The sequence below is a fragment of the Triticum aestivum genome, chromosome 7A (assembly GCF_018294505.1).
Source record: "Triticum aestivum cultivar Chinese Spring chromosome 7A, IWGSC CS RefSeq v2.1, whole genome shotgun sequence".
NCBI classification, from domain to species: Eukaryota; Viridiplantae; Streptophyta; class Magnoliopsida; order Poales; family Poaceae; genus Triticum; species Triticum aestivum.
In genome coordinates, this window is record NC_057812.1 from 95191227 (window position 1) to 95263315 (window position 72089).

At 45.4% G+C, this 72089-nt stretch overlaps 3 protein-coding genes and 1 pseudogene across 3 annotated transcripts; 2 read left to right on the plus strand and 2 right to left on the minus strand.

Annotated features, from left to right (window-relative positions):
- Positions 1-7059: 7059 nt before the first annotated feature.
- Positions 7060-10677, minus strand: LOC123153099 (UPF0481 protein At3g47200-like; annotated as a pseudogene).
- A 31785-nt stretch (positions 10678-42462) lies between these two features.
- On the minus strand, positions 42463-44436 carry LOC123151236 (probable glycosyltransferase At5g25310). Its single transcript, XM_044570982.1, has 3 exons — positions 43870-44436; positions 43379-43739; positions 42463-43290 (listed from the first exon to the last, which is right to left on the minus strand). The coding sequence occupies exons 1-3, from the start codon at positions 44127-44129 to the stop codon at positions 42571-42573; spliced, it is 1341 nt and encodes a 446-aa protein (XP_044426917.1). The 5' UTR covers positions 44130-44436; the 3' UTR covers positions 42463-42570.
- A 2533-nt stretch (positions 44437-46969) lies between these two features.
- On the plus strand, positions 46970-48458 carry LOC123154756 (MEIOTIC F-BOX protein MOF-like). The gene is made up of 3 exons (XM_044573398.1): positions 46970-47865; positions 47955-48116; positions 48198-48458. Exons 1-3 carry the CDS (start codon positions 47020-47022, stop codon positions 48402-48404), a joined length of 1215 nt encoding a protein of 404 aa, XP_044429333.1. The 5' UTR covers positions 46970-47019; the 3' UTR covers positions 48405-48458.
- Positions 48459-59527: 11069 nt separating this feature from the next.
- Positions 59528-66812, plus strand: LOC123150684 (hydroxyproline O-galactosyltransferase HPGT3). The gene is made up of 12 exons (XM_044570518.1): positions 59528-59779; positions 59864-59927; positions 60019-60068; positions 60150-60349; positions 60877-60937; positions 61033-61105; positions 61393-61516; positions 61620-61707; positions 62050-62100; positions 62661-62732; positions 66323-66435; positions 66532-66812. The coding sequence occupies exons 1-12, from the start codon at positions 59628-59630 to the stop codon at positions 66552-66554; spliced, it is 1071 nt and encodes a 356-aa protein (XP_044426453.1). The 5' UTR covers positions 59528-59627; the 3' UTR covers positions 66555-66812.
- Positions 66813-72089: the final 5277 nt, after the last annotated feature.

Consider the following 72089-nt stretch of genomic DNA (forward strand, 5'->3'; position numbering starts at 1 on the left):
TTGTCGATCCAAAGGGAGCTAACAAAGTGTGCAAGCTCCAGCGATCCATTTATGGACTGGTGCAAGCCTCTCGGAGTTGGAATAAACGCTTTGATAGTGTGATCAAAGCATTTGGTTTTGTACAGACTTTTGGAGAAGTCTGTATTTACAAGAAAGTGAGTGGGATCTCTGTAGCATTTCTGATATTATATGTGGATGGCATATTATTGATTGGAAATGATATAGAATTTCTGGATAGCATAAAGGGATACTTGAATAAGAGTTTTTCAATGAAAGACCTCGGTGAAGCTGCTTACATATTGGGCATTAAGATTTATAGAGATAGATCAAGACGCTTGATTGGACTTTCACAAAGCAAATACCTTGACAAAGTTTTGAAGAAGTTCAAAATGGATCAAGCAAAGAAAGGGTTCTTGCCTGTTTACAAGGTGTGAAGTTGAGTAAGACTCAATGTCCGACCACCGCAGAAGATAGAGAGAAAATGAAAGATGTTCCCTATGCTTCAGCCATAGGCTCTATCATGTATGCAATGTTGTGTACCAGACCTGATGTGTGCCTTGCTATAAGTCTAGCAGGGAGGTACCAAAGTAATCCAGGAGTGGATCACTAGACAGCGGTCAAGAACATCCTGAAGTACCTGAAAAGGACTAAGGATATGTTTCTCGTATATGGAGGTGACAAAGAGCTCATCGTAAATGGTTATGTTGATGCAAGCTTTGACACTGATCCGGACGATTCTAAATCGCAAACCGGATACGTGTTTATACTAAACGGTGGAGCTGTCAGTTGGTGCAGTTCTAAACAAAGCGTCGTGGCGGGATCTACATGTGAAGCGGAGTACATAGCTGCTTCGGAAGCAGCAAATGAAGGAGTCTGGATGAAGGAGTTCATATCCGATCTAGGTGTCATACCTAGTGCATCGGGTCCAATGAAAATCTTTTGTGACAATACTGGTGCAATTGCCTTGGCGAAGGAATCCAGATTTCACAAGAGAACCAAGCACATCAAGAGACGCTTCAATTCCATTCGGGATTTAGTCCAAGTGGGAGACATAGAAATTTGCAAGATACATACAGATCTGAATGTTGCAGATCCGCTGACTAAGCCTCTTCCACGAGCAAAACATGATCAACACCAAGGCTCCATGGGTGTTAGAATCATTACTGTGTATTCTAGATTATTGACTCTAGTGCAAGTGGGAGACTGAAGGAAATATGCCCTAGAGGCAATAATAAAGTTATTATTTATTTCCTTATATCATGATAAATGTTTATTATTCATGCTAGAATTTTATTAACCGGAAACATAATACATGTGTGAATACATAGACAAACATAGTGTCACTAGTATGCCTCTACTTGACTAGCTCGTTGATCGAAGATGGTTATGTTTCCTAACCATAGACATGAGTTGTCAATTGATTAAGGGGATCACATCATTAGGAGAACGATGTGATTGACTTGACCCATTCCGTTAGCTTAGCACTTGATCGTTTAGTTCGTTGCTATTGCTTTCTTCATAACTTATACATGTTCCTATGACTATGAGATTATGCAACTCCCGTTTACCGGAGGAACACTTTGTGTGCTACCAAACGTCACAACGTAATTGGGTGATTATAAAGGTGCTCTATAGGTGTCTCCGAAGGTACTTGTTGGGTTGGCGTATTTCAAGATTAGGATTTGTCACTCCGATTGTCGCAGAGGTATCTCTGGGCCCTCTCGGTAATGCACATCACTCAAGCCTTGCAAGCCTTGCAACTAATAAGCTAGTTGCGGGATGATGTATTACAGAACGAGTAAAGAGACTTGCCGGTAACGAGATTGAACTAGGTATTAAGATACCGACGATCGAATCTCGTGCAAGTAACATACCGATGACAAAGGGAACAACGTATGTTGTTATGCGGTCTGACCGATAAAGATCTTCGTAGAATATGTAGGAGCCAATATGAGCATCCAGGTTCCGCTATTGGTTATTGACCGGAGACGTGTCTCGCTCATGTCTACATAGTTCTCGAACCCATAGGGTCCGCATGCTTGAAGTTCGGTGACGATCGTAATTAGGGTTTTTGTGTTTTGAAGAACCGAAGGTTGATCGGAGTCCCGGATGTGATCACGGACATGACGAGGAGTCTCGAAATGGTCGAGACATAAAGATTGATATATTGGAAGCCTATATTTGGATATCGGAAATGTTCCGGGTGAAATCGGGATTTTACCGGAGTACCGGGGGGTTACGGAACCCCCCCGGGGGTTAATGGGCCTACATGGTCCCTAAGGGAGAAGAGGAGGGCCGGACAGGGCTGGACGCGCGCCCCCTCCCCCCTAGTCCGAATAGGACAAGGAAGGGGGGCGCCCCCTTTCCTCTTTCCCCCTTCCCCTTTCCTTCTCCAACAAGGCAAGAGGGGGGAGTCCTACTCCCGGTGGGAGTAGGACTCCTCCAGGCGCACCCCTAGGGCCGGCCGCACCTCCCCCTCTCCCCCTTTATATATGGGGGCAAGGGGGCACCCCATGACACACAAGTTGATCTTTGTGATCGTTCCTTAGCCGTGTGCGGTGCCGCCTTCCACCATATTCCACCTCGGACATATTGTAGCAGTGCTTAGGCGAAGCCCTGCGTTGGTAGAACATCATCACCGTCATCATGCTGTCGTACTGACAAAACTCTCCCTCAACACTCGACTGGATCAGAGCTCGAGGGACATCACCGAGTTGAACGTGTGCAGAACTCGGAGGTGCCGTATGTTCGGCACTTGGATCGGTCGGATCGGGAAGACGTACGACTACTTCCTCTACGTTGTGTCAACGCTTCCATTGCCGGTCTACGAGGGTATGTAGACAACACTCTCCCCTCTCGTTGCTATGCATCACAATGATCTTGCATGTGCGTAGGAATTTTTTTTGAAATTACTACGTTCCCCAACAGTCACTGCCATAAAAATCTATATTTAGACATGTCCCATGGCACTATCAAGAAAGCGAAGCTTCATGCCACTCCCTCATGAAGTCTCACTGGCTGAATATAAGGGAACGCACGACTGTATCGGTTCCAATCTAGATATCCAGTGGCGTCATGCGCCAATCAGCAGAATCACTGAGAGGAAGATCGAAAATCATTGATGTCTCGATCAAGGGGGCCCGCATGAAGCAGATCGATGACATGGCACTAAAAAACAACAGGGCCAAAACCACCTTTATTCAGGCCAAGCCCGCAACCTCCATGCCGCCGTCCGGCAACAGAGGAGAATACGAACACCGTTGACCCACCGGTCTTCCGGCATAGATGTGGCACACAGTGGAACCCGATCTGGGAAGCATCTCCCACTGTGTCCATATTGGACTGAAACAGGGCATGCCCCATCGCCTCCCTAGTGCAGCTGCACCGCTTGGAGCAGAGCCCAACACGTTAACACCCCTCCGTTCGATGTGTGTAGCTTCTAGCCAATATTGGGCCTAGACAGCTCTGCATCCGTCGCCGAATGCCATGGCAACAGATCGCGCTGTCGAACGCCGACCACGTCCAATCCGCCATCGCCAACATTGCCGCACCTCATCTACCAACCCCACATGCCACCTCCGCATGCGACGGTCACCGTGCATCTCCAAACAGGCGCACCACAATTGCCTGCCTCCCCTACCCTCCGCTTTGGTGAGACGGCGCCGCCAACGCCGCCAGAGCAAGCTGTGGCAGCGGCCAGGGGAATTGGCCTAAGGGGGAACTAGGCTAGGGTTTTGGAGGGCCTCCGGAGTCGTCGTGCGAATGCGACCCGGGAGGCAGTTTTTCCGTGTCGGGGAATCCCTTCAATAGGATCGCATATATATAAGCATTTTTCACGACAGCATCGTCCTCGCGGGCGACCGGTCGCGCCTCCCCCATCCCTCCCAGGGAGCGTCCCCCTCTCCTCCTCCTCCCCGCCGCCATCGCCGATGCTCATCGCGGGCCTAGCCCGGGCAACGCTGGCGGCGGCGGCCCCTCGGCCCTTCCCCTCCCGGGGTCCTCCGACGCGGGACGGGGCGACTCCGGGCGGTGCACTCAGGCGGCGGCGGTCCTGCGCGGGCGGGGGCGAGCTCTAGGCGTCGTCATCGTTGTTGGCGATGGGGCAGCGCGGTGCGCGGGCTGGCGGCGCCTGCCCGGCCCAGATCTAGGCCCTTCGGGCCCCATCTGGGTCGGGGCGGGCCGACGTCAGGCATGACGGCTGCGGGGCTCTCGGGCGATGGTGGCAAGGTGTTCGACTGGTGGCGGGTGGCGGCTTTGGCTGCCGGGGTGCAGCAGCACCGTGGCTAGGGCTTTGCGGTCCCGTTACGGGACCGGCCAGGCCCGGGTGGCCTGGTTTGCTCTAGCTGCGGCGTCCGGTCGGCAATCCGCGTCGGTGTGGGAGGCAGAGGCCTCCGGCGCGATGGCGGTGGAGGCGGTTCCCTCCCGTTCGGCTCCTGTGCTTCCGTCTGTGCCATCTAGGCGCATCTTGCCTCTGCTCGCTTGTCCTCGTGGTGGTGTTCGCAGCAAGACGGCGTGGATGGGTCCAAGACCGTGGTGGCGCGTGCTGGCGGGTGGTAAGATGGTGGTTTGGCTCCGTTCTAGTGGGTGCCGGGGCATGGGGTGCGGGAGAAATTCCTGCCGGTTCTTCCGGCTCCGACGTGGTGACGTCGGTGGGTGCTGTCATTCCTTCTTAAAGGGCGTCGGTGCTATCCATCCCCCGTTCCCCTTCTGCGTGCCGGGGGAAACCCTAGGACTTGTCTGGTCAGCAGCGTCGTGGGCATCGCATTCCTTCTTGGAGGTGTTGTTTGGTACGCGGAGGCCCGGTGCCATGGCGAGTGGTGGGACGTAGATGGAGGGCGCAGCGGTGGCGGACTATTCATGCTTGTCGAGCTGCCGTTGTTGGCATTTTTTTAGAAAAGGAGGATGATCCCCGGCCTCTGCATCTAGGCGATGCATATGGCCACTTTATTAATTATTCTCACAAGACCTTATAAAGTCATACAACAGTAAGACTAAAGCCGTCGTCTAAGCAACACACTGTCGCTACACCTATCCAGTTGATGAAGGGGCGCATATAGCCCGGGCTTAATACCAAACAGACATCGCAGTCAAACCTAAACATCTAAGACTTGAGGTCCCAACCAGGATGCCTGCCGGGTATGGGGAGCCTACCAGTCCGGCGAACTCCTCAACCAGGACGCATGCCGGGTATGAGGCCGTCGCAGCCACCTGCCACCAATCCATCTTCAGAGCTGTATTGTTGCATCAACCGTGCCAGGTTTCTCTGCCATTGATGCCACCATGACGCCAGGCAGCGTCGTCCTCCTGCGCGAGACCATCCTCGCACATCGAACTCCAAATCTGCACTGCGCCACGCTGTCGAGATCCATTGCCATCAATGTGTAGGATGAAGCACCGCTCCACCAAAGATGTCGTCCGCTGGTCCCGCGAAGCCGAGTGCACCTCCAAGAATGCCGCCCCAAGGGAGTGACGACACATGCTTGCCGCCAACATCTGATCAGCTGATCTAGGGTTTCCCCCGGAGGTATTGAGTGGAGTTGGAAACTTCACCTCGATGATGCCTTCATGAAGGAAACGATGATAAGGACATCATCATCATCGGTTTCGGCCATCGACCGAAAACCAGGTTTTCATCCGGATCCGTCCCAAGAAATCCACCCGACAATATGTGCACCGTCTCGACCGCCTTCAAAGCCCCAGATCCAGCCGCCTAGATCCGGTGACCACCCGCAGCAACAGTGCCACCGTAGGAGCCCTAGCGCACCGGTCACAGCCTAAGTGTGCCACCACTAGAGCCTAGGAGGAGGGCTCCCACCCCGCCTCACCAAGCCGTGAGAGCTGCCAAGATGGATCCCGCGCGCTCGTCACCGTCTCTGATCCGAACCAATCCAATGCAGATCACAGTCACAGATCCGCCTTGGACAGGGACTACACCACGCCATGCCGCCGCGGGAAGCACTAGCTTCACGAGCTGCCACCCTCCAGGGCCGCCGCCCCGGGATCCAGGCAGAACATCGCCGCTGCCACTGGCCATGTTCCGCCGGCCACCGCGACCACGCCGCCATGACCAAGCGTGCCTGCCGAGCAGCCGGCACCACCAGATCTTCCACGAAGCCCACCGCTCCGCCACCTCCTCCCATCACCACACCGCCAAAGCGCCGCCGGCGGTCAGATCGGCCGCGCCGCCGCGACGACGGCTTAGATCGGGGAGGAGGGCCCCTGCGCCCGGGGTCACCTGCCTCACCCAATGGAACGCGGGAGGGAAGGGGGCCTCCGCCACCGCTGTCAGCCGCCCGGGGCTTTGCCCGGCGGCCTCCTCCAACAGTGGCGGAGGGGAGGGGAGGGAGGGGTTGGGAGCCCGGCGATGGAGGGGCTAGGGTTTCGCCCGAGCCGCCCTAGCGGGGGGCGACACGGGGGACAGCTCGTGATGCTGGCAATTCATTCCATCTGCAACTGGCATGCTTTTATCTTAAAATGGGGGATAATTTTACTTCCCCGGCCTCTGCACCAACTAGGGATACATATGGCCATTTTAGTATGAGTACCAAGATAAACATGGTCCTCGGAATTTTTTAAATGAGTATTAAGATATTTTTTGATGAGTGGTTCCGCCACACATCAAACTTGATCCTCAATAAATGGAGGAAAACCCATGTGCATCACCTGTCAATTCTAGGAATTGAACTCGGGTCGTTAAGCTGCACAACCGCATGCCCAACCACTGAGCCAAGGCCGTTGTTGGGCCGTTCGCCCGGGCAGTTACTTGTGATCGATGTTCGTGCTTTATAATATAAAGCGGGGGAAAACCCTATTTCGTATATATAAGCATTTTATGTAGACGACAAAAGATTATACTCCTGCACACACAGCCGTTGTTTGTCGTACAAATGAGTCATACCGCTTTAAAACAAAATGAGCAACAAATTGAATATAGAACATTCAACACTTTGCCTAAAAAAACATTCAACGCCTCCGAAGACATTACAGATCGCTATGGATATGAACAGTTTAAAAAACTGTTTTGCCGCTGTGATATTTTAATCAAGTTTGCACGAGCTCTCATGACTTGTTAGGCATGGCGGTGTAGATGGTCTGCACCAGGGTGGCGGTGAGTAGAATGGCAGCGGCTGCGAGGGAGACGAATGCCCAGGGGTTTCTGAAGTGGGTACGCACTAGGGTGGCCCGCCACTTGTGCCACGGCTTCCCACAGTAGAAATTCACGTTGTACTGAACTTTGTGGAGACCATAGCACCGGCCTAGAAGTTGCCCTCTGGACAGAGTACCGTTGAACAGCTTCGCCGTCTTCTCGTTGCAGCCTATCATATTCACGAGGACTCCACTGGAGCTCAACGTCGCCACGTCCTTGGCCGAGACGATCATGTGGTCCATGCAGATCACATAGCCCGTCACGAGGTCGCCAGCGCCGACATGCAGCCTCTCGAACGCCATCAGGTTGAGGTACAGGCTCTCTGTACCGTCGTCCACCCTCATCACTGGCATAGTCAACACTCCGTGCTCGAAGTGAATGTCCCGCAGGTTGCCCCTCTCGCTCTTCCTGAATTTGATACTGGTGCTGAGCAACATTTTCGTTTGATACCAGCCTCGTGGATTTCTAACGCTGAGGGCATCATTTCATACTTGTACTCCCGCGATTTTTTGTAATCTCCATGCGCGCCGTAATTGTAGGTGAGGCTTCCATGATAAAGTTCGAGGGGGTGGAGCCTCAGAAACACGCTGGAAATGTCACGGCCTTCATCTGCCCGGCCTAGAAAACTCAGCACCATGAGGTTTATATCTATATCCATTGCAACCCCCTACAACCATCAAATTGGCGGATCAGCATGTGGGCCACATCAGAAAGAAAAACAATAACAATTCTCTCTAGTTATATGGAAATTATAGGATAAAGTCGTAAGAAAGTTATAGGATAAAAATTCATGTGTAAAGGTGCTTGCCACGATGTCACGACCTTCATGCAGCGCCCGACGTAGACATTCCAGCACCACACCATTCCGAAAATCTTGCTCTGGACCATGGTTCGCCTGCACCTATGGTTACACCACACATTTTTGAACACAAACATTGCGATGAGTAAGCCCTATATAGTGCTCCACGAAGGACTGAGATTGTTAGAAAAGATTAATACTTATAATTCTCTAATCAGCCTACTGACTTATTATTCCTAGGAATTAAAATAGCAATGCTTGCCACCTAACATCTCTCGACCGGCGCACAGTGTGGGCTCCACGGGATGCATGCATTAGAAAACATAATGTTTTGGTATGTATAAAATTTCTACCTCTGTGTTGGTTTATTAATTATGCTTCTATTTCTGGTCACATTTTGATCATGATTTTAACTAATAAAATATAAGTTACACATAGCAAAATAATATCATCGGAAACTATGTTAAAGTACGAGTTCAATGATACAATGTTTTGTGACATAGATTAACATTTTATTAGTTAAATATATGATCAAAATTTGTCACAAAATACAACGAGGACCAATAAACCAGGACGAAGATAGTTCTATAATGTTGTGTCTATATTATTTGTGAAATTGACATATCATAGACTAATTCCTTGTAAAATTAATCTGAACTCTTGGGTTTGGATTGCCTCAGGGCCGGTCCTGAGTTTTTGGGGGCCCGGGGCGAACCTAAAACTCGGGGCCGTTAATATACACCTCATAGTAACATCAATGAATATACTTATATATAGCATTACAAATAACATTTAACATTTAAATGCATCCAAAATCAGTATGATTATCCAGTAATTTATACTCTGAAATTACCTTAAAAAAATCTTCTAACACTCCTTGATGCAAAGTCACTTATGATGGGGTCGATGTCAATCTCATCCATTAATTTCTTCTCGATGCATAATGTAGCCAAACCATTTAATCTCTCTTGAGTTATTGTTGATGTCAAATAATTCTTCAATTATTTCAACTTCGGAAAGCTTCTTTTGGCCGATGTGGCCGTCACAGGGACAGTAAATAAGATGCAATAAGCAGATATATTGGTATAACTTCGAAAAGCTTCTTTCGGCCGATGAGTACTTCTCTCACATGCCCGAAAATTTCATCAACAGTAGCAAATTGTGCCTATGCATCTGATGAATTACCGAGCAACTTACTTTGTTCTCGCTGATGTTGGTGTCGACATTTTCTTCTTCTGAATTCCCATTAGTCTGTTGCTCTTCCCGAATGGCAACGATCACCTACTAGTCATCTGGGTTTATCAAAGCAGTGGAAGCACCAATATCAGTCTTCTTGAAAAAATTGTGAATATGTGTGCGCTCTGATTGTATCAATTTATCCACTTCCTTCTTCCTTTTTCTTTTATGGCTACCAGATGAATTTGTCCAGTTGCTAGACGACATGATTAACACACACAATGCTGAAAACAAAACAGTTTGTTGCATCAATGATCAATTGTTGAACGGTGCCGGCTATGCAACCACAGAATTTATTGTATCAACATTATATGAATATATACCTCTGTTCCTGAATCCTGGCGATTGAACTTCAGTGCGTCTGCCTATAAAGCACGGCAGCAGTGTAGCGCTTGGAGTCTGCAGAGGATTGAGAGAAGATCAACTGAGCAAAGGCCAAAGGGGCGTGATGATGGGGCCCCAGAATTGAAATCTGCCGCGTACATAACCGGATTAGTAAGGAAATTACCAGGGGACGACTGAGAGGCTGGAATACATGTACGGCATCGAGCGTCGGCAGCCTAGGGTTGCGTCTGCGTGATGGAACAGAATAGGAAGGGAACCGTCAGAATCGGATCGATCGCTGATCCTTTTTTCTCGCGATCCCTCTCTTTTTTATGTGAACGAACCGCTGGCTGCCTTGCTCGCTAGCTTTTCCGAGGAAAACAAATCGATCGATCGACCTGCTGCTCCCTACGCGCGTCTACAGCATGGGCCATAGGGGGGCCCTGAATTTTGGGGGCCCGGGGCGGCCGCCCCCCCCTGCCCCTCCCCTGGGCCGGCCCTGGATTGCCTTAGCACTATAGCATGGATATAAATTTATTACTAGAAACTAATGGAACAGATATGTGGTATTGAAGTGGAGTACCGGACTGTTATTAGGACGCACAACACCCAGGATCTTCTTGAGAACAAGCAGAGGCAGCTGGTTCTCAATCAGTAGCATGTCAGACCGGAGAATGGGGTCTATTTGTTCTCTGCCACTCCTGCTGAAGACGGGATCATGCAGCTTGTAATCCTGGAAAGGTGCACTAATAATCTCCAGAAGGAAGCAGCCGTCCGTGAGCATCAGGTCGACAAAGCTCCGTCTGTTGTTCCGCCACTTCATATGGAGATCCTTGCCGTATGCTGCCTCGAGCTCCTCTGCCACGTCGCCGATGGCAGAGATGAAATCCTGGAGCGGCTTCTGGCTCCGCTTAATCAGGTGCACTAACGCGCGTCCCTTGTGCTCCTCCATGGCCCGCAGATTGGAGTCGCCGTGGTGGAAGGGCCCCAAAGACACTAGCCGCGGCCGGTAGGCTTTGGTGTTGGTGCCCTTGAGCCACTGTGGTACCCGGTAGATGGATTGCGCCTCCCATCGCTTTTCCTCCATCCTCCTGGAGTAAGGATCGTCGTCTGCCAGCATCTTCTCCATGTCCACCACCCAGCTGGAGGTATGCCGCTCCTCGCCGCCCATTCGGTTCTCTTCTTCTGTTGTCATCTGATTGACTCGTCGTCTGTCTTCCTTCTATACATACACAGAACGGCAATGAAAAAGCACACTCTTCAGTGTGAATTAATCAGTCGCGCATCCATGTAACTACCCCTGGTCCTGTGAGAGTGCAGCTGCGCAAGGAGACCGCGAGGTAGAGAAAATAATTCAGAGAAAAAGTATTAAGGTCAGAGAGAGAGCATTTCTCTGTTCAGAGGAAGAGGAATAATTACAGCATGGCAATTGTGGGATAATTTTACTATTCAGTTTTAGTGTCCAAGACACTGCTATAGACCAACACGTAGCTAGCTAGGTAACTAACTATGGGAAGTTGTTAGCAAACTGATAGCAAACATGCAGACATATGAAGCCTCCATGATCGACAAACCAGAGCAGATAGGTGTTGAAAGAGAAGATTGATGGCAATTACCTGGCTGGACACCCAAGCCCTGCTGCCGCGTAGCTAGTCTTCTGAAGCAGTATGAGGGTGAGGAGGGGAGGAGATGTGATCAGAGAAATGATGTGAGATGTGAGATCCAGATCTGTACTCAGATACGACTACTTTTCCATAAGCTGGTGCACATAGTTTAAACCCAAGTGCACGTTGACCGATCTACACATTGCGGTCGCAATATTTAGCATATCCATATGTTGATGATTATATTGGTTGATAAACGGGCGATGTCCCTTGGGCACCACTAAAATCTACGTACACTTGCAGAATCGTATTACTCCTTCCCTGAACTGCGTGTGATAAAGTCATCACACACGTTACGAAAAATGAACCGTGTGCCAAAATGAAACATTTGTATCTCTAATCCATCCTGCACGATTGAGATAAGAGAGTCATATGTGTTACATCGCACACAATTCGAATGACTAAATTGTTGAGGATATAACACCACAATATGACCCGCCATGATGGGCCAGGTCATTCAAGTGGCAACTTAGATTCAAGATTGGACAGAATGTTTGGGGGCAGATCCTATTTAGCGCTGCAGGCGCCGGTTTCTTCAGTTTCTGCAAACCGGCGCCTGCAGGCGCGGTAGCTGGGCTCGGCCTATTTGTGTTTTTTTCTACCGTTTATAAAACGTTCAAAAAAAATGCAGCCGCCAGACGTTGAACCCACACCCAGCTCCTTCAAGGCAATCAAGCGTAATCACTAGGACAACGAAGGACTTGTTCTCTCTAAGCTTTTTTCTATTTTACTCTTCAATCGGGGATCCCCTAGTTTGGGAAGCTTCTAGAAGCTTCCCAAAAACGGGTTTTCACAGATTCGCTGGTCATTTTCAGGACGGTTTTATTTGAGTTTTCTTTTCTTTTCCTTTTTATAAACTTTTTGTTTAAAAAAAACGATGAACTTTTTCTCAAATTCCATGAACTTTTTTCGAAAACGATGAACTTTTTTCAAAAATGATGAACTTTTTTCAAATTTGATGAACTTTTTTTAAATGCAATGAACTTTTTTTAAATTTTGATGAACTTTTTTCCAATTTGAATGATTTTTTGGAAAATCAATGAACTTTTTTCAAAGTCAATGAACCTTTTTCAAATTTGATGAACTTTTAAAAAAACTTGATGAACTCTTTTGAAATTTGGGTGAACCTTCTTCAAACACTGTGAACCTTTTTGAATTATCGGTTTTTTCAATCTTTTGTAAAAAAATATTCTTTTTTTTAAGTCAACCGTGACCATTTGAACAGTGCTAGAGCGAACGGGCGACCAGGCAGCGTGCGAGTCGAGCACCCTCGGAGCAGGCGAGCGCCCAGCTCTTGTAAATGGGCCGGCCCAAAAACAAGCTGCTGCGGGCGCCAGTTCTGGATCAGGCGCATACATCGCCGATTAGGATCCTATTTAGCGCTGCAGGCGCCGGTTTCTTCAGTTTCTGCAAACCGGCGCCTGCAGGCGCGGTAGCTGGGCTCGGCCCATTTGTGTTTTTTTCTATCATTTATAAAACGTTCAAAAAGATGCAGCCGCCACACGTCGAACCCACACCCAGCTCCTTTAAGGCAATCAAGCGTAACCACTAGGACAACGAAGGACTTGTTCTCTCTAAGCTTTTTTCTATTTTACTCTTCAATCGGGGATCCCCTAGTTTGGGAAACTTCTAGAGCTTCCCAAAAACGGGTTTTCACTGATTCGCTGGTCATTTTCAGGACGGTTTTATTTGAGTTTTCTTTTCTTTTCTGTAAGGACATATTTATCCCTAAGTGTTTTGGTGATTGATGACAACGCATTTGCGGACTAATCGTGTGCCATGAGTTTTTCAGACTCTTCTCTGCTAGGCACAAGACGATTGGGTGCCCCTCGAAGACTAACGAAGACGGCGTCTTTTCTACGTTTCCTTTTGGTGGATTTGAGTCGTAGGAAAGCCGTACTATTAAGAGGGGGTCCGCGTTGGAAAGGTTTGGGTGAAATCATCACGTACACGTCTCCTTTTATCCCCTCCTTCTTTCTTGGAGCTTCCTCCGTTTTTCCTGCCTCCTTTGACTGGCTGCTATTGTGGTTGCGGTAGTACTGCTCCTGGATCAACGGTAGTACCATGGGCATCCACGGTAGTACCGCGCGGTGGCGCGGTAGTACCGCTGGTGCTCACGGTAGTACCGCTCCCCTGGAGCCGCACTACCGCTGCCCACCAGGCTAGTGCCGCCCCTTTGCGGTAGTAGGAGCGGATGTAATTTTTTACATCCGCACCTGCCGCGGTAGTACCGCTTTCGCCGTGCGGTAGTACCGCGCTATGCGGTCAGGCAGTAGTACCGCCCCCGGCAGTACTACTGTGTCGAGTTTTTGCTACTTCCGTTTTTTTGCGGAAGTAGGCACGAAAGTTCCCCTTCCCCCTAGACGGGACTTTTGCCTTACGGTAGTACCGCATTGGGGGCCCGGTAGTATCGTGTGTGCGGAAGTACCGCCCCCAGCTTGCGTCTGTTTCCCTGACTGGGGTCGCGGCAGTACCGTGGGACGGTATGGTAGTACCGCACTGTCGTGCGGTAGTACCGCTTGGTTGCAAGCAGTAGTACCGCGCGGCCTTGCGGTAGTACCGCTGGCCAGGCGCGGTAGTACTGCTGGCCGCGGGCTGGTTGGTGGGTAACAGTTGGATCTTTTCCACACACTATATAAAGGGTCTCCTTCTTCCTCGTTGACTCACCTCTTCCACCATTAAATCTCCATTATTTCTCCAAACTCCATTTTCGCCCGATCTCACTCCCTAGCCAACCAAACTTGTTGATTTGCTCGGGAGTGGTTGAGAAGGCCCCGATCTACACTTCCACCAAGAGATATTTGATTCCCCCTACTAATCCCTTGCGGATCTTGTTACTCTTGGGTGTTTGAGCATCCTAGACGGTTGAGGTCACCGCGAAGCCATAGTCCATTGTGGTGAAGCTTCGTGGTGTCGTTGGGAGCCTCCAATTGAGTTGTGGAGATTGCCCCAACCTCGTTTGTAAAGGTTCGGTCGCCGCCTCCAAGGGCATCAATAGTAGAATCACGGCATCTCGCATTGTGTGAGGGCGTGAGGAGATTACGGTGGACCTTGTGGCTTCTTGGGGAGCATTGTGCCTCCACACCGCTCCAATGGAGACGTACTTCCTCTCAAAGGGAAGGAACTTCGGCAACACATCCTCGTCTCCACCGTCTCCACTCTTGGTTATCTCGTGCCTTTACTTGTGTAGCTTATTTGTTTCATATATCTTGCTTGCTTGTGTTCCTATTCGTGTTGCATCATATAGGTTGCTCATCTAGTTGCATATCTAGACAACCTACTTTGATGCAAAGTTTAAATTGCTAAAGAAAAGCTAAAAATTGTTAGTTGCCTATTCACCCCCCCCCCTCTAGTCAACCATATCGATCCTTTCAATTGGTATCAGAGCCTCGTCTCTTTATTAAGGACTTTACCGTCCAAAGAGTATGGTTGATACCGTAGACGGTGCGGAGGAACACTCCGGTGTGAATCCTATCTCGTCTACGGGCGATGGGGGAACTTCGGTGTCTCGTGAGGAGTTCAATGTGGCCTTGGAGACATTGAAAACCTCCATGACGACCGAAGTTGAAAGTATGTTTACTAAATTTCTTGAGGGGCTTAAACTATCCACCGCATCGTTGAAAGTGGGTGACCCCGCCATCAAGGTGTCGAATGCTATCCCCGACAAGGGGGAAGCTAGTAGTGAAAAGGCTCCTTCTTCTAGTGGCAAGAATGGCACCGGCATCTTTGCCCATGTGGAACCACCACTTGTTTATGGTGGACCGGTTCCTTCCACTCATTTGAATCATGCCGGTCCTCCCCCTAAGATTGTGAAAAATGAGGATTTTGATTCTTGGGTTTACCTCTTTAAACATCATTTAAATCATGTGAACACTAACCTTTGGAGAATCATTGAAGAAGGTTTCTATCCACATGATCCAAGCAACTTCACTCCTCGAGAAGCCGCGGACAATCAATTCAATGAGAATGCTCTCTTCATCATTCATGATGCAATTCCACCCGAAGACCTACCTCATCTTCGTCCCTTCGCCTTGGCCAAAGATGCATGGCATTGTGTCGTGTCTCTCTACCGGGGAAGCGCAAGCATTCAACGCTCCAACTATGAAGTGGTACAAGATGAGGCCGATGAGTTTGCAATGAAGGAAGATGAAGAACCTCGTGAGCTTTATCGGAGAGTAACCAAACTCGCGGTCTCACTACGAGATCACGGGAGCAAGGACACAGATGACAATTGGATCAAGCGCAAATTCCTCAAGGCAATGATGCCCTACCACAAGGCCATGTATTCCGTCATTCGTCAAAGACCGGACTTCCACACTTTGACCTCAAGCGAAGTGTTGGATGAGTTTGTGGCCATGAACATTTTAGACAAGACCGCCGACAATGCGGTGCTCCGTTCTCAACGGGCAAAGAAGCCTAACCTTGCATTGAAGGCCAAGCTCACCGTGGAAGAAGAAGAAGAGGAAGAAGAGGAGAGCAACCCCGAAGATACGAAGTATGCATATCATGAACACATGGCACTTGCTTCAAGGCAATTTTGGAGCAAGAAAAACTCGAGGCCCAATTTTAGCAAAAACAACTCGAGTGAAACAAGGGGCAAGCAACGTGTAAGGACTTGCTACAATTGCGGCAACGTGAGTCATTTCATTGTGGAATGCCCGTATGAGAAGAGGGAAGACAATGGTGGCAAACTCATCCGAAAGGACAAGGCCAAGTCGTTCCCCAACAAGAACAACTTCACCAAGAAGACTCCTCCCAAGGCTTTGGTTGTGCAAGAAGAGTACAATGAGGATGATGATGATGATGAACATGATGAGTCGGTTGCCATGGCCTCCGTTGCCATTGCAACAACGTCACGGGTGTCTCTCTTTGACTCACCCAACGAGAGCATCACCGCCAAGTGCCTCATGGCTAAAGCCACCAACAAGGTAACCTCCAACATCAAAACTACCATCATTAATCATCCTTCCCCAACGGATAGCATTAATGAACTTGAGGGAGCTAATGTGGAGGCTAACGAGTTTGAGGCCTTTATGGGCAAACTCAAGGGAAAATCCAAGAAGCACTTTGTTGCTCTCTTGGAACAACTGGGTGAAGCCAATGACATGATCGAGGCTCACGAAGACACCATCTCTAAGATGGAAGGGCATAGTCATGACTATGCCGATGAGATTTCGGATCTTTCCAATGCTCTTGAGGAAGAGCGTGGTCTTCGTTTGGCTCTTGAGGAGTCACACAACGTTGATCATGCTAAGTTAAAGAAAGATTATGATCATGCCCTCATTGTTTCTCGTGTGCTAAATTCCGAGAAGGCCAAACTCGGGGTTGATCTTGCTAGACTCAGAGAGGAGTTTGATATACTTGACAAGGCCCACAAGGCCTTGAAGGGTATTCATGCTAGTCTCAAGGAGTCTCATGATCAACTCCAAGTGAAGCTAACTAAGGAGAAAGCAACTTTTCCTCATATGGTTTTAATTGATAATGCAAATGCTACTAACACGTGTTGTGAGCATATACATCTTGTTGAGGAAAATGCGAAGTTGAAGGAGCAACTTGAGAAAGGTCTTGCGACTTGCATACAAGGCAAGAAGAACCTCAACGATCTCTTGATCAACCAAAAGGGAGGTGTGGCCAAGGAAGGGGTTGGGTACGTGCCCGACTCCAAGAACAAGAAGAAGAATGACAAGACCAAATGACCTCCTCCCCTCATGCAAACCTTTGTGAGGGAGGGAGAGAGTGCCCCTGAGGAGAAGAAGAAGAACAATGTCAAGAAGGGCAATGCCATCCCTCTCAACAAAGCCGGCGATTTTAACCCTTCTTATGTGTTATGCCGTGCTAGTGATGGGCATGTTTATGCCAAATTTGTTGGTTCTCTTCATGAATACATTGAATGGTCTATTTGGGTTCCAAAAACCCTTGTTACTAACATCAAAGGACCCATTACAAAATGGGTACCTAAAACCAAGCATTGATCTCTTGTAGGTGTTTTCTTCCAGTGGGGGATCATGGTTGCTCGATAGCGGAGCTACAAATCATATGACCGGAAGCAAGGACTTGGTGGTGGACGTGCACAAGGTTCCATCTATGCCCACCAATGTCGAGTGGGGTGACGCCTCATCTTCTAAGGTATTGGGACTTGGCAAAGTGGTCATCTCTCATGATCTCACGATCGAGAAGGTCATGCTTGTTGAGTCCCTTGCATACAATTTACTTTCCGTTTGTCAACTTGCTATCATGGGCTTTGCCACTTTCTTTGATATCGATACCGTGGCCCTCTTGTGGAGCAAGACTCTTAAAGTAGCCTTTGTTGGGCATGTCGAGAACGGTCTATATGTGATTAACTTTTCAGAGCGACCCACTAAGACCGCGACATGCCTAATGGCTAAAGTTGATGTGGGATGGCTTTGGCATCGCCATTTAGCCCATGTCAATATGAGATCTTTGCAAAGTCTCCTCAAGGGGGACCATGTCCGTGGACTAACGAATGTTAGTTTTGCTAAAGATCGTGCTTGTAGTGCCTGTATCGAAGGAAAGCTACATGAGAAGGCTCGCCCTCCCACGACTATCATTTATTCAAAGAGGCCTTTGGAGCTCCTTCACATGGATCTCTTTGGGCCTCCATCCTTCGATAGTCTTGGAGGTAGGAAGTATTGCTTGGTGATCGTGGATGACTACTCAAGGTACACGTGGGTGTATTTCTTTAAGAGGAAGAGCGAGACCCAACAAACCGTCATTGACTTTGCAAATGAAGCACAACGTCAACACAATGCAAAGATCTTGACAATAAGAAGTGACAACGGCACCGAGTTCAAGAACTACACCTTGGATGAGTTTCTTAGTGACGAGGGAATCAAGCATCAATATTCCGCACCCTACACCCCTCAACAAAACGGTGTTGCGGAGAGGAAGAACCGGACATTGATGGATGCGGCAAGGACTATGATGGCGGAGTTCAAGTCTCCGTACAACTTTTGGGCCGAAGCCATCAACACCGCGTGTCATGCATCAAATCGGCTCTACCTCCGCAAGGGCTTGAACAAGACTCCATATGAAATACTCACCGGTAACAAGCCCAACCTCAAGTACTTCCGGGTATTCGGGTGTACGTGTTTCATTCTCAAGAAAGGTGTTCGGTTGTCTAAATTTGAGGCTAGAGCTTATGAGGGCATATTTGTTGGTTATGCTACAAACTCTCATGCTTACCGTGTCCTTAATAAATCCATGGGACTTATTGAGGAGACGTGTAACGTGGAGTTTGATGAGAATAACGGCTCCCAAGTGGAGCAAAGTGGCACTTGTGATGTAGGTGATGAAATTCCTCCTCAAGCCATAAGAAGAATGGGTGTTGGTTTCATCCTACCCATTGAGGAACCCCTTGTGGCCGAAGGAGAAGGACAATGCTCGACTCAAGTGGAGCCATCACCAACCCAAGGTCCACACGCTTCCGAAGAACAAAGTGAAGGCCCTCAACCTCATGAACAAGACCAAGGGCAAGATCATACTCAAGATGGTGTGGACACACCAAGTGATGCCCAAGGTCAAGTTCTCTCCCCCGAGCAAGTTCAAGATCAAGAACAAGTTCATGACGGCGCTCAAGATGATCAAGTAACCGCTCCTCAACTCACCACCGAGGAGGAATTAGAGCGTCGTGCCGCCAAGGTTGCTTCCAAGCTCTCCACCAAGGATCATCTCATGACGAATGTGCTTGGAAGCTTAAGAAAGGGGGTAAGCACTCGCAGACAATTAGCAAATTATTGTGAGCATCACGCGTTTGTCTCTTGTGTGGAACCCCACAAGGTCTATGAGGCGCTAGAAGATCCGGATTGGCTCAATGCCATGCACGAAGAACTCAACAACTTAGAGCGCAACAAAGTGTGGAGATTGGTGCCAAGGCCAACGGGGAACCACAATGTCATTGGAACCAAGTGGATATTCAAGAACAAGCAAGATGCCCATGGGATTATCATTCGCAACAAGGCTCGTTTGGTAGCACAAGGCTACTCCCAAGTCGAGGGTATCGACTACGGTGAAACCTTTGCTCCCGTTGCTCGTCTTGAATCCATTCGCATGTTGATTGCATATGCTTCTCATCATAACTTTAAGTTACAACAAATGGATGTGAAGAGTGCTTTTCTTAATGGTCCCATTAATGAATTGGTGTACGTCAAGCAACCCCCCGGGTTCGAGGATCCCTACTTTCCCGATCATGGGTATCAACTCGATAAGGCACTCTATGGCCTTAAACAAGCCCCACGTGCGTGGTATGACCACCTTACCGAGTTGTTACAAGACCGTGGTTTTGAAGTTGGGCTAATCGACCCCACTCTTTTTACTAAGAAGGTCAAAGGGGAGTTGTTTGTGTGCCAATTATATGTTGATGATATTATCTTTGGTTCTCCTAACAAAGCTTTCAATGAGGAACTGCCGCTCTCATGACCTCAAAGTTCAAGATGTCCTCCATGGGAGAGTTGAAGTTCTTTCTAGGGTTCGAAGTGAAGCAAAGAAGAGAAGGAACCTTCATCAATCAATCAAAATACACTCAAGACATGCTCAAGAGATTCAAGCTAAGTGATGTCAAGCCGGCTTCCACTCCAATGCCCACCAAGTGCCAACTTGACTTAGATCCCAATGGTAAAGTAGTGGATCAAAAGGTATATCGTTTCATGATTGGATCCTTGCTTTAACTTTGTGCATCTAGACCGGACATCATGTTGAGTGTGGGAATTTGTGCATGGTTTCAAGCCGCACCTAAGGAAAGTCACTATGTGGCGGTCAAATGAATCTTTCGATATTTGGCTCATACCCCAAGCTTTGGCTTATGGTACCCAAGAGGATCAAACTTCAAGCTTGTAGGGTACTCGGATTCCGATTGGGCGGGAGACAAAGTGGATAGGAATTCCACTTCCGGAGGGTGCCAATTCCTTGGTTGCTCTTTGGTAAGTTGGTCTTCCAAAAAGCAAAGTTGTGTGTCTCTCTCGTCCACCGAAGCGGAGTATGTTGCGGCCGGTAGTTGTTGTGCACAACTCTTATGGATGAGGCAAACTTTAAAGGATTATGGTGTCACTTGTGACAAAGTGCCTCTTTGGTGTGACAATGAAAGTGCCATCAAGATCTCTCTCAACCCGGTGCAACACTTCAAGACGAAGCATATTGAGATCCGGTATCACTTCATCCGGGATCACATTAGGCGAGGAGAGATCGAGCTCAACTACGTCAACACTCATGATAACCTTGGAGATATCTTCACGAAGCCCTTGGATGAAGCAAGATTTCGTGAGTTAAGGCATGAGCTAAATATCATCGATTCGAGCAATGTTGCTTGAACCCTTGCACACCCCACCATACTCAACGTGTTGTCCTATTTAGATGTAGGCATGGACATAGGGGGAGTGATGTTCTCTCAATGAACTCTCCCTCCCCCCATTATGCATAAATCAATCAAGTCTTTCACATTAGCCATATTTGATGGTACTTGTGCTTCAAAGACGAGTTTTGGTCATGGACCCAAGGATAATTCTTCGCGGTGCCATACCAATTGACTCAAACATAGGTGGCTACGGCCACCGCCCTCTCTTTTGGAGAGGTGGTGTCTCGTGGTTGGTTCGTTTGTCGTGTGCCTTTCTGGTTTTGTGTGTTGCGTGGTCTTGTGGTGTTGTGTTGGCTCGGAGTAGTTTGTGCAAAAATCCAGTTTTTCGTGCTCGAAACGTGCATCTTCTTGAGCCCATGGTACTACCGCGTCTGGGCGCGGTACTACCGCTTTGGGAGGCATGGTACTACCGCGCCACAGCATGGTACTACCGCTCTGGTGCGGTACTTCCGAAGTACCGCACCATGCGGTACTACCGTGTCTGGGCACGGTACTACCGCGCCGTCAAGGGCGCGTGGGGGTTATGACTCGGGCAGGGGAGTTACAACTCCCCATACCCATTCATTGTCTCTCTCTCCACGTCTCTCCCTCTCAAGAACGGCGCCGGAGGCCCTCGCCGGATCTCCGTCTCCGGCCACTCTCCTCGGATTCCGACCGGTGGGATCGTTCCCCACCACTTCCTCTTGCCATGGACCAAGGTTTTTCCCCAAATCCCTCTTTTTCTTGGCTGTTCTCTTGCTTCTAGGCTTTTGGGGAGAAACTTGTTGTTCTTGAGATTTTAGGCCAAATCTATGCAAGAGTAGGATGTAGGAGAGTCGTGATGCGTAGGAAACGTACTTGATATGGTGTCTTGTGGTAGCTTTGTCCTACCGTAGTACCGCCGTGGTTTCGCGGGCTTTCTCAGATTTGAACCAGTTCAGATCTGACGCGGTGCGGTACTACCGTGCCCGATGTGCGGTACTACCACTCTCGCGGTACTACCGCCCGTCAGGCGCGGTACTACTGTACCGTGCGGTACTACCGCTCCGCAGACGCGGTACTACCGCGCCGGCCGCAGTGCTAAGGTCGTACTACCGCTCCTACACCCGGTACTACCGTGATCTTGCACGGTACTACCGCGTCTAAGAGCCGTACTACTCTCTTAGCTCCGCAGCTCTTGGCAGTACTATCGTAGGGATCAAATCTCTTTAGGCATGTATCATGTGTGCTTTCTACTTGTTTCACTTGCTTTGTTGTGGTCTTTGCATTAATCTCTCTTGGCTCTTGTGGGTGTTTTTGCGTTCTGTGTCTCAAGTGGTGGCCCTCGCCGTTCCAATCCCAGTCGTGACACTGGCTCCAAGCGTCTGCGCAACCCCCAAGATGAAGCCCCAGAGGGCTCCAATGCCCCCAAGCGCAATGTCAAGTCCACTGCCAGCAAGCAAAAGGAACCGGCTAAGGGCATGGACGAGATTTCAACCACTGAGTATGTCGAGCGCCGGAAGATCAATCCCTATGTGAATCCTCGGGCTATCCTCAGAGGCATCGAGTTGTTCTGGATCAAGCAACATGCTCTCATCTATCTGGATGTGATCAAGAACAAGCAGAATACCTACGTGGATGTCAAGTGGATAGACATGCATCACCTGCGGAAAGACAAGTTTCGTGACTATTTTGGAGAGGCTCTGGACTTGGTGGAGCAGTTTGCTATTGAGCCGGTGATCTCCTTTCACCTTGACTATGACCCTGAGCTTATCTGTCAGTTCTTTGCCTCAGTGTACTTTCATCCCGGGGAGGAGCGGAGGATGACTTGGATGACCAATGGCCGTCAGCTGTCTGCTACATGGAAAGAGTTCATGGATCTGCTGCACATTCTTGATGACGGGCTTCACACCCCCGTTGGCGTCCGCCCCCATGCCAACTCTGAGTCTGCCAACAAGAACCAGCTTCAGCCCTTCCTTATTGAGAAGGTACTCCCCAATGGGCAGTCATCTTGGGTGTTGAACTCCTTTCTGGATATCATGCATCGCATCTTCCGCAACACTCTGTTCCCATGCATTGGTGACAAGGACAAGGTTCATGCATATCTAGTGGACATGTTGCTCTTGTGTGCAGAGGCACGTACTTCTCAGACTCAGCCACTTGATGTCTCTCACATCATGTGGTGTGAGCTTCAGTTTGCGGTGTTCACTCGCAAGGTTCCTATCTATGGACCGTACCTGTTTCTGCTGCTCTCCACCACTTGGGAGAAGACGTATCCAGGTGATGAGTTCCTTGCTCCAGACTGGATTCGCCATGAGTCCATCAGCCTCCGCGTCAAGCCCAACTGGGCCAACACCACTACTCGTGCTGAGGCATCTTCTGCTAGGAGGGATGCTGGTGAGGGGGAGGCTGCTGCTGCTGAGACTGCTGCTGAGGACCGTGCTGCTAGGTCCACCACCTCTTCCTCTGAGCCATCATGGGCCAGGAAGCTGAAGGACAAGATGAAGACTCTCTTCTGCATGCAGGCGAAGGGACAGTACATGGCTCACGTGACTGACAAGGAGAATCGCCGCCGTGACAAGAAGGTGATGAGGCTCTTTGGAGAGGATGTGTCTGGCGGGTCTGAGGACGTCATCACACCTGAGGCTGCCTGGATGTCTAAGCAGGGCTACAAGTGGACCATTTCAGAGGATGACATGGAGGAGACTATCCCCGCCACTGAGTCAGATGAGGAGCACGAGGAGCAGTGGGACGACTTCTCTGCCTGAGCCACCCTGTGTGTGTAGGTGTCCTCTCTGCCTTTTTGGCGTCTCGATGCCAAAGGGGGAGAGAGTGTAGGGATTTGTGTTGTGTCGTGCTTGGTGTGTTTGTTTGCTTTGTCGTTTGGACCTCGTTTGCCTCGTTTGCTTTAGTTCCGTTTGTGCTTCCTAGACCTTTCCTCCATATGGTGTAAGACATATGCACTCTATCTATCTTAGTTATCTTATGTTTGTACTATCTTGTCTAGTGATAAATTTGCCTTGTCTCTATAATATAGGGGGAGCTCGGTTCCTAGTATTCGTGCTCGTCTAGGTGGCACACATTTAGGGGGAGCCCGTCTATATTATAGAGAGGAGGGGTTTGCTTTTACTCAATAGTATTTTTCCTTGTGCAAATCCCGTTTTTTCATCAATCCACCAAAAAGGGGGAGATTGTAAGGACATATTTATCCCTAAGTGTTTTGATGATTGATGACAACGCATTTGCGGACTAATCGTGTGCCATGAGTTTTCCAGACTCTTCTCTGCTAGGCACAAGACGATTGGATGCCCCTCGAAGACTGACGAAGACGGCGTCTTTTCTATGTTTCTTTTTGGTGGATTTGAGTCGTGGGAAAGCCGTACTATTAAGAGGGGGTCCGCGTTGGAAAGGTTTGGGTGGAATCATCACGTACACGTCTCCTTTTATCCCCTCCTTCTTCCTTGGAGCTTCCTTCGTTTTTCTTGCCTCCTTTGACTGGCTGCTGTTGTGGTTGCGGTAGTACTGCTCCTGGATCAACGGTAGTACCGTGGGCATCCATGGTAGTACCGCGCGGTGGCGCGGTAGTACCGCTGGTGCTCACGGTAGTACCGCTCCCCTGGAGCCGCACTACCGCTGCCCACCAGGCTAGTGCCGCCCCTTTGCGGTAGTAGGAGCAGATGTAATTTTTTACATCCGCACCTGCCGTGGTAGTACCGCTTTCGCCGTGCGGTAGTACCGCGCTATGCGGTCAGGCAGTAGTACCGCCCCTCGGCAGTACTACTGTGTCGAGTTTTTGCTACTTCCGTTTTTTTGCGAAAATAGGCACGGAAGTTCCCCTTCCCCCTGGACAGGACTTTTGCCTTACGGTAGTACCGCATTGGGGGCGCGGTAGTACCGTGCGTGCGGAAGTACCGCCCCCAGCTTGCGTCTGTTTCCCTGACTGGGGGTCGCGGCAGTACCGTGGGACGGTACGGTAGTACCGCACTGTCGTGCGGTAGTACCGCTTGGTTGCAAGCAGTAGTACCGCACGGCCTTGCGGTAGTACCGCTGGCCAGGCGCAGTAGTACCGCTGGCCGCGGGCTGGTTGGTGGGTAACGGTTGGATCTTTTCCACACACTATATAAAGGGTCTCCTTCTTCCCTGTTGACTCACCTCTTCCACCATTAAAGCTCCATTATTGCTCCAAGCTCCATTTTCGCCCGATCTCACTCCCTAACCAACCAAACTCGTTGATTTGCTCGGGAGTGGTTGAGAAGGCCCCGATCTACACTTCCACCAAGAGATATTTGATTCCCCCTACTAATCCCTTGCGGATCTTGTTACTATTGGGTGTTTGAGCATCCTAGATGGTTGAGGTCACCGCGAAGCCATAGTCCATTGTGGTGAAGCTTCGTGGTGTCGTTGGGAGCCTCCAATTGAGTTGTGGAGATTGCCCCAACCTCGTTTGTAAAGGTTCGGTCGCCGCCTCCAAGGGCACCAATAGTAGAATCACGGCATCTCGCATTGTGTGAGGGCATGAGGAGATTACGGTCGCCCTAGTGGCTTCTTGGGGAGCATTGTGCCTCCACATCGCTCCAACGAAGACGTACTTCCTCTCAAAGGGAAGGAACTTCGGCAACACATCCTCGTCTCCACCGTCTCCACTCTTGGTTATCTCGTGCCTTTACTTGTGTAGCTTATTTTTTTCATATATCTTGCTTGCTTGTGTTCCTATTCGTGTTGCATCATATAGGTTGCTCATCTAGTTGCATATCTAGACAACCTACTTTGATGCAAAGTTTAAATTGCTAAAGAAAAGCTAAAAATTGTTAGTTGCCTATTCACCCCCCCCCCCTCTAGTCAACCATATCGATCCTTTCATTTTCCTTTTTATAAACTTTTTGTTAAAAAAACTGATGAACTTTTTCTCAAATTCCATGAACTTTTTTCGAAAACGATGAACTTTTTTTCAAAAATGATGAACTTTTTTCAAATTTGATGAACTTTTTCTAAATGCAATGAACTTTTTTTAAAATTTTGATGAACTTTTTTCCAATTCGAATGATTTTTTGGAAAATCAATGAACTTTTGTCAAAGTCAATGAACCTTTTTCAAATTTGATGAACTTTTTTAAAAATTTGATGAACTCTTTTGAAATTTGGATGAACCTTTTTCAAACACCATGAACCTTTTTGAATTATCGATTTTTTTCAATCTTTTGTAAAAATTATTCTATTTTTAAAGTCAACCGTGACCATTCAAACAGTGCTAGAGCGAACGGGCGACCAGGCAGCGCGCGAGTCGAGCGCTCTCGGAGCAGGCGAGCGCCCAGCTCTTGTAAATGGGCCGGCCCAAAAACAAGCTGTTGCGGGCACCAGTTCTGGATCAGGCACATACATCACCGATTAGGATCCTATTTAGCGCTGCAGGCGCCGGTTTCTTCAGTTTCTGCAAACCGGCGCCTGCAGGCGCGGTAGCTGGGCTCGACCCATTTGTGTTTTTTTCTACCGTTTATAAAACGTTCAAAAAGATGCAGCCGCCAAACGTCGAACCCACACCCAGCTCCTTCAAGGCAATCAAGCGTAACCACTAGGACAACGAAGGACTTGTTCTCTCTAAGCTTTTTTCTGTTTTACTCTTCAATCGGGGATCCCCTAGTTTGGGAAACTTCTAGAAGCTTCCCAAAAACGGGTTTTCACTGATTCGCTAGTCATTTTTAGGACGGTTTTATTTGAGTTTTCTTTTCTTTTCCTTTTTATAAACTTTTTGTTAAAAAAACTAATGAACTTTTTCTCAAATTCCATGAACTTTTTTCGAAAACGATGAACTTTTTTTCAAAAATGATGAACTTTTTTCAAATTTGATGAACTTTTTTTAAATGCAATGAACTTTTTTTAAATTTTGATGAACTTTTTTCCAATTTGAATGATTTTTTGGAAAATCAATGAACTTTTTTCAAAGTCAATGAACCTTTTTCAAATTTGATGAACTTTTTTAAAAATTTGATGAACTCTTTTGAAATTTGGATGAACCTTTTTCAAACACCATGAACCTTCTTGAATTATCGATTTTTTCAATCTTTTGTAAAAAAATATTCTTTTTTTAAAGTCAACCGTGACCATTCAAACAGTGCTAGAGCGAACGGGCGACCAGGCAGCGCGCGAGTCGAGCGCCCAGCTCTTGTAAATGGGCCGGCCCAAAAACAAGCTGCTGCGGGCGCCAGTTTTGGATTGGGCGCATACATCGCCGATTAGGATCCTATTTAGCGCTGCAGGCGCCGGTTTCTTCAGTTTCTGCAAACCGGCGCCTGCAGGCACGGTAGCTGGGCTCGGCCCATTTGCGTTTTTTTCTTCCGTTTATAAAACATTCAAAAAGATGCAGCCGCTAGACGTCGAACCCACACCCAGCTCCTTCAAGGCAATCAAGCGTAACCACTAGGACAACGAAGGACTTGTTCTCTCTAAGCTTTTTTCTATTTTACTCTTCAATCGGGGATCCCCTAGTTTGGGAAGCTTCTAGAAGCTTCCCAAAAACGGGTTTTCACTGATTTGCTGGTCATTTTCATGATGGTTTTATTTGAGTTTTCTTTTCTTTTCCTTTTTATAAACTTTTTATTTAAAAAAAACCGATGAACTTCTTCTCAAATTCCATGAACTTTTTTCAAAAACGATGAACTTTTTTCAAATTTGATGAACTTTTTTTTAATTGCAATGAACTTTTTTGAAATTTTGATGAACTTTTTTCCAATTTGAATGATTTTTTGGAAAATCAATGAACTTTTTTCAAAGTCAATGAACCTTTTTCAAATTTGATGAACTTTTTTTTAAAATTTGATGAACTCTTTTGAAATTTGGATGAACCTTTTTCAAACACCGTGAACCTTTTTGAATTATCGATTTTTTCAATCTTTTGTAAAAAATATTCTTTTTTTAAGTCAACCGTGACCATTCAAACAGTGCTAGAGTGAACGGGTGACCAGGCAGCGCGTGAGTCGAGCGCTCTCGGAGCAGGCGAGCGCCCAGCTCTTGTAAATGGGCCGGCCCAAAAACAAGCTGCTGCGGGTGCCGGTTCTGGATCGGGCGCATACAACGCCGATTAGGATCTCCCATGTTTGGGACCTCAAGGCCTCCAGGACGGTTCATAGAATGGGCCGGCTTGAGGCCAGTGCTTGAACCAGGCAACACATGGCCCAAAAGTACAAGTCATCGTCTGGGGTTTCCATACTTAGGAAACAATACAAATAGGAAATATACTAGGTCACGAATCATAATATGACTCGGACTCTGTTGTAAACCTAGGGCCTCCGCCTGTATATAAAGGAGAGCACCTGAGACAGAAAGATTAAGTTACAAGCTCTCGAGTACTAGGCTAGCTAGTACACACCCTTGTAATCGAGATCACCATCATCAATATCAATCAAGCAGGAGAAGGTTTTTACCTCCACTTTGAGGGGCCGAAATTGGGTAAATCTTTGTCTCTCGATTTCGATCAACCCCATTCAAGCAATCACCTAGCGGCGATTGCCTCACAACTAAGTCCTTTCACGAGGACATCTACTGCGACAAAAACGCGACAGTTGGCATCCACCGTGGGGCTATCGCTCGGTGGTGTTGAGTTCTTGAAGAGAGCTTTGTCGGGCATCGAAGGATACGCGATCGGCCGCATGACCAAAATTCACCGTGGCAAGCTCTACATCGACGACTCCGGGTGGGGCCCTGAGACGGACTTAATCGAGTACGGGTATCAGATCCCCTTTGGCAAGATCCACGTCTTCATCGGCAAGATTGGCGAATCAGGACCCGAGCCTGGCACCTGCACCGACATCGTCGAGCCGGCTCAGCGCATGCAACCCGCCCGGTTTCAAGCCGGTCAGAAACACGTCTTCGTTGGCTTCACCCAGGGGGTTTACCTTGCAGACAACTAATGACCCACAAGTATAGGGGATCAATCGTACTCCTTTCAATAAGTAAGAGTGTTGAACCCAACGAGGAGCAGAAGGAAATGACGAATGGTTTTCAACAAGGTATTCTCTGCAAGCACTGAAATTATAAGCAACGAGTAGTTTGATAGCAAGATAATTTGTAATGAGCTAGTAACGGTAACGACAAATAATATGCAGCAAGGTAGCCCAATCCTTTTGTAGCAAAGGACGGGCCAAAATGGTCTCCTATGATAAGCAAAGCATTCTTGAGGGTACACGGGAATTTCATCTAGCCACTTTCATCATGTTGGTTTGATTTGTGTTAGTTACTTTGATAATTTGATATGTGGATGGACCGGTGCTTAGGTGATGTTCTTACTTGAACTAACATCCTACTTATGATTAACTCCCTCGCAAGCATCCGCAACTACGAGAAAAGTATTAATATAAAAATCTAACCATAGCATTAAACTTTTGGATCCAAATCAGTCCCTTAGGAGGAAAGGGCATGGGTTTCTGAACCCATGGTTCTCTTTCTTTACCATGCTTACTAGCAACAAGTCTTTCTTATCATAATGTTTATTCTTAGTAGTGGGTTATCAAGATCAATAGCAGGTTCGGTATCCACATCATTATCATTGCTAGGTTGAGCATCGACATGAACATCATCATTAAGATTATCACTAGGTTCATGTTCATCACCAGATTGTGTTTCAGCATCAGAAATAGAAATATCATTTGGATTCTCAGGTGTGTCTATATTAGATTCACTAGAAGCATGCAAAGTCCTATCAGTTTTCTTTTTATTTTTATTACTAGGAGGACTAGGTGCGTCAATGTTAATTCTCTGAGAATCTTGCTCAACTCTTTTAGGATGGGCCTCAGGATACAAAGGTTATTGAGTCATTTTACCATCTCTGGTCATAAATCTAACAACATGATCATTGTTTTTACTATTCATTTCATTTAACAAATCATTTTGTGCCTTAAGTACTTGTTCTACTTGAGTTTTTACCATAGAAGCATGTTTACTAATAAGCTTAAGATCATTAACAGTTCTACACATATAATCACCCAAGCGTTCAAGCATATAAGCATTGCGTTTCAACTGTCTACTAACATAAGCACTGAAGTTTTCTTGTTTAACAATAAAGTTATCAAATTCATCCAAGCATTGACTAGCAGACTTATTATAAGGGATATCACCTTCATCAAATCTATAAAGAGAATTTACCTCTATTACCTGTTTCGGGGCATTAAGACCATGTATTTCTTCAATAGGTGGTAAATTCTTAACATCTTCAGCTTTAATACCTTTTCTTTCATAGATTTCTTTGCCTCTTGCATATCTTTAGGACTGAGAAATAGAATACATCTTTTCTTCGGAGTTGGCTTAGGAGTTGGTCCGGGAAGAGTTCAATCATTATCATTTCTCCATATATTATTCAATAGCACTTCAACTTGTTCCATAGTTCGTTTCCTGAAAACACAACCAGCACAACTATCTAGGTGGTCCCTAGAAGCATCGGTTAGTCCATTATAAAATATATCAAGTATTTCATTTTTCTTAAGAGGATGATCAGGAAGCATGAAGTAATTGGAGAAGCCTCCCCCAAGCTTGTGGGAGACTCTCTTCTTCAATTTGCACAAAGTTAAATATTTCCTGTAAGGCAGCTTGTTTCTTATGAGCAAGGAAATATTTTTCAGATAAGTAATATATCATATCCTGGGGACTATGCACACAACCAGGAGCAAGAGAATTAAACCATAGCTTAGCATCACCCTTTAATTAGAAAGAAAACAACTTAAGAATATAGTAGTAGCGAAATTTTCCTCATGAGCAAATAGGCTGGCTATATCGTTCAATTTAGTAAGATGTGCCACGACAGTTTCAGTTTCATAACCATGGAAAGGATCTGATTCAACCAAAGTAATTAACTCAGGATCGACAAAGAATTCATAATCCTTATCAATAACAAAGATAGGTGAAGTAGCAAACTTAGGGTCATATTGCATTCTAGCATTCAAAAAAATTTCTTTCAGCTTAGCTAACAGTTTCTTAAGATCATCTCTATCATTGCAAGAAAAAAAGACTCTAGCAGTTTCTTCATCCATAATATAACCCTCGGGTACCTTATACAATTCATATCTAGGGGGAGAATCATAATCTTCAGTTTCAATAATATCATCGGTTTCATTAATTTCATTCTCTCTAACCCTAGCAAGTTGTTCATCAAGAAATTCACCTAGTGGCACAGTATTATCAAGCAAAGAAGTAGTATCATCAAAGGCATCATGCATAGCAGAAGTGGCATCATCAATTACTTGCGACATATCAAAATTACTAGCAGGTGGTGGTGTCGCAAACTTACTCAAAACAAAAGGTGAATCAAGTGCAGAGCTAGATGGTAGTTCCTTACCTCCCCTCGTAGTAGAGGGATAGATCTTGGTTTTGGTATCTTTCAAATTCGTCATATAGATCAATAGATATAAATCCCAAGTGACTCAGAATATAGCTATACTCCCTGGCAATGGCGCCAGAAAAAGGTCTTCATAACCCACAAGTATAGGGGATCACAAGAGTTTTCGAGGGTAGAGTATTCAACCCAAATTTATTCATTCGTGATGTCTACTACGTAACTTTATTCTTGTAGACACGTGTTGGGCCTCTAAGCACAGAGTTCTGTAGGACAATAGCAATTTTCCCTCAAGTGGATGACCTAAGGTTTATCAACCTGTGAGAGGTGTAGGATGAAGATGGTCGCTCTCAAACGACCCTGCAACCAAATACAAGAAATCTCTTGTGTCCCCAACACACCCAATACAATGGCAAATTGTATAGGTGCACTAGTTCAGCGAAGAGATGGTGATAAAAGTGTAATATTGATGATAGAAATATATTTTTATAATCTGAATAAATAAAAACAGCAAGGTAGCAAATAGTAAACGGGCACAAAAATGGTATTGCAATGCTTAAAACAAGGCCTAGGGTCCGTACTTTCACTAGTGCAATCTCCCAACAGTGCTAACATAGTTGGATCATATGATTATCCCTCAAAGTATAATAAAGAATCACTCCCAAGTTCCTATTAGCGGAGAACAAAAGATAGGAATTGTTTGTAGGGTATGAAACCACCTCAAAGCTATTCTTTCCATTCGATCTATTCAAGAGTTCGTACTAAAATAACACAAAGCTATTGTTTCCGTTCGATCTATCCTAGAGTTCGTACTAGAATAACACCAAAGCAAATCCATATTCATAATACTCAATCCACACAAAGAACTACAAGGAGACCCCAAAGTTTCTATCGGAGAAAATATAATAAAAACATGCACCAACCCCTATGCATAGATTACCCCAATATCTCCGCGGGAATCCGCAAATTGAGTGTCATAATGTATATCAAGTGAATCAATAAGATACCCCAATGTCACCTCAAGTATTCATACCGCAAGACATACATCATGTGTTCTTAAATCTGAACATTCAATCTGACATGACAAAACTTCAAATGGTAAAGATTCAATTCATCACAACAAGAGTATAGAGGGGAGAAACATCATATGATCTAACTATATTAACAAAGCCCATGATATAGATCACGAGAGAGAGAGAGGGAGAGAGAGAGAGATTAAACACATAGCTACTGGTACAATTCCTCAGCCCCGAGGGTGGACTACTCCCTCCTCATCATGGTGGCCGCCGGGATGATGAAGATGGCCACCGGATTTGATTCCCCCCTCCGGCAGGGTGCCGAAACGGGTCTAGATTGGTTTTCGGTGGCTATGGAGCCCTGCGGCGGCAGAACTTCTCATCTAGGTTAACCCCGAAGGGTTTCAGAATATTTGGGAATTTATAGTGCAAAGAAGGAGTGCGGGAGGCCAACGAGGTGGGCACAACCCACCTGGGCGTGCCAGGGGTCCCTGGCACGCCCTGGTGGGTTGTGCCCCCCTCGGGGCACCCCCCAGGTGCTGCTTTGGCCCATCGGGAGTCTTTTGGCCCATAAAAATCCACAAGAAGTTTCGCGGTGTTTGGACTCCGTTTGATATTGATTTTCTGTGATGTAAAAAACAAGCAAAAAACAGCAACTGGCACTGGGTCAATAGGTTAGTCCCAAAAAATAATATAAAGTGCTATAAAATGATTGTAAAACATCCAAGAATGATAATATATTGGTATGAATACTTCATAAATTATAGATACGTTGGAGACGTATCAGCATCCCCAAGCTTAATTCCTACTCGTCCTCGAGTAGGTAAATGATAAAAGAAATAATTTATGAAGTGTGAATGCTAGCAAAGTGCACAAGTTTGATCAATGATAATTTCAATCACTTTTTCCTAGCATTATAACAGCAATTCTTTCTTATGAAACTTCTCATGTTATAGTGGCAACCCATTCACATGTTAAGGTTCAAACAATGAATTCTCTTGAAACCCAACAACCTATGTTCTCAGTCACCAAGCAATTGCAATTCAACTTATTCAACAGAGTTTAAGTAAGAGCTCCACATACTCAACCATCATATAGTCTTCTATGATTGCTAACACTCACTGCATACACATGAGCAAAATGTTTCAACCGGACACATAGAAAGATAGGGGCTTATTGTTTTGCCTCCCAACGTATTCACCTCAAGGGTGAAGTCAACAATAATAACTCATGATACCCATATTCAAGTGGACATATGTTCCTAGATCTTTCCTCACCACATGATGCTTGCCAAAAGAAAAAAAGAAAAAGGAATAGAGAGAAGAACTTTGACTCTTTGCATAAAAGTAAATACATAAAAGTAAAAGATAGGCCCTTCATAGAGGGAAGCAGGGGTTGCCATGCGCTTATTTGTTTGTATGCTCAACCCCTTAGTGCAAAAGAATGTCACATTATATTTCCCCTTGTGATTGCAACTTTTGTTATGCAGTCTGTCGCTTTTATTGCTTTACCATCACAAGTTCGTACAACGCTCAATTTTCTCTTACACTAAATGATCTTACACTTTTAGAAGCAATTTTTATTGCCTTATTGCACCAATGACAACTTACTTGAAGGATCTTCCTCAATCCTGAGGTAGGTATGGTGGACTCTTGAAAATAAGATTTGGGTTTAAGGGTTTTTTGGATGCACAAGTAGTATCTCTACTTGGTGCGGAATTTTTGGCTAGAAAAGATGGGGGGAAAGCACCACATGTTGCAGGATCTATGACAATATAACTTATATGTGAATATGAACAAACATAAACCATTATGTTGTCTTCCTTGTTCAATGTCAACAATTTTGGCATATAATATTTTGATGGGGGCTCACAATCACAAAAGATTTCCAAGATAGTGTATTTGCATGTGAAAGTTCTCTTCCTTATACTAATTATTTGTGAATTGCTTGGATGACCAATATTGTGATTGTCAAGCCTCAAAAGATTTCACTTTCTAAACCCTATGTCAAGCTACCACTAGGCATGATATGATTTCAACTTCATGACATTCAATTTATTCAACAATTTACTCATAGGATATAAGTGAAGCATAAGAGTAAATGACAAGCTACTCCAAAAAGATATAAATGAAGATCATGAACATAATATTTCTTTCTCTCAAATTAATTTAAGTGAAGCAAGAGAGAACTTCTTCAAAAATACTAAAGCACATCGTGCTCAAAAAGATATAAGTGAAGCACTAGAGCAATTCCATAGAAAAGAGCTTCGTTGACGGGATGTGAATGCCGCTTACCTAGCCTCCCCGGCAACTATTTGAGGACTCTATTTTATTTAAAAAGTTTCATATCTAAGTATTTTATTAAAACAGCAAGCAAAATGAAACTAAAATGAAATTCTAAGAATAGCACAACTCATGTGAAGAAGCAAAAACTTAGGCTCAACCGATACTAACCGATAATTGTTGAAGAGGAAAGGTGGGATGCCTATTGGGGCATCCCCAAGTTTAGATGCTTGAGACCTCTTGATATATTATCTTGGGGTGCCTTGGGAATCCCCAAGTTTGAGCTTTTGTTTCTCCTTAATTATTCTCATATCACGGTTTTCCTAAATCTCAAAAGTTTCATCCACACAAAACTCAACAAGAACGTGTGAGATAAGTTAGTATAAACCAATGCAAAAACCTTATCATTATCTACTGTAGAAAATCACTAAAATTATTATTCAACATTGAATACGAAATGCCTCTACATATTTAATAATACTATCCTCTAATAGAATCATTAAACAAGCAAACATTTACAAACAATGCAAACATAACAGCAATCTGCCAAACTAGTGCAATCTGTAAAGAATGCAAGAGTATCAATACTTATTCAACTCCAAAAATTATGAAAATTTTACCACACTGTAGAAAATTTATTAGATCTTATTTTGAAAAAAAGTTTCAATATTTTATCACTTTCTGACTTTTCTAGGTAATTTTTGCAACATCGATAAACTTTCTGTTTTCAAAAAGCAACATGTAGACTTGTAAAATAAGCATACTAAGGGCTATAGATGTCACTTTTATTGAGATAAAAGATGAAAAACATTATTATAAATAAAAGCAAGAAAATACTAACAAAATTAAATGACTATCCAAGTAAAACTCATATCATGTGACGAATGAAAACATAGCTTCAAGTGACGTTACCGATAATGTTGGAGACGAAAGAGGGGATGCCTTCCGGGGCATCCCCAAGCTTAGTTGCTTGGATCTTCCTTAGATATTAACTTGGGGTGCCTTGGGAATCCCCAATCTTAGGTTCTTTTCACTCCTTATTCTCCTCATATCGAAATCTCACCCAAAACTTGAAAACTTCAATCACACAAAACTTAACGGAACTTCGTGAGAGAAGTTAGTGTGATAAAGAGCAAACCATTTCACTTTGGTACTGTCAAAGACAAGATTCATAATTGTTCTCGCACAATGCCTACTGTAGCATATCATTTCCACAATTTATATTGAGCACTATAATCCATAGAAACTAGAAAACAGGCAAACTATACATTGAAAACAGAATCTGTCAAAAAACAGAACAGTCTGTGGTAATCTGTACTCCAACCATACTTCTGCTACTCCAAAAATTCTGAACAAATAGGAAAACCTGAGTAATTTATCTATTAATATTCTGCAAAAAGAATCAGCATTTTATCACGCTTCTGTTAAAAATGAGGATTGATTTCCTCAGCGCAAAAGTTTGTGTTTTTGAGCAAGATCAAATCAACTATCACCGTAAGCCATCCCAAAGGTCTTACTTAGCACTTTATTTTAAAAAAGCAATAACACATGATTACTACATTAGGGCTAATCATGTGAAAACACAAAAACAGTAGGTAAAAGTGTTGGGTTGTCTCCCAACAAGCGCTTTTCTTTAATGCCTTTTAGCTAGGCATGGTGATTTCAATGATGCTCGCATAAAACATAAGAATTGAAACACAAAGAGAGCATCATGAAGCACATGGCAAGCACATTTAAGTCTAACCCACTTCCTATGCATAGGGATTTTGTGATCAAACAATTTATGGGAACAAGAATCAACTAGCATAGGAAGGCAAAACAATCACAACTTCAAGATTGTCAACACATAGAGAGGAAACTTGATAGGAAACTTGATATTATTGCAATTCCTACAAGCATAAGTTCCTCCCTCATAATAATTTTCAGTAGCATCATGAATAAATTCAACAATATAACCATCACATAAAGAATTCTTTTCATGACACAAAAGCATAGAAAACTTGTTACTCTCCACATAAGCAAATTTCTTCTCATCAATAGTAGTGGGAGCAAACTCAACAAAATAAATAACATGAGAGTGAAAATTAAAATCACGATGACAAGTTTCATGGTTATCATTATTCTTTATAGCATACATGTCATCACCATAATCGTCATAGATAGCAACTTTGTTATCATAGTCAATTGAAGCCTCATCCAAAATGGTGGGTTCATCACTAAATAAAGTCATGACCTCTCCAAATCCACTTTCATCATTATAATCATCATAAATAGGAGGCACGCAATCATTATAACAAATTTCCACATCAAATCTTGGGGGACTAAAAATATCATCTTCATTAACATAGCATCCCCAAGCTTATGGCTTTGCATATCATTAGCATCATGGATATTCAAAGAATTCATACTAATAACATTGCAATCATGCTCATCATTTATAGCAAACATTCTGTTGAATTCTTCTTCTATCAATTGAGCATAATTTCCCTTCCCATCATTTTCACGAAATACATTATAAAGATGAATAATATGATGCAACCTCAAATCCATTTTTTGTAGTTTTCTTTTATAAACCAAACTAGTGATAAAACAAGAAACTAAAAGATTCAATTGTAAGATCTAAAGATATACCTTCAAGCACTCACCTCCCCGGCAACGGCACCAGAAAAGAGCTTGATTTCTACTATGCAACTTTATTCTTGTAGACGGCCTTCAAGCGCAGAGTTTTGTACGACAGTAACAATTTTCCCTCAAGTGGATGACCTAAGGTTTATCGATCCGTGAGAGGTGTAGGATGAAGATAGCCTCTCTCAAACGACCCTACAACCAAATACAAGAAATCTCTTGTGTCCCCAACACACCCAATACAATGGCAAATTGTATAGGTGCACTAGTTCGACGAAGAGATGGTGATAAAAGTGTAATATTGATGATAGAAATATATTTTAATAATCTGAATAAATAAAAACAGTAAGGTAGCAAATAGTAAACGGGCAGAAAAACGGTATTGCAATGTTTAAAAACAAAGCCTAGGGTATGTACTTTCACTAGTGCAATCTCCCAACAATGCTAACATAGTTGGATCATATGATTATCCCTCAAAGTATAATAAAGAATCACTCCCGAGTTCCTACTAGCAGAGAACAAAAGATAGGTATTGTTTGTAGGGTACGAAACCACCTCAAAGCTATTCTTTCCATTCGATCTATTCAAGAGTTCGTACTAAAATAACACAAAGCAATTGTTTCCGTTCGATCTATCCTAGAGTTCGTACTAGAATAACATGATAAGTCCATTTTGCATCATGCTTTTATATCGATATTTATTGAATTATGGGTTGTTATTACACATTATGTAAATACTTATGCCTATTCTCTCTTATTTTACAAGGTTTACATGAAGAGGGGGAATGCCGCCAGCTGGAATTCTGGGCTGGAAAATGAGCAAATATTAGAGACCTATTTTGCACATCTCCAGAAATCCTGAAACTTGACGGGAGAACGTTTCAGAATATATAAAAAATATAGGGCAAAAGAAGTACCAGAGGGGGGCACCCACCGTCCACGAGGGTGGGGGCGCGCCCTACCCCCTGGGCGCGCCCCACCCCTCGTGGGCCCCTGGCAGCCCTCTGATGCTCATCTTTGGCTATATGGAGTCTTTCGTGGAGAAAAAAAATCATAAGCAAGCTTTCGGGAAGCTTGGCGGAACCAATCTAGGGCTCCGGCGGAGCTGTTCAGCCAGGAAAACTTCCCTCCGGGAGGGGGAAATCGTCACCATCGTCATCACCAACGATCCTCTCATCGGGAGGGGGTCAATCTCCATCAACATCTTCACCAGCACCATCTCATCTCAAACCCTAGTTCATCTCTTGTATCCAATCTTTGCCTCTAAGTCTCAGATTGGTACTTATGGGTTGCTAGTAGTGTTGATTACTCCTTGTAGTTGATGCTAGTTGGTTTATTTGGTGGAAGATCACATGTTCAGATCCATTATGCATATTAATACCCCTTTGATTATGAACATGAATATGCTTTGTGAGTAGTTACGTTTGTTCCTGAGGACATGGAAGAAGTCTTTCTATAAGTAGTCATGTGAATTTGGTATTCGCTCGATATTTTGATGAGATGTATGTTGTCTCTCCTCTAGTGGTATCATGTGAACATCGACTACATGATACTTCACCATTGTTTGGGCCTAGAGGAAGGCATTGGGAAGTAATAAGTAGATGATGGGTTGCTAGAGTGACAGAAGCTTAAACCCTAGTTTATACGTTGCTTCGTAAGGGGCTGATTTGGATCCATATGTTTCATGCTATGGTTAGGTTTACCTTAATACTTCTATTGTAGTTGCGGATGCTTGCAATAGGGGTTAATCATAAGTGGGATGCTTGTCCAAGGAAGGACAGTACCCAAGCACCGGTCCACCCACATATCAAATTATCAAAGTACCGAACGCGAATCGTATAAGCGTGATGAAAACTAGCTTGACGATAATTCCCATGTGTCCTCGGGAGCGCTTTAGTTTATATAAGAGTTTGTCCAGGCTTGTCCTTTGCTACAAAAAGGATTGGGCCATCTTGCTGCACCTTAGTTACTTGCATTACTTGTTACTCTTTACAAAATACCTTATCACAAAACTATCTGTTACCGATAATTTCAGTGCTTGCAGAGAATACCTTACTGAAAACTGTTTATCATTTCCTTCTGCTCCTCGTTGGGTTCGACACTCTTACTTATCGAAAAGGCTACGATAGATCCCCTACACTTGTGGGTCATCATAACACCAATGCAAATTCATATTCATAATACTCAATCCACACAAAGAACTACAAGGAGACCCCAAAGTTTCTATCGGAGAAAATATAATAAAAACATGCACCAACCCCTATGCATAGATTACCCCAATATCACCGCAGGAATCCACAAGTTGAGTGCCATAACGTATATCAAGTGAATCAATAAGATACCCCAATGTCGCCTCAAGTATTCATACCGCAAGACATACATCATGTGTTCTCAAATCTGAACATTCAATCCGACATGACAAAACTTCAAAGGGTAAAGATTCAATTCATCACAACAAGAGTATAGAGGGGAGAAACATCATATGATCCGACTATATTAACAGAGACCATGATATAGATCACGAGAGACAAAGAGATAAAACACATAGCTACTGGTACAAACCCTTAGCACCGAGGGTGGACTACTCCCTCCTCATCGTGGTGGCCGCCGGGATGAGGAAGAGGGCCACCGGAGATGATTCCCCCCTCCGGTAGGGTGCCAGAATGGGTCTAGATTGGTTTTCGGTGGCTCCGGAGCCCTGCGGCAGCGGAACTTCTGATCTAGGTTAACCCCGAAGGGTTTCGGGATATTTGGGAATTTGTAGTGCAAAGAAGGGGTGCGGGAGGTCACCGAGGTGGGCACAACGCACCTGGGTGCGCCAGGGGGCCCTGGCGTGCCCTGGTGGGTTATGGCCCCCTTGTGGGAACCCCCCAGGTGCTGCTTTGGCCCATCGGGAGTCTTCTGGCCAATAAAAAATCCACAAAAAGTTTTGCGGTGTTTGGACTCCATTTGATATTAATTTTCTGCGATGTAAAAAACAAGCAAAAAACAACAACTGGCACTAGGCACTGGGTCAATAGGTTAGTCCCAAAAAATGATATAAAGTTGCTATAAAATGATTGTAAAATATTCCAAGAATGATAATATATTGGCATGAATTCTTCAAAAATTATAGATACATTGGAGACGTATCAATTCGACGCAAGGGGAGCGAAAGAATATTCCCAAGTATTAGCAGCTGAGTTGTCAATTCAACCACACCTGAAATACTCAATATCTGCAGCAAAGTTTTTAGTAGCAAAGTAATATGAAAGTAACGGTAACAGTGATAAAAGTGAGAGCAGCGGTTTTGTAGCAATTGTAACAGTGGCAACGGCAAAGTAACTTAGCAAAGATCAATATGTGAAAAGCTCGTAGGCAATGGATCAGTGATGGATAATTATGTCGGGTGACATTCATCATGCAACAATTATAACCTAGGGTGACACAGAACTAGCTCCAAATCATTAATATAATATAGGCATGTATTCCGTATATAGTCATGCGTGCTTATGAGAAAGAACTTGCATGACATCCTTTGTCCTATCCTCCCATGGCAGCGGGGTCCTAATGGAAACTATGGGATATTAAGGCCTCCTTTTAATAAAGAACGGGACCAAAGCATTAGCACTTAGTGAATAAATGAACTCCTCAAACTACAGTAAACACCAGAAAGAATCCCAATTATTGTCACCTTGGGGTATGTGAATCATAACTCGTAATAGGTGTCTACAACTTGCAAGATTGGATCAAGAACACAAATGTATTCATGAAAACATAATAGGTTTAGATCTGAAATCATGACACACGGACCCTAGTGACAAGCATTAAGCATAGCAAAGTCATAGCAACATCAATCAGAACATAGTGGATACCAGGGATCAAACCCTAACAAAAATAACTCGATTACATGATAAATCTCATTCAACTCATCACCGTCCAGTAAGCCTACGATGGAATTACTCACGCACGGCAGTGAACATCATGAAATTGGTAATGGGGGAAGGTTGGTGATGATGATGATGACGAATCCCCCTCTCCGAAGCCCCGAACAGACTCCAGATCAGCCCTTCCGATGAAGAACAGAAGGTGGCGTGGCTCTGTATCGTAAAACGCAATGAATCCTTCTGTCTGATTTTTTTCTCCCAGGGTTATATAAAGTTGGAGTTGAGGTCGGAGGAGGTCCAGGGGACCCACAAGCCAGGGGCGCGCCTAGGTGCGTAGGGCCCGCTCCCACCCTTGTGGTTACCTGGTGGGTCCCCTTTGGTTGATTCTTTCGCCAGTATTTTTTATATATTCCAAAAATATTCTTCATAAAATTTCAGGTCAATCCGAGAACTTTTATTTCTGCACGAAAATAACACCATGACAATTCTGCTGAAAACAGCGTCAGTCCAGGTTAGTTTCATTCAAATCATACAAATTAGAGTCCAAAACAAAGCAAATGAGTTTGGAAAAGTAGCTATGATGGAGACGTATCTAGGTCGGGTGGCCTTACCCTCGTCGGGGCATCGTCGGATGGTCGCCTCATGGCCTTCCATGGAGTGAGCGAGTGCGCGGCCTCCAGCGCGACGCAGATGAACAAGAGGTTGAAGGAGACTAGACATGGGCTAGGCTACACTGTTCATTGGGTCGTTTAAGTGCACAGTTGTGGTTTTCCTTTTATTCTTTTCTCTCTCTTTTTTCTGCTTTAGCTATTGTTTTGTCTTTTTCTTTTGTACCAAATGATTTTCACTAAATGGGAGACTTGTCACTAAAATACTTGGCGATACTATGGAGTTGCCCACAAGGTTTGGGGGTTGTTTCAAATCCATCCAATTTATGTTTGAATTTAAATGCTCCACATAAGTGCTATTGGGCCACTTCTTCATTTACTAGGGTATTGGTGAGTCAAATGATGTTGGTTTTAACATGAAAATGATCAAGGGAATTTATACTAAAATGCGAACATTTTAGTTTTATAGTTTGGAGAAATAATATTTTGACTTGAAATCTGAATTTGAATTTGACTTGTATGTTTAATTTGAAATTGGCTTTGATTTTTATCAAGTGGCAATTTGGCTTAGTTAAACTCGATGACATGGCACCATTAGTGTGAGGTCACTGTAACATGACACCGGGGATGTTACAATGCAACTGGCCCCAATAAACACCTACCCGGCCCCACTTGCGGTCGCTTTGGGCCACGTTGGTGAGTTCATTTTGCATCACTTTTTACCTTTTGTTTTACATTAGTCATAGTTTTAAAATTTTATTGCGCTCGCGTTCTCCTTTTCTCAAATTTCACTAGGATCCTAAAGGAGAAGTTAAAAATCACGTTCAGTAGTTGACGTGATAATAACCTACATTACGAAGAAAACTATCATGTGGGAGCAAAATCAGCCTCGGAAGGCTATCCAAAAGAGAAGACTGACTTCTAGCATGAGTGTGTCCGCTCGTACCTAGTCAACTACTTTAATTCCGTATCTTCGGATCTCGTAAAAGCTAACTGTCGACTGTTCACTGGGAGACATTTTGAGTGTTTTTTCTTACGGTTTTAGTTGTATTAGGGGTGACAATTTCTTCAGAATAATATGATATTTTCTGGGAGGATGGCGGGTATTAGCCATCATTTGAGAAAATGTCAAGCCGCTTTGAAGAAACTGTCACCCCCGTCCAACAAAAACTGTTGTTAAAACGTTCGAAAATCCCAACCCCTCACCGTAAACATGATCTTCCGTGACCCAGAGTCAAAAAAGGGATATGAGAATAAAATGTAGAGCATGTTAATTAGGAGGAAAACCCAGGGTGTTGCACGGTGTTCTCTGTTCTAAATTTTTGTCTACTAGTATTATCAGTGATCAGAAGTCTGAACTGGCTAGTGGTCGAGTCTGAAGTTGAGCCTCCTGAGCCAGACGGAGTGCAGGATCATGTGGAACATGTCGAGCCTCTCCGGCGGCTGCCGCAGCGTGAAGTGCCGCTTCACCAGCCGCACCCCTTCCCGGAGCCGCTCCACCTCCGCCGTCGGTATCCTCTCCAGCACCTCCTTCAGCCTGGGGATGTCGGCGACGGGCACGGACACCGAGAAGGACTCCCACCGCAGCACGTCGGCGAATGGCGGCGCGTAGCCGTCCGTCACCAGCACGGGGATGCAGCCGGCGTGGATGGCCTCCACCACGCGCGGGCTCGCCACCTCGTGCCCGCTGGGGCACAGGCAGAATCGGGAGCGGTGCATGTAGGCGAAGTAGTCGCTCTGCCGGTCGCGGCCTCGCCGTTTGTGGCTGCTGCTGTTGCCGGTGGCGGAGGGGAGGTCGTACTCGTACACGGGGAAGGTGGCCGGGTCGCGGCCCTTCCAGTGGCGGAGCAGGAGTTCGCGGATGTGGCCATGCTGCCCGCCGGCGAAGAAGGCCAGGTAGGGCCTCGCCGACAGCCCCGGCGAGGGCCCCAGGAGCTGCCGCGGCGTGTCGCCGGTGTAGAGGTTGATCTCCGGGATGCTCACGTCCTTCCCCGGCCGGAACCCCTCGGACGTGTTGGCGTTGCAGAGCGCGCGGATGCCGTTGGCGTACAGCTCCGGGTCCCCCTTGGACACGTCAGGAGCCTGCACACAATGAAGTTGTACTAATCATCGGTGAAGAAGCGAGAAGCGAGAAAGTTGATTATTTTGTGCATGCGCGGTACGGGCGTACCCAGTCGTGGCAGGAGAGCATGAAGTGGTCGGCGCCGGCGGAGCGGTTCCAGAAGGGGTGGCGGGAGGCGACGACGCGGACGTAGTCGCCGACGAGGGAGAGGAGCGGGGCGCGGTCGTAGGAGAGGGGCCGGTACGCGAGCTCCACCATCTGGACGACGCTGAAGGGGAGGAAGAAGGCGTGCGCGCGGTCGGCGTCCCACGTCCGGACGCCGGACGCCGGCGGCGCCAGGAGCTCGAGCTGCTCGATGAAGCGGCCCTCGATGGTGTAGATGTCCTTGCAGAGCCCCAGGTGCAGGAGCGGCGGCTCCCCCTCCTCGTACACGTATACCTTGAACCGCCTCTCCATCTCCACGTAGCTCCTGCCACCGTGCCACGCCATCACCATGAGTACGCGTGTGAATAATTAATCAAGATCGGCAGGAGAAGGAACGGCGGTTGCTGTTTGGCGTCGGCGGTGGGTGGCTGACGACGTCGATATACATGTCTTACCGGTGGAAGGCTGCCGGGTTGCGGTAGACCCTCGCGAGGAGAGCATAGTCCACGTCGTCGCCGCGGAACCACGTGCCCGCCGCGGAGCTGGCGTTGTTGCCATGGCGCCGCGCCGCGCGCCGTATGGCTGCTCGCGCCGCGTCGAGCTCACGCTCCACGCTCGGCCTCCCCGCGCCGGAGACGGGGAAGACGCCGCGGCCGCCGACCGCGACCAAGAGGATGGCGGCCGAGAGCGCGACCGCAAGCAAGCGCGCAGCCATAGGCACGGCCCGGGCTGGCGGCCTTGACGTGCCTTACCAAGCACGTAGTGCTGGCACACCTGCGCGCAGGGAGAAAGACGGATCGGTCGGCCGACGAGATCTGACGGGACGGAGCTGGTCAACGACGAGGAGCCGGCGAGGAGGTCATGTGTTCCTCGAGGCTCGAGTTGGACAAAGTTAGCAGGGTTGCAGGTCGCGAAGGGTTGGAAACTGCCGCCGGCACAGCTCAGCTAGCCAGGGAGCGGTGGGCGACGCCATTGGTTCTACGCAAGCCTTCTAGTCTAGTACTAATTATAATTGGAAATCTTTTTTTGGATATTATACTAGTAATAGGAAATCAACAATGCAGTACTACATATATTCCGTAGAAATAATATTAATGCAGCACCATTAATAGGAAATATTTTGCTTCGATCTCCTCTCCCCGGCGCTTGTCTCGATCGACGCCCCTGCCTTCAATGCTCACTCGCTACTCCGATCCATCGATAGGTCGGCTGCTCCACGCCGGCGGCGCCACGCGGTGCACACATCGCAAGGAGCGGATGAGCTGGATGTGTGTGTGGTTTCACACGATCGATGACGACGTTGAGGACGCGGGGTCTAGGGCATGTATGTTTGGTTCATAATCATAGTTGGCCACAATTCCCCCCCACACCACCCAAAATGAAATTATGGCGAGGCAAAAGTGCTAATGACAAGTGTGGGAGTGGACTCCGAAGAATATGCGGTGTGCCACAAATGTGACAATGAAACAAATTGTTGCCGCAAAACAGCTAGTAGCACGATTGTGGCAAAGTGTGGTGTCTGGTGTGGGTGTGATCAAAACATACCCTTGTAGTTCATACCCTTGTAGTTTAGGGTAGCTAGTGATGGATCGTTTTTCTCCAGAAGGTTCTTTTTTTTTTCTACGGAGGGGGAATCTTCTATATCTAAATAGCTAGCCCCCACTAACATATTTCTCTCAACATGCAAGCATGCCACATCATCAAGCAACATGCATGGCAAAAGGCCCACCACAACATGCATTCATGCATATGAAAATGTCCACCTCAACATGCAAACATATATTAGATATTTTATAATATATTAATCAAACACAATAAAGCGTATGGATTTGCAATTTTAGTTTACGTAGTATCACTATTCACATTCTATAGAAATCACATATCATCAAAATGTATTGTAAATATTCCCGCAACAACGTGCGGAGTATCATCTAGTTTTGAGAACTTGGCGTCCGTCTGACTCGGGGGCATGTTTGTTCGCCATGCTTCCCCAATTAATGGTGCATGCCAAAAAAAGGAGTGGCGAATAAAATGATCCCTACATGTATTATGTAGCAAGATTAAGCAAAAGTATGACCTAGTGATAAGTGGGATACACAGCAGGCAAAAATATGTGACGTGTCATACATGAGTTTTTTTTAACACAGTACGGATGCAAGCGCTCATACATACGTGCATACACTCACCCATATGAATTTACACACGTGCACTCTACCCCTATGAGCTGACTGAGCCAGCATATCATCTTGAGATATACAAAGTCACCGTAGGTGCCTCGTCATCGACGGAAACGTTTCCTCCCATTGAAAGCGCATCGCCAGAAATCCTGAAATAAATCAATAAATAATGCAAGTATCGGAACTTGAACCCTGACGGGCTGGGGACCACCATCCGTCTAACCATCCAACCACATGTTGGTTCACGTGTCATAGATGAGTTGAAAAGTATGTTTCCTTGATTGATTGCAAAATTAATACACAGTACATATATATGACCCTCGGAGAAGTGAACCGCATGCCCTACAACTCAGGCATGTAGGCCTTGGCGTGGTCTGATCCTACAAACCCAGGTGTGTACAACAGGCATCAACGTTCCAATGTACAGGAGAAAATACAAAGTCTAACATCCCTCCCCCCTCCTCAGCCGCACTCCGTTCGAAAGGATGTTCAGGCTGGACCGAAAAATTGTGAACACTTGTAATGGCAACCCTTTGGTAAAAACATCCGCAAACTGAGAATTGGAGGGAACATGGAGAACTCGAACTTCGCGTAGAGCCACCCTATCTCGAACGAAGTGCAAGTCAGTATCAATGTGTTTGGTGCCCCGATGTTAAACCGGGTTGCATGCAAGATAGGATGCGCTGGTGTTGTCAGGTCTTATTTATTTTTGCAACATATAAGAAAAGGTACATAATCAATTTTTTTAGCAGAAGATATATAATCAGATTTTTTTTAGGGAAAAGCTAAGCTTTATTATCAAAATCCACACGAGGTGGGAATACATTCGGATCATGCGGGGTAGCCAGCCAGACGTCGCGTCCTGGACTGAGACTATGAAAATGCTTAGCTAAACTATGGGCCTCACGGTTAACAGTCCAGCCTTCAAAAATGAAATTACAATTAAAACTTAAAGCTCCAAGTTAATCTCTGTAATGATAGACCCATATATAGCTACCCCGGGCGCCCTTCCGAATATTATTCACCACCTGTTTGCAATCGTAGGAAACTGTGAGATTTTGGAAGCATCAAATCGTCCCCGAGCGGCGAGCGCCATTGCTTCCCGACAAGCCATTGTCTGCAGCGTTGCATGATCGGTGACGCCCTCAACCACCAAGCATGAGCTGCCTAAGTATGAATGAGAGTAGGACACGCAATCCCGTAACCGTCGTCCGTAGGGGAAATCCCGTAAGTCTAGCATTTTTGGCCCCAGTATGTATGTATAATCAGATGGCCGAAAGAAAAGGAAAAACACCCGGCCCTACAGGCCTACAACCAGGCCCATCCGGCCCTTGTGTCCCACCCTCGTGACATTTTGTTTTCCTGCGAGCAACCCCATCCTTGTGACATCGATCCCCGATTCCCTTCCTTCCAATCCTTATCGGACTCATGGCGGCGCCGCGCCATGCAGGCGGCGGTTGCAACACCGGTGTTGGGGGCGGCGGCGTCGGGCACGACGACGACCGGCTGAGCGCCCTGCCGGACGATCTCCTCCACGCCATCATGTCGCGCGTCAAGGCCCTGCAGGTGGCGCAGACGTGCGTGTTGTCCACGAGGTGGAGGCACCTCTGGTGCGCCGTGTCGTGCCTCGACGTCGACGAGCAGGAGTTCGGCACCCACAACAACTTCGAGGACTTCACCACCAGCCTTCTAGGCAGCCATGACATCGCGTTTCTGGACGCCTTTCGGCTGCACGCAACTAATCTCGGGTCGTACCAGCGTCGACACCTTACTCACCGCTGGGTCCGCCGCGCCATGGGTCTAGATGACACACGCCCTTGCCGGCTCAGAAGGCTGCATCTTTCCGGCCTGAACTTGAACATGGAAGATATTGCGAGTCACGTCAGCTCCCGCTGCCCTGCTCTGGAGGACTTGGAACTGGAAAACTGCAACTACTATATCACCTGCAATATCAACATCGCCTCCTCCTCACTGAAGAAATTGGTCGTCGATAGTGTCTCCTTTGGTCATGATGATAATACTTTTGCGTTGGTTATAGACACTCCTGCTCTTGTTTCTCTCTGCTTGGACGGGGAGTTTGAGCACATTGTTGATTATAGAGAGCCACATAGCATGCCGTCTCTTGTCGATGCATCGATTCATCTGCCCGTGATCGAGGACATGAAGCCCTGGTACCATTACGCTGAATTCCTCACCCCAACTATGCTCGAACTGAATATTATTGGCGCGCTGTCTAATGTGACAAGCTTGCAGTTGTCGCAGTTTGTGGTCATGGTATGTTGCTCTTGCTCTTGGCATCCCCTTCTGTACGCAGTTTTATAGCCTTTTAAAGATAATAAAATGACTGTCTGGGCCGGTTACAGTTGCGTTTGTATCCAGATTGTGAGGATCTTCCTGTATACAACTTCAAGAACCTAAGAACCTTGTTCCTGGACGAGTGTCATATCAGCGACGACTTCCTCGGGCTGCAGCAATACCTTCGGAACTCGCATAACCTGCAGAAGCTCACTTTCTGCTGCTGCAAGGTGCTACTACTTCTTCTTTCATGAATTATTACCTTAACTCAATTTAATCCGTAATATTAATTCCTTCATGTTGTTCAACAGGTCTCGAATTTTGGACCTAGAGAGGAGTTGATCCAACGCCGCCACTCATATTTTGAGGACCTAGCGGATTTCAAGTGCGAGAACCTTAGGCTTAGTGAAATCATATACCAAGATGGTGAAGATGATGTCCACCTATTGGTCAAGTTTTTGGAGGGCATGAGGAAGAATCTGTCAAACAACAAGATAGAACTCACTAAAGTCGATTAGCAGAACCGTATGTCAATACACTATTTTTTTCTATCGTTGGCTAATCTCTACCCAAGTTGCATGTCCGACTATACGGTAACATCAACTTTACCTTTGAGGCTTTGATTAGTAATTTAACATGTGCAAACATATTCTGCGCAAGCTATATATACGCTATGTAAAAAAAACTATTGTTGAACATAGGATTAATTAACTCTGTTAAGTGAGGATTAACATCCAAAATTAATTCATGAGTAACTGGGTTTGATGGTCATTTGCCTTTCACCAACTCATACCATTTAGACCATGCTTGGTTGGCTGCCAAAAATAGGTTACCTAATATGTTGGCATGCCAGCATTTGACAGTTCCTAAACTTGCCAAAAAAATGGCAAGTTTTGAGAGGTGTGCATAGTGAGTATAGCCAATCAATTGTTAGACAATTTTTTGACCTGCCTAAATATTGGCAAGCCAATTTTTAGTGTCAAAACTAATCATACTATCATATACTATACTAAAAATTGCTTCACATCAATTTCATAGGGTAGGAAAATCATAGGAATAGGAAAGTCATAGGAAACGGGATGACATGTATCTCAAATCCTATGAATAGGAATAGGAAAGGTGATGCTCTTTGGTTCACATCATAGATTTTTTTTCTCACTAGGCTGATGTTTATTTTCTTATGAAATATGAAGGATAGGAATAATTTCATCATAGAAATAGGATTGAATTCCTACAAACCAGATGGCTCTAAAGAAAATTTTCCTATAGAAATCCTATCCTTTGGAACGAAAGGAGACACAGATTCTTGGGTGAAATGGAAGTATCTCTTGTATCACCACGGTCTAGGTGATTTAAGGTTGTGCCCTATGACATATAGTATTGACATTTAAGCTTTGTTCCGCAGAGATGTTCTTGCTTACAAATGGCGGATTGCATGGCAGTGTCTCTAGAGCAATACTGAAGCACAACGCAACTATCCCACGATCATACGTGAAACTGAAACAATTGCATGTGTAGGATTTTATCAATGTTTTAAATAGCTGGCTATGCTAAATAGCGGTGGACCTCCAAATTAGCTATAACGGAGCTATAGCGGGCTATTGGTACATGAGACCATTTAGCGGCACCCTGCTGAAAAGGCTATAGCGGGCTATAGCTATTTAAAACTATGGATTCTATAGATGATTGTGGCGTGTCAGCGTGTGTAAGTAGGCTCCATGAGGACGCCTCTGGAACGAAAAAAACGATTATACACAGGCGATTGTCGTCTTGAAGTTTTGGCATTCAGGTACACCATTCCCTATTGCTCTCTGTATTAGATAGTGCTCTCATCTCCTCTGCATTCGTTTTCCTTACCCACACAGATGATCACATTAGTGGATTATTGCATCAATTAGTGGATTAGGCTCTGCAGTAAACGCACAAAGATTTGACTTGTAGTCAATGTCTTGATTTTTTGAAAGCACACTACCCATATATGTTACTACATCATGGGTGGTGAGCGTTGCCGCGTCCATCTATTTGGACAATAAAATAATAGGAATTTATGTAAATATATAGGAGCAAGAAAAATTAAAGTTGGATTTGGATAAACTGGCATATATTTGCTAGCAAAGGAAGATGTTAAGTTTCACTTTTTTTCCATATATATCAAATCAAAAGAGGCTGCTGTACACGGCGATCTTATAAATCACAGTGAAACTACTAATTTAAGAAATTTCATAGCTTTAGTGTTGCTGAATCTCCATCCTGCTAGAGATTTGTCTAAAATACATGTCAATAGTAATGCCTGAATGATGATGAACACAAGTTGTTGCTGATAGCCAGAACAGCAATATTTGGTAACCTTTGTCAAACATGCTGTTATATTGGTACGGTATACATTGGCGTATATTGGCGTGTCATCCTTGACCTGCACCTGGAGGTAGTTAGGATAGATATAGGATAGATATACATGAGTTGTTTCTTTCTCTCCAAGTTCTATCTTCTCCTTGAATATCTCCTGTATCCAAACTACTTTGTATGCGCTGTATGGGAGGTGCGCCCCGCCTATATTAACACGTACCCGTCGGCCTCAACAGGCAAGACGTTTCCAGCTATTCGCACATGGTAGTCAGAGCTATCCTTTTCCCATCAAAGCTCCCTACAAACTCCATCTAGCCCTAGCCATGTCTTCCACCTCCGGCGCATCCCAAACCAGCCTCAATAGCCAAGTTACCGAGAAGCTAACCCGCACAAATTATGTGCTATGGCGCACGCAAGTCATCCCTCAGCTGCGCGGCGCCGGTGTCTACGGCTACGTCGACGGCACCCAGCCGGAGCCGGCGAAATTCCTCGTCACCACCAAGGACGGCAAGGAGGTTTCGTCAACGCCCAACCCTCTCCACCCAATCTGGGTCCGGGAGGATCAGCAGGTTCTGGGATACCTGCTGAACAACCTGACGCGTGAGGTGCTGCTCACGGTGACCATGGTCACCACTGCGGGCGCGCTCTAGACGATGCTCGCTGGGATGTTCTCGTCTCAGTCTGCCAGCCGCATCAACAACATACGAACGTCCCTCATCAACGCGCAGAAGGGGAGTCTCTCCGTTGCCTCCTACTTCGCCGCCATGCATGGCTACGCCGATGAGCTAGCCGCCGCAGGCAAGGCGATCCCCGACGACGAACTCGCCTCCTACATCATCCATGGGCTCGACGCCGACTATCAGCCTTTGGTGTCTGCCCTCGACGCTCGCGTGACCGGGGTAACCCTTGATGAACTATTTGCCATGTTATCCAATTTCGATCAGCGCATGGCTCACTTCCAGGGGGCCGATGGCGGCGGCTTCAAATCATCCGCGAACGCGGCCACTCGCGGGCGGGGCGGCGGCTCTTGCTCCCGTGGCTCCTCTCGCAACAAGGACAGGTCCGGCGGCAGCAATCATGGTGTTGCGCCACCCCAATCTGGTGGCCGAGGACGTCGCGGACGCGGTGCTGGTGGCGGCGGCAGGAACCGTCCGGACACCCCTAAGTGCCAGATCTGTGGCAAGGTCGGGCATACAGCAAAAGATTGCTGGTACAAGTATGAGGAGGACGACTACGACTCCCAAGATGAAGAAAAGGTCGCTGCGGCGGCTGATGGCTCATATGGTGTCGACACGAACTGGTATGTTGACAGTGGTGCTACCAACCACATCACCAATGAGCTCGAAAAAGTAACCATGAAGGAGAAATATCGCGGCAAGGATCAAATCCATACTGCTAGTGGAGAAGGTATGAGTATACGTCACTTTGGTCACTCAATATTTCGTACCCCTCATCGTAATATTCATCTTAGAAAAATTCTGCATGTTCCTAGTGCCAACAAGAGTCTTCTTTCTGTCCATCGAATTGCCCTTGATAATCATGTATTTCTTGAATTTCACCCTTACTTCTTTTTGATCAAGGATCAGGCAACGAGGACGGTTCTCTATCGAGGTAGATGCGTTGGTGGACTCTATTCGTTGATTCCGGAGTTTCGAAGACCAAATAAATATGCTTGTGGTGCTATCAAGCTCTCGTCCACACGATGGCATGGTCGTTTAGGACATGCATCTTTTTCTTTAGTTGAAAAATTTCTTAGGAAAAATAATCTCCCGTTTGTTGGTGAGCGTCATAATGAGACACTTTGTGATTCATGTCAGAAAGCTAAAAGTCATCAGTTGCCTTACCCTATTTCTAGCAGTGTTTCTACCAAACCACTACAATTGATCTTTTCTGATGTTTGGGGTCCTGCCCCTATTTCTGTTGGCAGACACACTTATTATGTTAGCTTCATCGATGATTTTAGCAAATTTTCTTGGATCTATCTTTTAAAGAAACGGTCTGATGTGTTTCAAGTGTTCAAAAACTTTCAAGCTCTTGTTGAGCGAAAATTTGACAGCAAAATCATCGTTGTCCAGTCAGACTGAGGAGGGGAGTACGAAAAGTTAAACTCCTTCTTCCAAACACTTGGTGTCTCACATCAAGTGTCATGTCCTCATGCTCACCAGCAAAACGGGTCAGCAGAACGCAAGCATCGACATATTGTCGAGGTTGGCCTTGCCCTTCTAGCCGGCGCATCCATGCCTCTAAAATTCTGGGATGAAGCGTTTTTAACTGCAGTCCATATCATCAACATGCTCCCTAGTCGTGTTATTCATAATGAAACTCCGATAGAAAGACTTCTCCACACCAAACCAGACTATAAGTCCCTTCGTGTATTTGGGTGTGCATGTTGGCCTAACCTTCGTCCCTACAACAACCGCAAGCTCATGTTTCGATCAAAACAGTGCGTATTTCTTGGTTATAGCGCACAACACAAAGGTGTCAAGTGCTTAGATGTTTCCACCGGGCGAGTGTACATCTCCTGTGATGTCGTTTTTGATGAAACTAAGTTTCCATTTGCCGATCTCCACCCAAACGCCGGTGCACTACTTCGAGAAGAAATTCTCCTCCTACCCCCCCCCCCCATCTCACTAGTTTTGACAAAGGGGGACTAAATATTGATGATCATTCGTTGACTAACTCATCTAATGGCATGCATGAGCTTTGTGTTGATGAAACAGGAGAAAATTGTGAAGAAAATAATCAACAAGGTGAAAAATCCGGGCCATATTTCATGTGTCCCGTGGCAGGAGACAACGCGCCAGGGGACAGATCCCACTTGGGATCGGCAGCGCAGCAGCAGCAGATCAGATCCTCCTCGGGATCGGCAGCGCAGCCGCTGACCAGATCCTCCTCGGAATCTGGTGGTGCAGGGACGCCAGGTGCAGGCGTGCGCGCCGCCCCGCCAGATGCGCGCGTCTCCACCATCGACACGTGGGCCCTCCCCGACATGCGGGTCCCTCCAGGCAGCACGCGGTACGGCGCCCGTCCCATCACGTATCAGCGGCGCGGATCCGCGCGGGTCTCTGAAGCTGGCCCCACCGGTGCTGATCAACCGACCGGACCGCGCAATGATGAGCGGGTCCCCGCCTTGGGATCTTCTGCACCCACCCGTGATGAGGCGCCTCAGCCAGCGACCACAGAAGATCCGGCCAGCCCCGCGCTGACTGAGGCTGCTGCTGCACCTGCTACTGGGTTCGCGGCAGGATCCCCCTCGGGATCTATTGCTGATCCATCCATGCAGCCCTCCGGATCCTCTGTGGCTGCGGACTCTGTAGCTCCTCCTTCGCGACGAACACGGCTCCAACAAGGTTTAATTCAGCCTTTAAATTATAAACATATAACCAAATATGGCTTGGTCTGTTCCACAAGAGAACCAGATGAGCCAGCGACTCTTGATGCAGCACTTCGTGATGATAAGTGGAAGAAGGCAATGAATGCAGAATACATGGCATTAAAGAAAAACAAGACCTGGCACTTGGTTCCTCCACAGCAAGGTAAAACCTTGATTGATTGTAAGTGGGTTTTTCGGATCAAAAGGAGCTCTGATGGAACTATTGATCGCTATAAGGCTAGGCTAGTTACAAAAGGCTTCAAACAGCGATATGGTATAGACTATGAGGATACATTTAGTCCTGTGGTAAAAGCAGCCACCATTCGTCTTGTTTTGTCCATTGCTGTTTCCAGGGGATGGAGTCTCAGGCAGCTTGACGTACAGAACGTGTTTCTTCATGGTGTTCTGGAAGAGGAAGTGTATATGAAACAACCTCCTGGGTTTGAAAGTAAGAAAACTCCCTCCTATGTGTGCAAACTTGATAAAGCATTATATGGATTGAAGCAAGCTCCAAGGGCGTGGTACTCACGTCTTTGTCACAAGATGCAAACACTTAGATTTATCTCCTCTAAGTCAGACACGTCATTGTTCATCTATAACAGATCCAATACATGCATATTTGTTCTCATCTATGTTGATGATATAATTGTAACTAGTTCATCTGATGAAGCAATTAAAGGAAGTGCAGACTTTGCGTTAAAGGATCTTGGAGACTTGCACTACTTTCTTGGAATTGAGGTAAAGAAGCATTCGAATGGACTTCACCTTTCTCAAGCTAAGTATGCAACTGATCTGGTTAAAAAGGCAGGACTGCAAGGTTGTAAACCTTCTCTCACACCATTATCAAGCTCAGAAAAGTTGTCACTTATGGAAGGTACACCTTTGAGTCAGGAAGATAGTACAAAATATAGAAGTCTAGTAGGGGCTCTTCAGTACTTAACTCTTACCAGGCCTGATCTTTCATTTGCTGTCAACAAAGTTTGCCAATTTTTGCATGCACCTACTACTGTTCATTTGACAGCTGCAAAGCGTATCATTAGATATGTTAAACATACTCTGAGTGTAGGTCTGAATTTCAGCAAGTCATCCTCTACTCTTGTCAGTGCTTTCTCTAACTCTGATTGGGCAGGCTGCCTGGATGACAGGCGCTCCACAAGAGGCTTTGCAGTATTTTTTGGACCTAATCTGATATCATGGTGTGCACGTAAGCAGGCTACTGTCTCTAGGTCAAGCACTAAGGCAGAATACAAGGCACTAGCAAATGTCACAGCTGAAATTATATGGGTCCAGTCTATGTTGAAAGAGCTTGGTGTAAAAGGCAAACAAGCTCCATGCTTGTGGTGTGATAACCTTGGTGCTACTTATCTTTCTGCCAATCCTGTGTTCCATGCTAGAACAAAGCATATAGAGATAGATTTTCATTTTGTTAGAGAAAGAGTTGCTCAAAGACAACTTGACATCTGGTTTGTGCATTTCAAAGATCAAATTGCAGATGGATTCACAAAGCCCCTGCCCACAAAGAGCTTTGGAAACTTCAAGCATAATCTCAACTTGATGAAGTTGTGATTAAGAGAGGGTGTCAAACATGCTGTTATATTGGTACGGTATACATTGGCGTATATTGGCGTGTCATCCTTGACCCGCACCTGGAGGTAGTTAGGATAGATATACATGAGTTGTTTCTTTCTCTCCAAGTTCTATCTTCTCCCTGAATATCTCCTGTATCCAAACTACTTTGTATGCGCTGTACGGGAGGTGCGCCCCTCCTATATTAACACGTACCCGTCGGCCTCAACAGGCAAGACGTTTCCAGCTATTCGCACAACCTTAACTCAAAAGCTGGTGCTTGGAAAATGATAAATGTGCCTATGATTCCGAACGCGTAAACACAACATTAAATTGATGGGTGTATTTATTATTCAAATAAATCCACTATCCATTTGTCTATATTATTCACATAAAATCCAATAAAACTTCTACATTTCTTTTTGAGCAAAAGAGGGTTTCCCCTTCGATTTCCATTAAAGAAACCAGCAAGCAAACACCCGATATGTTTTTAACCCTCACAATTTATGCTAGCCCTATAAAACTTCTACATGATAATGTTATATCATTAGCCGGTTGACATTTCCCTTCTGTGCAACAAGTTGTTCCAATCTATATAATATATATCGTACAATGAAAGAGAGAACACGGAATGACATTGTATACAAAAAATGATTACTTTGTCGTAGTTTTTATATGGTATCTCCGGCACAGGAAGACACACTGGGACTGAAAGAAGATAAGAACATAAATTTGAAGCTTAAATCAGAATTTATCAAGATTCCAGGACTTCCTAAACGATGTAACAACAAATATTTCACATGATAATTCACACACAGCCAGCGCCCAGTGACATGCAACAATCAAGTGACCGAGACAAGCGCAATAACCAATAGCTTCATCACCCGCAAGAAGATCAAAATAAAAACGAAATTATGAATACCTAATTGTATTTAGTTGACAATAAAGCTGTTCCTTTCACCAAACTTGACGAAACTAGCAAAATGGTGCATCACCAACTCAACATCACCAGATAGAAGTTCATAAACAACCAAGGCTCAGAAGAACTAAGCACAGTTCATGAGGCAGTACTTAACTAACCCTACAGACTTACGACAAGAAGGCATGAGTCATCAGCCCATGGACAAGTGGTTAACATTCGCGTCTCCTGCCGCTCCTACTCCCATTGAAGCAGGAAACATGATGCTGACATCCTTCGCCAGCAGTCTGGGGATGCCACCAACTCTTCTTTCACATACTGAAAAGTCACTCATTAGCAGGGAAAACTGATGTCAGACTGAGAAAATGGAAAAAGAAGCGACAGAGGGAGACCAAGAAGATGCCAAGAGGATGAACTCAGACCTCAAAGTCTTGAGTCTGACTGTGAATAAGTGATAAGTTTTGTACATATATGATACAAAAACACTATCGGTATGTCATTGTAAGGCCATGAGTCATGGGATGTGATGTGAACCCATCTAATAGTAAATTTAATCAATGTTTGTGTATTATGCATTATAACAGAAACTAGCTCAAAATAACACAAACACCAGATTAAAAAAATGTTACCAACAGGTATGGCCGAAAACCAGTAGTAACCGGCTGGTTAGGAATGTTTTTTACTCACACACACTAAGTCAGTAGTCTATCAGAAGAATGAACATTCCAACACCACAAGATATGAAAGATGTGAAAATAACAGAAGGCGCACGAGATTGGACAACTGAGAAACAGAAAATGCCATTAAAAATACATGAGCCTCTTTGGATAATGACAGGAAACAGACCAGATTGAACAATTGAAAAGGTCAACGTCAGAATAAAATATGAACGCTGAAAGGATTACAGTTAGACTTGCAGCAGGTCTCTTCAACAGAAGATAAAGGAGACCTAATTACTACATAAAAGTTTATTCGTATTACAGATGTATGATCAATAGCAAGATTTCTAGAGATTAGCACTATATCATAGAAACAAATTGAATGAACAATATTACCAGCTTTATGCTTCGAAACGGGCCAAACAGCCCACTAAATTGCTTATTTGAAGTATCAGACCATCAGAGTTTAAACTTAATTTTAGGTTGTATATTTTGCAAATTTACATCTGTCATATGCAGCCCATCCTCAAAAGGTATGTAATATTGCTACATACAAATGGACGCAACCACTGTATAATGTATGTATAGAAAGAAAGCAATAAGCTTTGTATGTATTTTAACGATTTTGCCAGATTCTGTAATGGTTTTATGTACAAGGTCATAGCATAAATTACTTAAAACTACTTTCTCTCTCCATAGATGACAATATTTAAGTGCCACGATAAAGTAAAGTTAATCAGTTAACAAACACTTATTTGCCAAAATAGAGGTATTCCAGCAACCAAGTGCAAACAATATTTGGTGATTTCCATGATAGTGTTTCCGGGAAATGTAGAATGAAATACCTGCAGTGCAGAAACTTCTGTAGGGATAATATTCGGTGGTCGTGAAATTATCTTTGCCAAGATTCCTGAACTGCATTGTCTCAAGTTGGATGATGCAGACACCAATATCTAGCCTTACATAAATTTCATGATCATCTTCATCATACCCCAACATCAGATTATCCCTTCCTCCCATAGGCCCCAAACCAAGGATCGTGTTCATCTGAAAGGTCTTCTGCAGCATCCATCCGGCAACACCATCAGAACCAACCTTCCTCTCCCACATTTGGAATTTTTGGTATTCCAAAATAGCAAGGCAACACTGTCATCACCTGCCCGCAAGATCTTAAAGCTGTTCGGGCGCCAATAATACCTCAAATCCGGCATCTCGATATTAGCAAGGCTGTGCCTATCTAAATCAAATCTGAGTATATGCCATCCTCATGGTCATCAAACACCCAATAAACAGAATCCTCATCGGAGGCCGGAACATGGGGCGAGCTCATCTCAACAGCAGCCATTCGTAATATGTATGACCTGAATCGTGACTCTCGCAAAAAAAAAAAAACAAGAAAAACGGTTTTTTTTTTGTTTCCAGGAGGCCGTGACTCTCGCGAAAGCACAACCTTGACTCTCGTGAAAGCAAAACCATGACTCCCGTGAAAGAAAAAAAAAACAGAAAACGTATTTTTTTCGTTTCCGAGAGGCGCGGACGTGACTTTCGATAAAGCACAGCCGTGCCTCTCGCGAAAGCAAAACCATGACTCTCGCGAAAGGAAAAAATACAGAAAACACATTTTTTTTCGTTTTCAAGAGGCACGGCTGTGACTCTCGCGAAAGCAAAATCGTGCCTCTCGCGGAAGCAAAACTGTGACTCTCACGAAAGGAAAAAAACAGAAAACACGTTGTTTTTCCGTTTTCAAGAGGCACGGTCGTGACTCTCACGAAAGCAAAATCGTGCCTCTCGCGGAAGCAAAACCATTACTCTCACCAAAGGAAAAAAATGCGTTTTTTCACAAAAAGAAAAATCAAACATTTTTTTATCGAAAAGCTAAAGAATACCGGTGAAAAACCAAAACATCAAAAAAAAAGAGTTAAAAAAGCCGAAAACGCGTGCGAAAAAATAAAAAAACACGAAGAGAGCGCCCAGAGCGCGACACGTGGCGAATGACTGAGAGCGCGTCAAGTGACGTTGATCGTCTCGAGACTCCCGAAGGAGCGCTCGTTAACTAGTTGCTCTCCTGTTTTTGGGGTCACTTCTAAAAAAACTGTTTTGGAATCCTTTTTTTTTTCTTCTTTTGAGCCAATAACTTTGTAAAAAAGAAACATAGACGGGTCATGTCATGCCGGCCCGCAGACCTCACCTCGACGGATGAGCATGACACATGGCGTGCCATGTGCCAGACACGGCCCGTTTTGTCGCGTGTCGGGCTAGGCCGGCTTGCGGGGCCATCTCGTGAGGCCCACCTCGCTAAGTCAGCCTCGTGAGGCCCAAATATATGACAAGTGGGTCTTTGTATTCAATTTTCAGAATTTGCAATGTTGAGCGATGGTGTACACACATAGAAGTCTTGACCTAAATTCCTGTGTAGTCAAACTACTATACACAGACAAAATGTGGTTTCGCCACTGCACTATACGTGCGTTTTTTAGGAGAGCGCTATGGGCCAAGGCCTGTGCCACCGGGGTCATCATCCCGCTCCGTGCTCACTACCATGCCTTCATGTGCACATGGCTCGGTGAGAAAAATCACATTATGTAAGATTTTCAATTAATGAAAAGATAAGTAAAATCTTTGCGTATTCATGAAAAAAAAGCTGCTGAGATGGTCTAAATAATGGGTCTCGGTTTTTCCTTTCGGATTGCGCATAGTCGGGCCAGCCGCAGGCAGGCCTGGCCCGGCTTTGGTCTTCTGCCGTCCATCGTGATGGTAATAAGTTGCCCTTCAGTTTTCTGTACGTATTTCAATTTTTGCCCCATCGGCAAAGCAAAACAGGGTGCAGTGTTCGCTTTTCAGGTGGGCTCGGTCGGAGCCGTCGGAGGAGATCGCCGCCATGGAGACACTGGCGAGCGTCATGCGGCGGGACAACCGCCGCTTCAAGCCCCCGCCCTCCTCCTCCGCCGCCGCCGCCTCCGCCTCCGCCGGCAGGGCCCCCCTCGTCATGGCCTTCCTCGCCTGCCTCGCCTGGGTGTACGTCGCCGGCCGGTACGCTCGCGCCCTCCCCCTCCCCGTCCTCCCCAGATCTCCCCTCCGCCCACCAGCTCTGATCCCCCCTCGATTCGCCCGCAGGCTATGGCAGGACGCGCAGACCCGGGCGGTCCTCTCCGGCCTCCTGCAGAAGAGCACCAGCAATGTGCGGATCTCTCCTCCCCCCCCTCCTCTCCCCGCCCACCTCTCGTTTTTATCTTCTCGATTTTCCCCCTGACGGCCGCGCTTAATCGCAGCTCCCCAAGGAGATCTCGGTGGACGACAAGCTGAGGGACCTCGGATGCACGTAATTTCTCGGTTCTCTACTGAGATTTGCTGGTATGGCTTCGTCCGGTTTGTTGATTCGAAATGGGTTGTTTGGTGGCAGTGGGATTGGGAGGAAGATCGCCGAGGCGGAGATGGACATTGCCAAGGCGAAGAGCGAGGGCTACTTGTGGGGGAACGGGACTGGTGGTACTGGTACTGAGGGTTCCGGCAGGAAGAAGTTCCTTGCGGTCATTGGAGTTTACACTGGCTTTGGCTCCCGGCTCAAGAGGAACACCTTCCGTGGCTCCTGGATGCCCAGAGGTTTGCTCTTCTTGTTCATTTTGTACTACTCTTCTCACTGACAAAATAAACCCACCCCTGATGGCGCTGACCAGTTGAACACAGAACACTGACTAGCTGAAGAGAATAACTGTCATTTGACACAGCAGGTTGATAGTAGTGGTAAATGACCCAGCTTATATTTTTCGTGACGTAACCAAAATTGATGAACATAAACTAAACTAGGTCTCTAATTTAGTTTTTGGCTTTCTAATTATAATTGCTGAACATAAACCAGGACCCCATTCACTCATAGGATAGCAGTGACCAGTTGATCATAACACACTGACTAGTTGAAGAGAACAACTGTGATTGGAACTGCACTGCTTTGGGACTGTAGGTTGATGGTAGTTACCAAATGACCAAACTTACATTTTTTGTAACGTAACTACAGTCGATTAAACTAAGGCTGCCTAATTTTGGCTTTCTAATTCTAATTGCTGAACATAAACCAGGATCCCCTTCACTCATAGAATAACTCTGTTCTTCTACCTCACTGTAAATTTCAGGTGATGCTTTAAAGACGCTTGAGGAAAAGGGTGTGGTTATTCGTTTTGTTATTGGCCGAAGGTTTTGTTCTTCGACTATACCTTTCAGTTGTGCTAAGATATTAGTTAGAATCCATCCATGTCCTCTGGCTGAAATTTACCTTTTGGACACTGCAGTCCTAATCGAGGTGATAGCTTGGACCGTAATATTAATGAAGAGAACAGAAAGACAAACGATTTCTTGATTCTGGTAAGGCTTGGTTAATAACTTAATATCTAATATAATGTCTCTTCTCAATTTACCTTCAGAACTTCACTATTTGTGGTACGACGTGCATAAGAATTTTACCTTGATAGCATGAAAGACTACATTGCATCCTCGAGAATCATTTGCATTTCATTCATTGATGATCCTGCAGTAACAATGAAATTCATATAGCTTGAGAGGATCACTAAAGCGTTTTTTTTTTTGCGATTTTCGTTTGTCAAACCTTGGAATTAATGCACCTTGTTCTAAGCCAATCAATGACCATTCAGGAAAGTCACGAGGAGGCTGCAGAGGAATTACCTAAAAAAGTTAAGTTTTTCTTCAGTGCAGCAATAGAAGCTTGGGATGCAGAGTTCTACGTCAAGATTGACGATAACATTAATCTTGACTTGGGTAATTTTAAATTTCAGTTTTTGTCTGTAAAACTGTTTTTCCCTATTTCTGATCAATTGATCCCAGCTTCTCTTTCCCCTGACTCCTTGCTATTGTCCATTAGCTGGGTTAATTGAGATGCTTAACATCCGTCGAGGTAGCCCTGGGTTGTACATGGGCTGCATGAAATCAGGAGCTGTCGTTAGTGAAGAGTATGTGCTTTCCTACCTATTATCATCATCATCATTTTGTATTCAGACCATCTATTTAACTCCAATTAGACCATCCATTCATGAGTGGAAGCAGCTTCTACTTTTGGGGTTTAATTCTGGATTGATCCTTCCATGCTGACACCCTTCCTAATCAAGGGACATCTAGTAACCATAGTTCATAGGTGCTCCTATTACATGACTTGAAAATAAAGAGTGCAGTACATTCATAATTGCACCGCCTTCATGCTTACATCTGAGCGATATTGTAGTTTGAATGTAGCGTTCTTTTGTGCTTTGGTTAATCAATCAGTCAGAAAGTATTGATGTCAATTTCAATTTCAGGGAGCAACAATGGTATGAACCTGAATGGTGGAAATTTGGAGATTCAAGGACGTAAGTAGCCTGGCATGTTCATATGTGTCTAATCAGCTCTTTTTTGTGCAGTTTATGCCTGGTTCTTGCCATTTGGAAGTTAGCCTACCTGCGTCTTAGTAGCATAATGTTAGATGATATTAATAACTCTGTGCCTAAATTCAGAAACTTGGAGTGTGAATGTTGATCAGAAAATCTGACCTCATTTTATCCCTGAGGATCTGGATGACTGAGTGTAATGCGCATACAGACCTAAAGCATTTCAACTGGCTGAAATAATGTCTAGATGAAATAATGCTAGTATTTTTTTGTACTGTGTGCTGGGACTAGGTCTCGCTGATCTTGTGGATTCTATTCTGCCACATATTTAAACTGAATAGACCTGTAACGGACATTAAGTTGCAGTTCATTTTGCGTCATGTGCTTGTAAGTTGTAATTGCCGAGATTCAATTATATGCTTGTTATTTTTAGTAATTGGACATGCTTAGCCTTTAAATTCCTTTCTGCCTGATGCAATAACCTTCTTTAGTATCTTCATTCTCTAGGTTCTTGCTTTTCATTGCTTGATTTTTAATCTCAGGTATTTTCGCCATGCTGCTGGTTCTTTATTTATCCTCTCAAACAATTTGGCTCGCTACATCAACATAAACAGGTAATTGGTGTGTATTTTATTTATATTTAATCCTACGCTGAACCATTTTTATCAACACCAACCATGTTGCTCTTTTAGAATTTTTAGTTCATTTGATTGAACTAGATAGGGTCAGAGGGTACCTTATGGGCCATCAATTTGCATCCATAGCTTAGAGCATTGGCAGTGTGTGTCGTCTCCTGAGATTTTGAGTTTACAACAACAACAACAACAACAAAGCCTTTAGTCCCAAACAAGTTGGGGTAGGCTAGAGGTGAAACCCATAAGATCTCGCAACCAACTCATGGCTCTGGCACATGGATAGCAAGCTTCCACGCACCCCTGTCCATAGCTAGCTCTTTGGTGATACGCCAATCCTTCAGGTCTCTCTTAACGGACTCCTCCCATGTCAAATTCGGTCTACCCCGCCCTCTCTTGACATTCTCCGCACGCTTTAGCCGTCCGCTATGCACTGGAGCTTCTGGAGGCCTGCGCTGAATATGCCCAAACCATCTCAGACGATGTTGGACAAGCTTCTCCTCAATTGGTGCTACCCCAACTCTATCTCGTATATCATCATTCCGGACTCGATCCTTCCTCGTGTGGCCACACATCCATCTCAACATACGCATCTCCGCCACACCTAACTGTTGAACATGTCGCCTTTTAGTCGGCCAACACTCCGCGCCATACAACACTGCGGGTCGAACCGCCGTCCTGTAGAACTTGCCTTTTAGCTTTTGTGGCACTCTCTTGTCACAGAGAATGCCAGAAGCTTGGCGCCACTTCATCCATCCGGCTTTGATTCGATGGTTCACATCTTCATCAATACCCCCATCCTCCTGCAACATTGACCCCAAATACCGAAAGGTGTCCTTCCGAGGTACCACCTGGCCATCAAGGCGGACGAGACTTGCCTGCTCCCCCAGCGTGCTCCCATCCGTGCTCCCGCATACGTGGCATGATTTAATTGGAACAAAATAAGGCCCGGCCCCACCCCCTTAAAATCAGGGGGGAGATGATTAGATTAGAAAGAAAAAGGAGAAAAAGACAACCGTAGGATGGAGTGGGAGCACGGATGGGAGCATGGCGAGGGAGCAGGCAAGCCGGATCCCATCAAGGCTAACCTCCTCCTCCTCACACCTAGTAGTACTGAAACCGCACATCATGTACTCGGTTTTAGTTCTACTAAGCCTAAACCCTTTCGATTCCAAGGTTTGTCTCCATAACTCTAACTTCCTATTTACCCCCGTCCGACTATCGTCAACTAGCACCACATCATCCGCAAAGAGCATACACCATGGGATATCTCCTTGTATATCCCTTGTGACCTCATCCATCACCAATGCAAAAAGATAAGGGCTCAAAGCTGACCCCTGATGCAGTCCTATCTTAATCGGGAAGTCATCGGTGTCGACATCACTTGTTCGAACACTTGTCACAACATTATCGTACATGTCCTTGATGAGGGTAATGTACTTTGCTGGGACTTTGTGTTTCTCCAAGGCCCACCACATGACATTCCGCGGTATCTTATCATAGGCCTTCTCCAAGTCAATGAACACCATATGCAAGTCATTCTTTTGCTCCCTATATCTCTCCATAAGTTGTCGTACCAAGAAAATGGCTTCCATGGTCGACCTCCCAGGCATGAAACCAAACTGATTTTTGGTCACGCTTGTCATTCTTCTTAAGCGGTGCTCAATGACTCTCTCCCATAGCTTCATTGTATGGCTCATCAGCTTAATTCCACGGTAATTAGTACAACTCTGAACATCCCCCTTGTTCTTGAAGATTGGTACTAATATACTCTGTCTCCATTCTTCTGGCATCTTGTTTGCCCGAAAAATGAGGTTGAAAAGCTTGGTTAGCCATACTATTGCTATGTCCCTGAGACCTTTCCACACCTCAATGGGGATACAATCATGGCCCATCGCCTTGCCTCCTTTCATCCTTTTTAAAGCCTCCTTCACCTCAGACTCCTGGATTCGCCGCACAAAACGCATGCTGGTCTCATCAAAGGAGTCGTCTAGTTCAATGGTAGAACTCTCATTCTCCCCATTGAACAGCTTGTCGAAGTACTCCCGCCATCTATGCTTAATCTCCTCGTCCTTCACCAAGAGTTGGCTTGCTCCATCCTTGATGCATTTGACTTGGCCAATGTCCCTCGTCTTCCTCTCTTGGATCTTGGCCATCTTATAGATGTCCCTTTCACCTTCCTTCGTGCCTAACCGTTGGTAGAGGTCCTCATATGCCCGACCCCTTGCTTCACCAACAGCTCGCTTTGCGGCCTTCTTCGCCATCTTGTACTTCTCTATGTTGTCTGCACTCCTATCCAGGTATAGGCGTCTGAAGCAATCTTTCTTCTCTTTAATCGCCTTCTGGACGTCATCATTCCACCACCAGGTATCCTTATCTTCGCTTCTCCTTTCCCTGGACACTCCAAACTCCTCCGAGGCCACCTTACGAATGCAAGTCGCCATCTTCATCCACACATTGTCCGCATCCCCTCCTTCCTCCCAAGGGCCCTCCTTAATGACCCTCTCCTTGAATACCTGAGCTACCTCCCCCTTGAGCTTCCACCACTTCGTTCTAGCGACTTTGGCACGCTTATCCCGCTGGACACGAATCCGAAAGCGGAAGTCAGCAACCACCAGCTTATGCTGGGGTACAACACTCTCTCCAGGTATCACCTTACAGTCTAGGCACGCACGCCTATCTTCTCTTCTCGAGAGGATGAAATCAATCTGGCTAGAGTGTTGGCCACTACTAAAAGTCACCAGATGTGATTCTCTCTTTCTAAAGAGGGTGTTAGCTACAATCATGTTGTAGGCTAGAGCAAAGCTTAAGACATCTTCTCCTTCTTGATTCCTGATGCCATGGCCAAAGCCCCCATGCGCCCCTTCAAAACCTGTGTTAGATGTACCCACGTGGCCATTGAGGTCTCCTATGAAGAGCTTCTCACCAATCGGTACACTCCTAACCATGTCTTCCAGGCCTTCCCAGAACTCCCTCTTGGTGTTCTCATTGTGGCCTACTTGCGGGGCATACACGCTGATAACATTGAGAACCAAGTCCTCAACTACCAGCTTGACCAAGATAATCCGGTCCCCACGTCTCAATGTTATATACATTAGCAGGATCAGCAGTTTGAATGTTGCAGCTAGGTCAAGTCTTTCTTGGTCGATCAAAAGCTCATTTGGTTTTCTTGGTTGATCAGAAGCTCACTTGGTTTTCTTGGTTATTTTATTCTCACATATGTAATTTCCTTAGGACATCCCCATGTGCTATCACGTGTTAATCCATCATCTTGATATATTTAGCTTTTAACGAAATAATCATTTATCTCACTGACTATAGGCATTTGAGAAGAACACATTCGTTGACATGCTATTACTGGCTAACTGACACATATAAAACAATTTCTTTTAAGATACTATAATTATGTTTGGCATTCCATTCTTAACAGTTGTGCGATAGATGCTACTAGCAATTGCTACGTGCTTAAAGACCAAAACCTATCATTTTTGGGTCTTTGTACTTCCAACAAACCAGGGTTCCTACTTCCAAGCTCCGATTCGGTTAACTCTTTTATTGTTGTCAATATGCAGTGCATCGCTGCAGAGCTATGCGCATGATGACATATCAGTTGGTTCATGGATGATGGGGCTTAATGCCACCTACGTTGATGACGACCGTCTTTGTTGCCTCAGTGCAGTACAAGGTAGACGTTCATTGCTAAAATGTTTTCCTTGGGAAATTACGACATGTTTGTTTGTTTGCTTGTCACTAACGCTCTATCTGTGTTATCGTCTTCCAGAGAAAGTATGTTCGTTTGGATGAGCGGAAGGATCAGCCGCCGCCCCACTTCTGATGGCGGCGTCCTGATGAAGAGGTGATTTTGTACATTAGTCATTTTGTACACACCTATAGCAGGCAGCCTATGTGAATGATTGAATGAATGAAAGAAATATATGAAGAAACTAGTTTGAGATGAAACATTCTTTTGCGGCTTTATGCTATCAGCATACTTCATTCACAGTTGACACAAAGTGTAGAAGAACAACCTGACCCGACTATAAGCATTTCTGTTTTCATGGACACCGCCATAGTTCATTGACTTCTTCAGGTCAAGCCTCCATCTTCTTTGTTGCCATGGACGAATTCCCCGAATTCCATGCAAACTACTCCCTCGGTTTCTGAATACAAGTCTTTCTAGGGATTTCAATACAAACTACAATATGAATGTATATAGAGATATTTTAGAGTGTAGTCCGTAGTGGAGTCTTTGAAAAGACTTATATTTAGGAACAGAGGAAGTAGTGGACAAAATGTCCATCTCTTTTTTGTGGACATTGGAAGTCTTGCATGGAAATTGGATTCACAGGGTTTGTGGTTCACCATATATCTCATCGACATAAATCCGCTTGGCCATCTCTGATCTGAATCCTCCGTTTGTCCGAGAATATTGTCACGTGGGCATCCATGGAGTGCGGACGACAGGCTACTTGGAGGAGGCCAGCCAAATGAAGGAAGAATATTACCTCAATTGATAGTTCAATTGACTGGCCGCATGGAATATGTGGTTGGCAATCTTCAAAATCCAACATCCTGACACTCGACCTTGCGCAGGTAAAATATCCAAGCACGTGCTCATGCCATCCTTGAAATACTGTACTACTAGAATTTATCGATGCACACTCATGCACATGCACATCAGTCCCTGTCACTCTTATCTCCATAGTCGATCACGATAGTACAGTTCAGATCGCGATCGCGCAACCCGATTCCAACCATCTTTACACTACTTGTTTGTGTAATTAAAATATATATCAAACGAAACTGCTGTGCGGACGACGCATAGCCTGCACGACAAGGAAACGATGGCTAATCCATCCATTGGCCCCACTTTAGTCATATGCATGGACGGCTTGATTTAGTTGTCGTGCACAAATCGTCTCCAAAACATCGTCTGCATAGCAGTGCTCTATATCAAACAAGCAACATTACAACATACACAATTCGTATTCTGAATAATAATGCATGCTAAAACAATATGGTCCCTACACCAAGTACGGAGATTTGGGAGAAACAGTCTGTTGTGACCTGGTCATATAAAATTGTCTCTTTTGCACATAAACTTTTTTTGGGAAGACAAAAGGAGTAGTGAAATCCTCTACCGTGACATATTTTTCATAGAAGATGGGCAATGTGCATATGGAGGTTACAGTGGAGATATAAGCTCAATGCAGTTGCAAAGAATCTACCAGGACTACAACCTTACTTGAACATGACTTGTTCTATAGGATTGTACCGCCAAATCTACCCGGACTACACACCTCTCGTAATGCCGGGTCTAGCTCTAAAGTGTGAAGGAGGCTTTAAATATCACGCCTAAACTTGATACCTTATACTCTAGAAACCTCTCAAAATCATTTGTTAAATTCATAAATTATAACAATCTCTACAACTGTAGATATTTGACTTAAAAAAGTCGTGTATATTTTAAGAACTTTGTAGATAAATCACACATATAAGTGCATAACCTATGAGGGCAACTTGATTATTTTGGCTTTCTTAGATATAAATTTGGCAACGGAAGATTTTCTTCTATATGGCAAACTAAATTAAGAAGATGAAACAATGTTAACTCAATTAAACCTTAATATATACTGCCTCCATTCCTAAAAATACTTATATTTAGGAATGAAGGGAGTATGTTCTAGATTGCAATGTTATTTTTGTTGGTTAAACTTGAAAATACCATTTAAAATAGTATGTTGAAGGGTGTATGAACACAAAATGACATGTATTTTTAACAAATTAAGTTATCACAAAATAAAAGTATTTAGTATAAAATCGTGAGAAGGGATGACCCATCATCACACAACTAGAGCTCACCGTCTCTTCCACTTTAATCATTTGCTCCATGGGTCTGTTGGATGGCCCACCACGGTGTTGTGTCTGTGTCACGTTAAATTACTTCACTGAGACTTATACGCCTTCTTATGTGCCATGATGCGAATGCAGAGACGAGGGTCTTAACACATGTTTAACCATCATGCTGATTAAAAAGTGGGGATGAAGGCCAAACAAAGGGATGACGACATAGATGCTAGGGTCTTGTCGGAGGAATCACTATAACCTTGTGAGATGAATGATGACGTAGAAGTAGTGTATACAACCTAACACGCTTAAATGCATTCGGTTTGATAATTTATTATACGAAAAATATTGATACAACAAAATGAAAATAAAACCAATAACAAAGTTGTGTCAAACTTTGAAATTAGAAAAAGAAAATTGCAGCGATGAAGATCGGTCTGGCTTCATAGTGGTGCCCTAATGATGTTGCAATATGGACGCACATATCCGGATTTTTTCCTGCGTGATGAAATAACTTTCTTTACCCTATTCATTCTCTAGGTTCTTGCTTTTGATTTTCGTTGCTTGATTTTTAATCCTTGAGTACTTTTGCCATGCTTCTGGTTCTTTATTTATCCTCTCAAAACAATTTGGCTCGCTATGTTAACATCAGTAGGTAATTGGTGTGTATTTTGCGCATATTTATGTCATACACTGAACCATCTTTTATCAACATAAGCCAAGTTGCGCTTTTGGATTTTTTAGTTCATTTGAATGAACTAGCTAGATAGGGTCACAAGGTGGAGGTGCCCTATGGGCCATCAATTTGCATCCCTAGCTCAGAGCAATGGCAATGTGTGTCATATCCCGAGATTTTGAGTTTGCTCAATGCTATATACATTAGTAGGATTAGCAGTTTGAATGTTGCAATTAGGTTAAGTCTCTCTTGGTCGATCAGAGGATCAATTAGTTTTCTTGGTTGATTAGAATCTCAATTGGTTTTCTTGCTTGACTTTATTCTCACATATGTAATTTCCTTAGGACATGCCCATGTGTTATCACATGCTAAATCATCATTTCATATATTTATCTTCTAACGAAATAGTTATCTATCACACTGACTATAGGGAACTTGATAAGAACTCATTCGTTGACATGCTATTACTGACTAATTGACGCATACTACCCCCGTCCGGGTTTTTAGGTCCCCTCGACCACTACTAGAAAAAAGGCTATAGATGGGATTGACACTAATGGCGCACCAGACAAGCGGTGCGCCATTAGTATATACTAATGGCGCACCACCTTCTGATACGCCATTAGAGTTGAAACTACTAATGGCGCATCTGGCCCCGGGTGCGCCATTAGTATCAATTTTTTTTAACTAGTGCGCCTGTCCAAACATACTAATGGCGCATTCAGACATAGTGCGCCATTACTAGTTGTAGCTAGTAATGGCGCACCTGCCGGAAAGTGCGCCACTAATGTTGTTTTTTTATTATATTTTTTATTCCCTTTTTTGCAAAACTACTAATGGCGCACTGTTCCACCGTGCGCCATTACTAGTTTAAACTAGTAATGGCGCACTGTGGGACAGTGCGCCATTAGTATTTTTTTTTGCAAAACTACTAATGGCGCACCACCAGGAGGTGCGCCATTAGTAACCTGGATTACTAATGGCGCATTTAGAGTTGGTGCGCCATTAGTAAGTGGGCAGCAACAAGATATTTTGGACAGCCTCTCCTACCCACACTCACTTTCTCCCCACTTCATTCTCTCCACCTCCTCCTTGTCTCGGGTGCCTCCTCTTTTTCACCTCATTTCCACCATAGATTCATTCAATTTAAGTGGTTAAATTACCTTGTTTTGATAGGTAAGTAAGGGGGAAGCTATATTTATGTTGTTCTCCCTACAACAATGTGCACATGCACTTTTTATGGCCTAGCTAGATCTATGTATGTTCGTGGTGTTGCATATGTTTGTGGTGTTGCATATGTGTTTGTGTTTGGAGGTGTACCGGTATTTGAAATTCGATAGTTGCCAATATTTTGCCGGAATGTTGATTCATTTCCGTTTCGGCGAGAATTTTGGCATTAAGCATTCTTTTTGGTCCTATTTTTAGGGAAAGTCATGCCAAATTTTTTCTTGGTTCTAAAATATCGTTTTGCTCTACCCCGCAGGCGACCATGGTCCGCATGATGACCGAAGGCATCGTGAATAGGTTTTTGAGGTCCGCGAAGGCCGAGATGCTTCAAAAGAACGAGACGGAGATAAGATGTCCGTGTCGAAGATGCAAGCTGAAGAGCCTTATTGCGGACCCGGAATCCGGGCAGGTGCGGGACCACCTGCTCTTGCATGGTTTCATGGATGGCTATCGGTGGCAAGGTGATGAAGATGACTACGAAGTCGTCCATGGGGGCCGGGCAAGAAATGAGGAAGGGCAGCAAGACAACCACCGCGGCTCGGGCGGGCGAGAAGACGAAGAATCCCCAGGAGATGATCACGACGGTGATGCTGTACACAGTCATCATGTAGAAGATGCAGGACATGATGATGAGGAAGATGCCGGAGCAGACGACGGGCATGATCATGAAGATGATGATGCCGGCGGAGCAGACGACGCTGGACCATCGATGGGCTGGGTGCAGGACCCTCATATTCAAGAGCTGCTTCTCAAGCAGACGGATAACGCAAGAGCTGCCGCCCGAGAGAAAGCCAAGATGGATCAACTTGAGTTAGACGCGGTTACTCCATTGTATGAAGGATGCAGGCCCGAGGATACCCGCCTGAAAGTAACGCTCATGGCTCTGGAGATGAAGGTAAAACACAAAATGACCGACGCATGCTTCGACGAGAACATGTCATTCTGGCACGAACGTCTTCCCAAGGGGAACAAGTGCCCGACCAGTTTGGAGGAGGCGAAGAAAATCGTGTGTCCTCTGGATTTACCGCACGTGAAATACCATGTGTGCATGAACAATTGCATCATTTATCGGGACGAGCACGCGGAGTCTACCATATGTCCGGTGTGCGGCGTCACTCGATACAAGAAGAGGAAGAAAGCTCCTCGAAAAGTGGTGTGGTACTTTCCGATCACTCCTCGTCTGCAGCGGTATTTCGCGGACCCTAAGGTAGCAAAGCTCCTGCGTTGGCACGCGGATAGGGAGGAGAAGAAGCGAGAAGATGACGCAAATGATCCGGAGATAGATAAAAAAGACAAGATGCTGAGTCACCCTAAGGATGCGAGCCAGTGGCAAGCGTTGAACTTCGAAGACCCAGAATTTGGGAACGATCCAAGGAACATCGTGCTGGGCGCGAGCACCGATGGAGTCAATCCGTTTGGCAGCCAGAGAAGCACACATAGCACCTGGCCTGTGTTTGTGTGGATGTACAACCTTCCCCCCTGGTTGTGCATGAAGAGGAAGTACATTCACATGAGTATGCTAATTGAAGGACCGAAACAACCAGGGAACGACATCAATCTGTATCTGGGGCTGCTGAAAGAGGAGCTTG

Excerpts from the sequence above, each read along its gene's own strand:
- LOC123151236 (XM_044570982.1), bottom strand. The coding sequence starts at position 44,129 with ATGGCTGCGCGCTTGCTTGCGGTCGCGCTCTCGGCCGCCATCCTCTTG. Across the intron at positions 43,740-43,869 it reads AACCCGGCAGCCTTCCACCG|GAGCTACGTGGAGATGGAGA; the intron begins GTAAGACATGTA and ends GCACGGTGGCAG. Across the intron at positions 43,291-43,378 it reads TGCTCTCCTGCCACGACTGG|GCTCCTGACGTGTCCAAGGG; the intron begins GTACGCCCGTAC and ends CATTGTGTGCAG.
- LOC123154756 (XM_044573398.1), top strand. The coding sequence starts at position 47,020 with ATGGCGGCGCCGCGCCATGCAGGCGGCGGTTGCAACACCGGTGTTGGG. Across the intron at positions 47,866-47,954 it reads TGTCGCAGTTTGTGGTCATG|TTGCGTTTGTATCCAGATTG; the intron begins GTATGTTGCTCT and ends GGCCGGTTACAG. Across the intron at positions 48,117-48,197 it reads TCACTTTCTGCTGCTGCAAG|GTCTCGAATTTTGGACCTAG; the intron begins GTGCTACTACTT and ends GTTGTTCAACAG.
- LOC123150684 (XM_044570518.1), top strand. The coding sequence starts at position 59,628 with ATGGAGACACTGGCGAGCGTCATGCGGCGGGACAACCGCCGCTTCAAG. Across the intron at positions 61,517-61,619 it reads TAACATTAATCTTGACTTGG|CTGGGTTAATTGAGATGCTT; the intron begins GTAATTTTAAAT and ends ATTGTCCATTAG. Across the intron at positions 62,733-66,322 it reads CGCTACATCAACATAAACAG|TGCATCGCTGCAGAGCTATG; the intron begins GTAATTGGTGTG and ends GTCAATATGCAG.